This window comes from Daphnia pulicaria, chromosome 1, assembly GCF_021234035.1.
Source record: "Daphnia pulicaria isolate SC F1-1A chromosome 1, SC_F0-13Bv2, whole genome shotgun sequence".
Lineage (NCBI taxonomy): Eukaryota > Metazoa > Arthropoda > Branchiopoda > Diplostraca > Daphniidae > Daphnia > Daphnia pulicaria.
In genome coordinates this window covers 35,791,461-35,842,884 of record NC_060913.1, presented here as the reverse complement: position 1 = coordinate 35,842,884, position 51,424 = coordinate 35,791,461, and the positions used below count along the sequence as shown (strand labels likewise).

The 51,424-nt window shown below is 39.7% G+C and overlaps 6 protein-coding genes and 2 long non-coding RNA genes across 12 annotated transcripts; 3 read left to right on the top strand and 5 right to left on the bottom strand.

The window, feature by feature from the left end:
• The first annotated feature begins 6,740 nt into the window (after nt 1-6,740).
• Nucleotides 6,741-8,915, top strand: LOC124312387. The gene is made up of 3 exons (XR_006910485.1): nt 6,741-7,601; nt 7,666-7,823; nt 7,895-8,915. It is a non-coding gene; the product is annotated as an uncharacterized LOC124312387 (long non-coding RNA).
• A 12,711-nt stretch (nt 8,916-21,626) lies between these two features.
• LOC124312011 (peptidyl-prolyl cis-trans isomerase FKBP4-like) lies at nt 21,627-24,362 on the bottom strand. Its single transcript, XM_046776401.1, has 8 exons — nt 24,241-24,362; nt 23,911-24,135; nt 23,695-23,839; nt 23,524-23,633; nt 23,054-23,447; nt 22,814-22,983; nt 22,564-22,749; nt 21,627-22,042 (listed from the first exon to the last, which is right to left on the bottom strand). The coding sequence occupies exons 6-8, from the start codon at nt 22,943-22,945 to the stop codon at nt 21,887-21,889; spliced, it is 474 nt and encodes a 157-aa protein (XP_046632357.1). The 5' UTR covers nt 22,946-22,983; nt 23,054-23,447; nt 23,524-23,633; nt 23,695-23,839; nt 23,911-24,135; nt 24,241-24,362; the 3' UTR covers nt 21,627-21,886.
• A 4,957-nt stretch (nt 24,363-29,319) lies between these two features.
• On the bottom strand, nt 29,320-30,100 carry LOC124312433. The gene is made up of 3 exons (XR_006910498.1): nt 29,856-30,100; nt 29,568-29,667; nt 29,320-29,503 (listed from the first exon to the last, which is right to left on the bottom strand). It is a non-coding gene; the product is annotated as an uncharacterized LOC124312433 (long non-coding RNA).
• A 1,881-nt stretch (nt 30,101-31,981) lies between these two features.
• Nucleotides 31,982-33,234, top strand: LOC124311958 (dormancy-associated protein 2-like). 4 transcript variants are annotated; one of them, XM_046776343.1, is made up of 4 exons: nt 31,982-32,065; nt 32,212-32,332; nt 32,375-32,796; nt 32,982-33,234. In XM_046776343.1, the coding sequence occupies exons 1-4, from the start codon at nt 32,054-32,056 to the stop codon at nt 33,039-33,041; spliced, it is 615 nt and encodes a 204-aa protein (XP_046632299.1). In that variant the 5' UTR covers nt 31,982-32,053; the 3' UTR covers nt 33,042-33,234. The 4 variants fall into 4 exon arrangements, with proteins under 4 accessions (XP_046632299.1, XP_046632309.1, XP_046632284.1 ...); XM_046776353.1 differs by having other exon boundaries at nt 32,212-32,350; nt 32,399-32,796; XM_046776328.1 differs by having other exon boundaries at nt 32,212-32,796.
• Nucleotides 33,235-33,487: 253 nt separating this feature from the next.
• LOC124323234 (T-complex protein 11-like protein 1) lies at nt 33,488-35,534 on the bottom strand. Its single transcript, XM_046784322.1, is given in 10 exon segments — nt 33,488-33,874; nt 33,952-34,053; nt 34,264-34,578; nt 34,643-34,793; nt 34,862-35,013; nt 35,015-35,136; nt 35,138-35,161; nt 35,238-35,383; nt 35,425-35,477; nt 35,524-35,534. Coding segments are annotated over 8 exon segments (681 nt in total). The 3' UTR covers nt 33,488-33,874; nt 33,952-34,053; nt 34,264-34,556.
• Nucleotides 35,535-44,633: 9,099 nt separating this feature from the next.
• LOC124311609 (collagen alpha-1(I) chain-like) lies at nt 44,634-48,273 on the bottom strand. 2 transcript variants are annotated; one of them, XM_046776093.1, is made up of 13 exons: nt 48,028-48,273; nt 47,741-47,963; nt 47,556-47,676; nt 46,620-47,479; nt 46,097-46,550; nt 45,907-45,975; nt 45,731-45,829; nt 45,554-45,652; nt 45,420-45,482; nt 45,249-45,320; nt 45,096-45,176; nt 44,877-45,008; nt 44,634-44,776 (listed from the first exon to the last, which is right to left on the bottom strand). In XM_046776093.1, exons 4-13 carry the CDS (start codon nt 46,629-46,631, stop codon nt 44,706-44,708), a joined length of 1,152 nt encoding a protein of 383 aa, XP_046632049.1. In that variant the 5' UTR covers nt 46,632-47,479; nt 47,556-47,676; nt 47,741-47,963; nt 48,028-48,273; the 3' UTR covers nt 44,634-44,705. The 2 variants fall into 2 exon arrangements, with proteins under 2 accessions (XP_046632049.1, XP_046632048.1); XM_046776092.1 differs by having other exon boundaries at nt 45,907-46,017; nt 48,028-48,272.
• On the bottom strand, nt 47,337-48,179 carry LOC124323218 (solute carrier family 66 member 3-like). The gene is made up of 4 exons (XM_046784321.1): nt 48,028-48,179; nt 47,741-47,963; nt 47,556-47,676; nt 47,337-47,479 (listed from the first exon to the last, which is right to left on the bottom strand). Exons 1-4 carry the CDS (start codon nt 48,177-48,179, stop codon nt 47,337-47,339), a joined length of 639 nt encoding a protein of 212 aa, XP_046640277.1.
• Nucleotides 48,274-48,681: 408 nt separating the features above from the next.
• Nucleotides 48,682-49,983, top strand: LOC124311737 (speckle-type POZ protein-like). Its single transcript, XM_046776104.1, has 2 exons — nt 48,682-49,703; nt 49,775-49,983. Exons 1-2 carry the CDS (start codon nt 48,766-48,768, stop codon nt 49,881-49,883), a joined length of 1,047 nt encoding a protein of 348 aa, XP_046632060.1. The 5' UTR covers nt 48,682-48,765; the 3' UTR covers nt 49,884-49,983.
• Nucleotides 49,984-51,424: the final 1,441 nt, after the last annotated feature.

The window sequence follows — 51,424 nt, the reverse complement described above, 5'->3', positions numbered from 1 at the left end:
CGATTGCTCTTTTGATTCCTTTTCTGATTAAATGGTCTGCCATATGTCCTGTTGCTGCGATCGTATCTTTTGTTGCTGCGAGCTCGATAATTGTTTTGTGGCCCTCCATTCGGCCTCCAATTTTGTCCCGATTGCTCTAAATTTTGCCGTTCGTCTCCCGAAAATCTTTGATCTTCGCGACGTCTGCCTAGCTGTTGTTGTTGTTGTCCTCGACCGGACCAACATTCTCTACTAATATGCCCTTTCTTTCCGCAGTTATAACAACCCAGATAGCACACTGCAGTCCCATAGACGCCCAAAACACGTCACTTTGAGACGTCTGGGATGTACTTGGCACATAGCAGATTCCCAAGTTTACATTCCTAGGACGTCTTTTACGTATGGCCAATGTCCGCTTCGCCGAGATCTCATAGCGGTCCTTATCCCGTCCCATTGGATGGACTTTAGACGTACTTGGGACGGAAAAAGGACCTCAAGAAGTCATTAATAATAAATCTTTTTCTGGACTCTGAATTTCGTTCCTTTTTTCTTTACACTTCTTTTTCTTATGATTGTTTGCTGTGCCGACATTTTTTCACGAACGGTGATCCGGATATCCGGACAAAGTTTATTTGTCAGAGTATGCAAAGGGTTACCAGGCACACATCATAATTCGACTGCATATAACCATCATAGTTGAAGAAATATGGAACCTGACCCGGGGATCGAACCCGGATCGTCGTGGTGAGAGGCCAGTACTATACAGATGGGCCACGAAATCATATCTGAGGTTAGAAGATAAAGCTAATAATGGAATTTTAGAATCAAACTTTGCCGCGAAAAGACAAAGACAGTTTCTCCGAAATTTTCTAAGTGTCGAGAAGGAGCCAAAAAATAAAAACGGGACGCATCAGAGACTTCTACGAGAGGGAGTAAAAAATGACGTATCCGACAAGATTAAAATGAGTAACGTGTTCAAATAAGGGCTCGCAATGGGACATCTTAGAGATTCCCCTGTGCCCCCCGCACCATCCGCACGGCTTTGGTCCCGCCTTGGGACAAGAATTCCTATCTGGGAAGTAATACGTGTATCTTGACTGCTATTATTATTTTTAACTGGCGTCTGAGGTCTTTCTCCTTCTTCTGGCCTGTTGGTTTGTTGTACGTGAATGGACTTACGCTGCGGCTTCTGTTATTTTCCGGGAAACGAACTGTTTCGGGAAATTTGTTTGCGCGTTGTTGTATGTGTTGAAGGCTGCGATTACTGCTGGGTCTCCCAAATCGACTGACATTGATGCCGTCGGAGGTGAGACCGGTTTCGTCAACAGTTTGTGAATCAGACCTTCAAATTCTTTTATCTTTGCCGCGTTTTTCTCGTTTTCTTGGGAAATGACTGAAACTGCAGAAGTTATATCTTTACTCTTCGCTATCTTTTTTACTTCGGTCACTTTTTCGCATTCTATCGCTGTATCTACTGTATTAGCGTACGTCGCATCGGCTTCTACTCTATTCCAAACTAGGGTGGCGATTTCTCTGCGTAGGCCTGCCAAAAGAATTTCTTTTTTCATGTCGTCTCGGACTAATACTACGTTAGCGTCGTTGCTATTCGCTGGCCCTGCCCCATAAGCTATCCGATACATGTCGTCTATACGTATTTGAAAGTCTCTGACTCTTTCGCCTGGTTCTTGTTTTAAATCTTTTAATTCTCCCTTTTTTAACAAGCAATCCACCACTCAACCGCACCAAATCCATGGACCCCACTTTTTTTTCCCATTCCGCTATAGGACCTAAAAATCTGAAATAATTCAGCCATATAGAGTTTTCTACTCCGGATTCATCTGTTTTTGCAGACATTAAATATTCCCTGCCGTTCGGGAGATATTTAATGTTAAAGTTTAGGTTTTTTCAAATTTTAACAATTTTGGGGGGTCTTTGGTATCGCTTTTTGGGAAAATGCTAACCTTAAAAAAAAATCTAATTCTCCCAAAAGTTTGCTCGGCCATCCCTCAATACCAATCCAAAAGGAATTTACATTCCGGATTAGATTGGCCGAGTTATTCCCAATCTAGTAAAGTGTAATTTTGACCAGTTTCCCACTCAGCCTAGTCGCCATTTTTTATTACTCTCTCTCGCGTTCCTGGCGGATGACAGCCGAAACATACGAGTTCTCTGCACCTCGGGCTTCATATTGCTGGCCACTAGACTATATGAAAGGGCCTACAGTATGTCCCCCGTTCTAAAGTGAAGGCCAGGAAAGCGTAGCTTTGGCTGTCATCCGCCAGGAACGCAAGAGAGATTAATAAAAAATGGCGACTAGGCTGAGTGGGAAACTGGTCAAAATTACACTTTACTAGATTGGGAATAACTCGGCCAATCTAATCCGGAATGTAAATTCCTTTTGGATTGGTATTGAGGGATGGCCGAGCAAACTTTTGGGAGAATTAGATTTTTTTTTAAGGTTAGCATTTTCCCAAAAAGCGATACCAAAGACCCCCCAAAATTGTTAAAATTTGAAAAAACCTAAACTTTAACATTAAATATCTCCCGAACGGCAGGGAATATTTAATGTCTGCAAAAACAGATGAATCCGGAGTAGAAAACTCTATATGGCTGAATTATTTCAGATTTTTAGGTCCTATAGCGGAATGGGAAAAAAAAGTGGGGTCCATGGATTTGGTGCGGTTGAGTGGTGGATTGCTTGTTAAAATAGCTTTTGTCGTATTATCATGTAACCCCGCTATAAGTAACGTTTTCCAGTCTGCGTACACGTCTCTTTGTTGCGCTGTCAAAGAGTCATTAAAATTGGCTGCTGACTTACTTAATTTTTCTTGAAAAAATGCTATCTTTCGTTCTTCGTTTCATCCTGCTAACCGGGCTGTTCTTTCCGCTATTTTAAACCATTCTTCTATGACTAACGGACAATTACTTTCGCCTGAAAAAATTGAAATATTTTCTAGTTTTCTCTGTGCTGCTAAGGTACGCATGCCTGTTACTAATGCTGCCGTATTATTTTGTCCTGCTACCTGCAATGTGTCGATTGCTGCCTGTGTTAAAGCCATACCGTCGTCTGGGTATAGTAAATCAAGATCAAAAGTACTAAGGGTATCGTCGTCGCTATCTTCCTGATATGGGTATATTAAATCGAGATTATAATTACTAAAGGTATCGTCGTCATTCTCCCACCCTCTAAAGCCTGTTGCTTCGTTTAATTCTCCGGAATAAGTGTTCCAATCAAACTCTGGCGATAAATCTGCTCTCCACAATCGGTCTAGGAATCTAGCTCTATCTCTTCAGTCCGGCGAGCCAGTTATCTGTTCTTCTTGCAAACGTTTAATTATATCATCTACCGGTAGTCGAATAAATTCATCCACGTTATCAAAAATGCTAGTATCTGCCTCTGTATTTACTGTTGGTCTCCAAAGAAGGTAGTACTAAACCGTTGGGTGGGGTTCGGCAACCACCACGGTTTGGCAACATCTTCAACAATATCGACATTCAAACAAACGTTTCCCTTACAATTGTCGCTGTAAACTTTAAACATCAAGGACATTGCAACTCATTTTATTTTGAATTCTGATGAACATACCCAAATAACTTGCCCGCTTTTTTTTAAATATTTTTCTGAGGGATGGGGGTTTGATTTAGATGTTAACGACTCTAATAGGCTATTCTTATTTTTAATCAATGTTTGAACTTGTACATTACTTGGAGTTGGTCATTTTTTCGACTGGGATGTATCGTTTTGAACGAAGAGCAGAACGATCACGCCATCGCTGTCGTTACTTGACTCGCCAACTGGTGTGAGTTACTGAAACCAGTTCTTGCCTTGTGTTCACTTTTTGGTGTAGAATTGATAAGAATGGTCCTCCCATATCGAACTATCCCTACTAAGACGCGCCATCCAAGCGATATCCCAGGTATGTACAACGGGATGTTGGCGTCCCTCATCCCATGTGGATGTTCAGGGTACGCTACCAGTATGTACATAAATGGATAAAAAATGAAGAAATTCTTTGATCCCAACAGTATATGAAAAACATGTACAATGGACATACCATCAAGTACATTCACTGAATGTACCAGAAGTATGTTTGGTGTACGTACAGTTCTCATCCAAAAAAGATGAAAGCTTGTGTATTAATATCTATCTAATGCTGCGTCTACACTAGCCGTTTTACAGACAATTTACGGTCGTAATTCGGTGTCTTTATGTCTGTAAAAACTGCTAGTGGGTCATTCCATCCCAACTCGAATTTTTTCGTCGCGGAAAAAAATAGAAACTGATGATTTTTTTACAGTGTGTTTGTTATGCATCGATGATGCACTCTGTGAAATCTCAGATTTTTAATTCAAACAGGAAGCTGTGAAATAGGAACCAAAGTTTCCGGTTTTGAATTAAATTTGCATGCGGAAATAGCGGTTTTACTCGTTTTTCGACCGTTTCTACTTACGGCATTGAAAAACAAAATGCATGTAAAAATCGGAAATAATTCAGGCTTTCCGAATCTGTATTCAAAAATTAAATTATGTTTTATTAAGTTACCCTAATACTTATTTTAAATTTTGAATTTTAAATGCATTCAGATAAAATCTCGTTGGGTGTAGAGACTTGAAATTTTTATGGTTTATAGATATCAATAATGTTTATCGTCATAAAAATTTTCAGCGTCCGCCACACAGGCGTGAATTAGTTATGATTGATTTAATTTTATAAGATAGCCCTATCCTTTAACATAGGACAAAAGTTCTAGAAGGGGGAGAGTCCCCAAGGGATATGCGTCTAGGGAGTTGCCCAAGGCTCGATTAAGGGGAGATCCTGTGTTAAGAGATAGCGCTAACTTTTCATTTTAAATCAATGATAACTAATTCACGCCGGTCTGGCGGACGCTGAAAATTTTTATGACGATAAACATTATTGATATCTATAAACCATAAAAATTTCAAGTCTCTAAACCCAACGAGATTTTATCTAAATGCATTTAAAATTAAAAATTAAAAATAAGTATTAAGGTGATTTAATAAAACATAATTTGATTTTTAAATACATATTCGGAAAGCCTGAATTATTTCCGATTTTTCCATGTATTTTGTTTTTCGATGCCGTAAGTAGAAACGGTCGAAAAACGAGCAAAACCGCTATTTACGCAAGCAAATTTAATTCAAAACCGGAAACTTTGATTCCGATTTCGCAGCTTCCTATTTGAATTAAAAATCTGAAATTTTACAGAGTGCATAATCGATGCATAAGGAACACGCTGTAAAAAAATCATCAATTTCTATTTTTTTCCGCGACGAAAAAATTCGAGTCGGGATGGAATGACCCTAGTGTAGACGCACCTTAACGTATCTTCGATTAAATGTACATCTTTTTACTTTTCTTCTTTTACCAGCAGCATTATTTATCCGTTAAGAACTTAACTTTCTTAAATAAACATGATAAATGAAAAAAATAAACTTATTTTTATTATTATAATTTACTTATTCCTAAGTTTCTTTATTAGTAAACACGCTACGGACTTCTGTACGTAAATAAAAAAAAATGTGCTACAACTGTTAATGTGTATGACAGTTATTAGTTTAAATATATATATATTTTAAAATGGTCCCCTAATCCATATATAATAAAAGAACAAGCTTTTGGGGGAGGGGCTTATTCATGTGTCAACAATGTGTCAACACAGGCTCCTCCCCCAAAATGGAACATGCTCTAACATGCCCACCACCAGATGTCGTCGCCGTGATGACGCGCTCTTTTTTGTGACGCAACAACCAGCATCACCACCAGGTGTCTCGCCGTGATGACGAAATCTTCAAGTAAGGTACTGGGCAGATTTCTCACGATAAAATCTATTACACGGGCAGATGATTAATCTACAGAAAAGCGAATAGCAAAAAAGTACGACTTTACGCTAGACAAAAGTTCCCCGGATTTGAACGGGGCTCAGGTTACTCGTATCTTATATAAAAATCCAACTGTAAAGGCGTAAATCACCCTTTAAAAGTAGAAGAAGAACTTTTATATGTACACTCACTTCCATCAATATGGTATACAGTCATTGCGAAAAACAACGCACCTATTTTGGCTTTAACCAAAATTCTTCTTTCTTACAAAGAAAAAAATCTAACCCTTCCCTCTCGATAACAAACAACAAAGGCTGTACACCACTGTGTCCAAAATAGGTGCGTTGTTTTTCGCAATGCCTGTATACCATATTAATGGAAGTGAGTGTACGTTAAGATAAAACCTTACTAATGTGTGTTATGCTATGCCCTTTCTAAACAGTCGATTAAGTAACAAACTCGTTTAATAAAACTATGCTGAAATATATATAACTATTGTGGCGTAGCTGTATAGCACTAGCCTTCCACTCAGACGGTCCGGGTTCGATTCCCGAAATAGTCACAGCTTCTTAAATAAAATAAATTCTAAAAGGGAAAGAGGAGAGAAAAGTATAGAAAGAAATAAAGGTAGTGTAACCCTAAATTATTTATGTCAATTGGAATGATGATCCTAACTACAGAAAATTTTGGACGTACTTTGGATATACCCCACAGTACGTCGAGGGGAAGGTAATTAGGATGTTCCCCGTACATCCATTGTATGTAAAATGGGATGTACCAGATCCCAAAATTTACATCCCATGGATATACCATGGACGTCCATGTCTTAGTAGGGTACCTGAGATATTATGATGTGCTAGATATCATGCCCGTCAGTTGACTCCACGTTCCTCACCGTCAGCGACTGTTGGACTCGGCATCATCATCGTCATCATCTCTTTGTAAACAATCCTTATCATCATTTTACCATTGCACTGTTTACCTGATCTCTTACCTGTTTATTTGCCATTTTCGTCAGTTGGTCGTCGAGTTTCTACTCGAGCGCAACGGCTTAGCGTTATCTCTGAAATGTTAAAAGTTCTTGCGTTTCTTGCTATCTCATTAAGCTGCTAGTTTTGTGTGTGACTGTGTTTTTGAAGGAGCACAGAGAGAGATGGGATCAATCGGACCTCATTTCTCCTATTTTTATGATGTTGTGACGTCAGCGCTTTTTTTTTTAATTTCCACCATCAGTAAGACAGTCAGTCGAGGATTCTCACCGGGAACATATAGTTGGGTTTTACAGATATGTTTTCTGCTTTTTGATTGTTTCGGTTTAGAGATAAACCCACTACGGGATATATTGCCCTGGAGATGCGGCTGCTGGCCACGGCCACAGCTACTGGGCTGTCGGACTCGGCCAGTCAGTCGGTGGTCGGCCAGAAAGGGAGCAGTTGGCCGGACTCTTGTTGACCATGAAGACGGTGAAGCAGCGAGCTGTCCAACTTCCAGTATGTGATGCACCTCAACACGCTGGCCAGTCGCTCCTATAACGACCTGATGCATTACCCACTCAGATCCCGATGTCGGGCTTGGGGCACCGTAAGGCAATCGTTTGGGATTTGTCGCGTTCCACTTTCATCCGCCAGTCGACGGGGCATAATGCGCCGCTTGCGGCCAACGACATCAACGACCTGACGGGCGACATCGCCACCTGCACAGGCACTTGGCTCCACCTCTGGTCCATCTATAAGCGACGCACTGGCCAGCGTCATCATCCTGGTGAGCGAGATTGGCCGCAGGTAATTTAATGTAGAAAGACTTTCCCTGGAATTTCTCTTTTAATTGTTTGAAATTGCTGCCCAGGTTCCCAACGAGGAAACGCCGCACAAGTGAGGAAGGAATATAAACGGCCAAGGCTCCTAATCTCGTCGAAGAATCGGAAGAGAATTCCATGACGCCATCCGCCAACAGTTTGTCCATCAGCTGCGGCGACAGCAGCGAACACGAAGGGCCCGACAGCAGTAAACTTTTATTCCACTTTTCTTTATTAATTACTTTCGTTTTAATTGACGACTCTGTTTCTATTTTTCAGCTTCTTCGCCCGTCCCGACCCAACCGAAGGAGGGGAGGAGATTGCATCGCTGGAACAACCGGAACAACAACAAATGACGGAGCCGTTGCAGACGAGCCGGAGCGATTCGAGTCTAAACTAACGTTCGTAATGATTAACGAGTCTAAAGTGAGGAAGAGCGCCATCAGCAGACGCAAACGCTCAAGGCTAACGTGGTGGCCCCTTTCGTCAGCCAATAGCCGGGAAAGAAATCTCGCCACGTCCTGAAAGAAGGGTTGGATTATTTAAATCTCAAACTGGACTGATTAGATTTGTGGGGGGGGCAGGGCAATATAAAACACATGCTGAAGTCAGGTGTGTAGATGATTTCTAAATTAGGTTTTAAACGACAGTCATGTTTTAGCAGATGATGCTAATATAATCGACATTCCAATCGGCCCTCATTTTTCCCTCCGGTTTGCACACAATAAAATGCATTTTTCTTTTTTTTTTAATATGATTATTATTTTAGAGAGAATTTGACTTGGGGCAGAGTTGTCTGTGCACTTGTGCAGCCTGACCCCCATGATTCGTCAGACGAAAAGAAATGAAAACAAGAAATTCTATTGATGATTCCATTGTTTCTGTACATACATTTGACTCCTCCCAGCTCCCATTATTTGCTTATTGCAACCCATTCAACGACGATAAGAACCGCGCCGTTGCTTTTTTTCTTTTCCGTGTTCCTTCTGTTTAATTTCGTGTTTCCTTCCCGTCAACAACGAAAAAACATTTCCTGCCTTTTGGCGACGCCCCACAGTCCATCACAGAAACAAGAAATGAAAAGTTACAAAAAAACATATTTGACTGTGTGCGCGCAGTGAGTTTTTGTGTGCATCATGTTATCATGTAGACACACTCCCCCCCCTCCCCCAGCGGCTCAGCCCAGCAGAAAAAATGGAAAAAAAAGTTGTTGACATTACATGGTGTTTTATATAATAACATTGTCGTCAATTCGTCAGGGTCAAATTTAAAAATTGTTTGATCGGGAAATATCAATCACCTTGTGGGAGAAAAAAAAAAAAATATTAAAAAAATATAAACAGTGGACTTATGTAATACAAGGGAAATATGTACAACACGATTGGTTTTCACGTACTCTTTTTTATTGCTAAAAACAAGAAGTATGAGCTTGAGCGCATTTATTTAAATCATTTAGTAAAGAGATGTTTTCAATTGATTTTGGAAACCAACGAGACGAATCTAGTTTGAATTACGGCATTCCCCCGCTCAGAAGAGTTTCACATTTCTACCGGTAGGTGACGGATGCCGCTGTCCCTGTTTGCGATCAAAACATCGTCTGCTACTATTCCTTTCTGGTTTGCAACCGACTCGGCGTAAAAAATTGTTATTTGGAAATAAGCTTTTTTATAAATTCGTGAATAGGCCTACCTAATAGCAAAAGGTGCAATGTGATAGAAAATCAATTGTGGCTTGAATCTCTGGACCTGGTTCAACGTGGACTTTCAGTAAGTGAGGTAAACCCTCTTTACCACAAACTAAGAGGGTAAAGACTACGATCAGGCTGAGAGGAATGCTTGAAGCTATGCTCGTCCTATGCCGTATGGTGGCGCGTCGATCTCATCCTACCAAAGCCATTATTTTTCCTCGTTTGCTTACTGATTTGTGTCTTCACACACCGTAAATTTGTAAGTAAACCATTAACATTTCAATAGTGAATTTTTGTGTAAATATAGCTTAGATATCCTCCATGTTGTGAGAATTTTTTGAAATTTCTTTGTGATCTCTATATACAATCTATAAATTCCTTTATTAAACCCCCTTTTTGCCCATTTCCAGGCCCAGGAAACAGCGTTTCACGATTGGGCCTGAAAATCTTGAAACGCTGTTTCCGGTGTCAGGGTCCTGTGGGGTGTTATAAGGGCGGGTTTTTGGTCTTTTTGCGGTTTTCGTGTTTTTTTCACGTTTTTTATTACTTACTTTTATTTATTCTATTTTAATGTATTTTTAAATGTATTTTTAATATTTTAAAATTCATATTTAATATTTCGAAATAGAATAAACAAATATATGTTACAAAAAATACATTTGATTTGATTTTTTTGGCACAATTTTCAAAAAAATACGAATTTCAATCACGAATTTATGTCAAATACACCATTTCAAGTCTATTGAATCAATAAATTCATAAAGCAATTCATGAAAAAATAGTTTTAGAAAAATACACAGCTTTGCTTAAGCACTGCACAGCAAAAAACAGCACAGCACTACTTCAATGAGTTTGAAGTTGCTATATTGATTGTTTCACGAATACAAAACATTTCTTTCTTACAAGATATATTTAAAGATGTCCAATACACCATTTCAAGTACAGTACCCACCAAACTATTAGGTACACCCCCTATTTTCAGTGCATTCTTATGGCACTACGTGTCCTAGAAAAAATGCAATAACTCTTGGAGCGCTTGGGCTAGATTTTTTTTCCTTCTAGTGTTGACTGTTCACCCAGTCTAGTGTTGATTCACCCTTTCGCGAGTCAAGTGTCAGGCCGTTAATTCGACCTGCTACTGGCCTGCTCGTTCCCCGTTTTTAACTTGTCGTATTTGTGTCTTCTTGTGCTTGACGCTGGCTATACGGCTACTGCTGTGTGAATGCCTCCAACCTTTTGAGGCATGTATCGACTGTTGTTTAAATTATGTTGACGTTGTACGGGAATATACCATCGAACGAAAGACTGCAGCTTCCATGTGAGAAAAAGTTCTCACACTATATTGATTGTTTCATGAATACAAAACATGTCTTTCTTATAGGATATGTTTAAAGGTGTCCAATACACCAATTAAAGTACATTTAAACAATGAATTCATAATACAAATGACAAAGAAATAGTTTTAGAAAAAAAAGTTCATGGAAAGTCTTCTAGGAACTGTGAAACACTATTTCAAATAGTTTGAATTTGCTATATTGATTGTTTCAGGAACAGACAACATTTATTTCTTACAGGATATGTTTAAAGATGTCCAATACACGTTTTAAAGTTCATTGAAACAATGAATTCCTAATACAAATAATGAAAAAATAGTTTTAGAAAAAAACGGTTCATGGAAACTCTTCCAGGAACTGTACAACTACACTACTTCAATGAGTTTGAAGTTGCTTTATTGATTGTTTCATGAATACAAAATATTTCTTTCTTACAGGATATGTTTAAAGATGTTCAATACACCATTTAAAGTACATTGAAACAATAAATTCATAATACAAATGATGAAGAAATAGTTTTAGAAAAATGGGTTCATGGATACCCTTCCAAAAACTGTGAAACACTACTTCAATGAGTTTAAGTTGCTGTTTCGATTGTTTAAAAAATACAAAACATTTCTTTTTTACAGGATATGTTAAAAGATGTCCAATACACGATATAAAGTAAATTGAAACAATGAATTCATAATACAAATGATGAGGAAATAGTTTTAGAAAAAAAATTTCATGGAAAGTCTTCCAGGAACTGTGAAACACTACTTCAATGAGTTTGAAGTTGCTGTATTGATTGTTTCACCAATATAAAACATTTATTTCTTACATGATGTGTTTAAAGGTGTCCAATACACCATTTGAAGAACATTTAAACAATGAATTTAGAATACAAATGATGAAGAAATTGTTTTAGAAAAAAAGTTCATGGAAAGTTTTCCAGGAACTGTGAAACACTACTTCAAATAGTTTGAAGTTGCTATATTGATTGTTTCATGAACACAAAACATTTCTTACTTACAGGATATTTTTAAAGATGTCCAATACACCATTTGAAAAACATTTAAACAATGAATTCATAATACAAATGATGAAGAAATAGTTTTAGAAATCACTGTTCATGGAAACTCTTCCAGGAACTGTGAAACACTACATCAATGAGTTTGAAGTTGCTACAGTACCTACACAAAGTTTGGAAACACGGCGAGTATTTACGCGCTTCTAACACGGTGGCTTACGGGCCAAGGTGTTTCCCTTTTTTACGCGATAACTCACATTTGAGTTATCGCAAAGCAAATTTTAAAAAATCATCTTGGTGAGGAAGGAATTTCCTTTCACTCTGATATTTTTCAGATTTTAGTGAATTGAAGTTTATCCCCTACGTGCTAGATATAAAGTTTGGAAACATAGGCACGCTCGCCATATGTTTCCATGCTAAAGTGTATGTTACTTAAAAAATTCTAAAAAATTCAAATATGTCAATTATTACTTAAAACTTGCACAAACGGTAGACGACATAGTCGTCTACATTTGGACAAAGTTTCAAATTTTTTTAAGGAAACGCTGATTTTTGCCGATTTTTTAATAAATTTTGATTTTTCTTCTCACGTCGCGTGGTGCGTATCCTGCCCCGAGGGAAGAATAGAAGAGGAAAAACCGTCAAACCCCTTTGTTCTCTCCTTTTTCTCTGGCATTTTTTCTTTAAAAAATCGGCAAAAATCAGTAAGTTTTGAAAAATTCAAAAATGACGCAAGTTGTAGAGCTAACGACGCTATTTTTTCAAACTTTTCACGTCGTTCTAAGCCATTTGGTTCCCTATTTATAGACCGTTAAAGAAGCCGGATTTTGATAAGCTCCTCCCACGTGTTCCTAACCGTTTACATCCATTTATGGATGCCCTGCCCTTAAAAATTAAAAAAAAAATTCAGGAAGTAGTCAACCTCCATGGCTACTTCTAAAAAAGATATCGATGTCCCTTGTAAAAAATTTGATTTTTGGGAACGCTACGAAAATCGCCTTTTACATAAGGTTCTCTCGCGCGTTCCCAAACTTCGGGTAACTACTGTTTGCTGTAATATATTCTCGTATTCTGTAGTGCATGGAGTCCGTCGTCGATGTTTTCTATCCAGAACGGCTGCGAGTGGCGAGGTTTCCTGAGATGCGTGTTGCGAAAATGTCCCATAGAATATTGCACGGTCGTCCGTGTTGTGGAAGGCGGCTGCTTTATCGGTGTTTGTTTGTACGTTGCCGTTGTAGTGCTATCCAGCACTATGATCCAGCTGATGATGTGGTGCTTCCACCACATCATCCAACTGAACTGACAGATGATGATTGGCAATTGTCACCGGGATATTTTTATAAGATTAGATCGCCAACGAGTTTATTTTTATTTCGTTTTTCGTTTGGCAATGTTTCTTCGGAATGATAATGGGTAAGAGAGGAGATGGAAGTTGGAGAAGTTCAAGTTGGAGGACTATCAGCGTTTCTTGTTCGTTTAACTGGTGGTAAGGGTGGATAAAGGCCAGGTTAAGGAACAGTTACACAACTTACGATAAACAGGGTAAACACTGTTGCTAAATAGATCAGACAAGGAACTCAAAGGTAAACCAATTGCCTACAGAGGTAGATAAAATAAAACAATTATGAAACTTAATACAAGCTTGAATGGAAAGAATGGAAGAATTATTAGAAATAGAATTAAGAGTAGCAAGGCCGGGAGAAGAAGAATCGGATGAAGAATAAACGGAAAAAGAATATGACGAAGAAGATGGAGAAGACGACGAAGATGTGAGAAATGACGACGAAATCAGTAATCAAGATAACGAAGAAGTAACGGTTTTGAATAAAAAGAGACAGATAAATGGCAATACTCTTGTAGAAAGAGAAAGGCCAAGCCAAGACCAGGTCAAGCAAAAAGTAATAAAAACCGCGGAAATTGGAACCCAACAGTGTGTCGCACAACACGAATCAGTGAAAAAAAATAAAGCTGAATCTCAACCAGGAAGAGAAAAGGTCAAAAAGAGTGACACGCCGTCCTGATAAGTTCAAAGACTTCTTGATGGACGAGTAAACATTCTAATTTTTTATACAAACAACGCTTCAAAAAGAGGCGTCCCCTCTGGAATTACAACTATATAAGGCGACTAAAACAATCGAGTGGTCAGTCGACAATTGTCAACTATCCTGTACTATCCTTAATCTAAGTAAGAATGGCTTCCTTCATGTGGACGAAGTGTCCGGTATATATCGAAGGACAGAAAAAGGAAGACGACTTCCGTAGTCGGCAGATTGTAAAAAGAGTCTTCTATTCCTTCCAAAACCAAAAGGAAGAGGAAGAAGAAGAGTAAAAAGAAGAAGAACGTAATCTCTTCATTTGTGACCGTTGCCACTCCCGAGTAGTGCAAGGAGCGGTGGATTTAACGAAGAAAATGGACGCCGGCAAAACTGAATTTGTCGGGTCACTATTCTTCAAGGACGGAACCTTGGACATACAGAAGTACAAAGATGCCCGAGACCAGAGCAGCAAGGAAAGAGATGAGATTCGGACAGGCGGGTACCTAGTGGAGATCCCGCAAGAGCTGTCAGCAGAAGACTGCAAAAAACCATACATTCGGGAGTTCTACAAACGACACCCCCTGGCATCGAACATCATCATCCGGCCGAGAGAAAGCCACGAACAACCACTGGCTCGCCAAAACCCGAACCAGAAGGATGGACAAACCATCCAACTGGTACAAAAACTTAAAAGCGCAATATATGGGGAACGCAGACCACCGCCGCCAACCCAAGAAAAAGAAGAACCGGAGCCAAAGCGGCAACGGATCGCTCACTTTGACAATTCCGTCGTAGAAGAAAACAACCCCAGCCCAAGCACTTCCGAAACTATACCCCCAAATATAGAGGAGTGAAACACTACTCTATTATTTGTTTGTCTCCCCCTCAAACGAAATCACATTTTTTGTTACTTACTGATGTTCGCTTATTGATATTTAACCAAAATAAAATGAATTTCATAAAACCGAGTTTGAATACAACGTATTCCAATTATGACAGAAAAAAAATGAGTAAAGAAATAGCCAACAAAATAATAGAAGGAAGAAAGAATGAATATGTAATGTTAATTCACAACATATGGCAAAGCCATTGACAAGTTCTCACACTTGTTGATGCGTTTACCATATGTATATTCCTAATTGCTTGAACAGGCATGGCTACCATCAGACAAGCCATCTTCCGTAGCCCCGTATATAAACCGGACATTCGATCCATTTCGGGAGTCGCTTGAGCGGTCGCTTGTGAGACGTTTGTAATCGTGTTACAAGTGTTCTCTTGGTTGTCCGCTGACTTTTAATACACCTTTTTAGCCGCACCTCTCGTATCGACTCTTTTCTTGTGATAGACTCATCATCACAAATAGAATAAGAATTTTATGAGCTTAAAAATAAATAAATAAATAAAATAAAATAAAAAAAGCGCCTCTGACGACAAGTCGGAGGCAAAGAAAGAGTTTGATTAGCTTCCAAAATTTTCACTGTCTGAATCGACCTTCATGCCATTTAATTTTTTCCGTTTTTTACTCCTTTCCACTCGCATCGCCACTAATTACTCCTTCATTTTTTTCCGCTCTTTCCACAGCAGTAGATGTATGCGTTATTTTTACTACTTGTGTAAGGATTCCGCCAGGCTCATAGCATGTAAAAAGGGACACTTGACTTTGTAAAGTCACCCTCGCTATTGAAAAGAGTCAAGGCCAACAGTAACCGACACAAACTAGACAATAACTTCCAGAACAATTTAAACCTTATGCCTTTCTAAAAATGCCCCTTTGTTTATGAAAAAGCCAAAAGCTGACGCTACTAGAAATGCGCCCCATTCTTCAACATTTCAAAATGTAATAAACAGAACTAGCAAGTAAAAAGCAGTTCAGTTGAGTTCAGTCCGGCAGTTCAGTTACGCCAGTTCCACCAGTCCCAGTTAAACTGTTCTTTCTCTGCGCTACTCGATTCTACCCTCTCCGAAATTCTCTCACTAACCAGACTTCTCCTTTCACCTTATTTCCACTCTCCTCAACTGTATTGACCAGTTGTATCATCGATTGTCCAGCATTCTCTTATAGTGTAACAATGCGGTAAATACAAGTCTTTAGTAGAATCTTCTTTTATATTTTAATTCTTATGCTAGTAATTTACGCCATCACGCAGCGTAAGTTATTACATTGGTGGCAGCGATCTATCTGAACTCGTGTTCGTGTTGTGAAAAAAAATAAAGCTGAATCTCAACCAGGAAGAGAAAAGGTAAAAAAGAGTGACACGCCGTCCTGATAAGTTCAAAGACTTCTTGATGGACGAGTAAACTTTCTACTTTTTATACAAACAACGCTTCGAAAAAGAGGCGTCCCCCCCCAGAAAAACAACTATATAAGGCGACTAAAACAATAGAGTAGTCAGTCGACAATTGTCAACCATCCTACTATCCGTTAAATCAAGTTAAAATGGCTCCCTTCATGTGGACAAAGTGTCCTGTATGTACCGAAGGGAGAGCAAAGGAAACAAGATACCGCATCCAGGAAATCAATAGAAGAATCTTCTATTGGATTCAAAATGGAGAACAGGAACAAAGGGAAGAAGACTCTCCATACGTCTTCTTCTGTGAAGACTGCGAGGAAGATCTCGACAACTGGGGAGGACAACCTGACGGCAGACAACTGTAAGGATTCTGAGATGCGCCTTTCTATTTTGATCTGGGTCAAAGTTGATCCAAGTGCCTTTCGCTTTTGTGACCTGTTGTGGCCTACCTATTTCCCTTTCTCTTGACCTATTATTTCTCACTTTCCCTTGTCTTGTTTCGGTATAAAACCAGACGCAGAGTCTCATTCTTTAGTTCAGTCTTTCTGACTCACCCGTCGCAGAATGTTACTGTGTAGCTCAGTGTCTCACTACTGGCTCACTTGTCACACCTCTCGGGTTTATTCTTCATTTCATTATTGTTTCCATATTCATGTTTTCACCCGTCTCATGCTAGAGAAGTCTTGCGCTTCGCATGTAGTCACGTAAGCTAATGTGAACAATACAATTCTTTACGCCTTTAAATTAATCTTTAAGTTGACGATTGAGCGGAAACAGCCACACGGCCTATCCATTCAATTCGTTACACAACCAACGGAAGCCGTAACAGAACAGCAAAACGGTGAAAAGGAAGAGCCGGAGCCGAAACGTTCGCGACGGAACGAAGCCGGTGGAGGTAACGCTGAAGAGCCGGAGCCGAAACGTTCGCGACGGAACGAAGCCGGCGGAGGTAACGCTGAAGAGCCGGAGCCGAAACGTTCTCGACGGAACGATGCAGCGCCACAAGGAAGCGATCAAGAAGAGGAAATCCAGCCGGGCCCTTCAAACACTCAGACCGAGGAGTAATCCCACCCATCCTTGTTGACTTTTTTCATTATTGAGTTGTATTTTTGCCAAACCCATCATTTTTTGAGGTAAAAAAAAAAAAAAAAACAAAACAAAAAAACAAAAAAAAACAAACAATAAAAGAAAAACAAAAACAAACAAGAAAACTTTCAATTCCTATTTTTGATTTTTTAACATGCGCCATCTGACGACAAGTCAGAGGCGAAGAAAGAATTTTTTTATTTTCAATTTCTATTTTGGATTTTTTAACATGCGCCATCTGACGATAAGTCAGAGGCGAAGTATTTTTTTTACTTTCAACTTCTATTATTGATTTTTTAACAAACGCCATCTGACGACAAGTCAGAGGCGAAGAAAGATTTTCATCAACTGTAAATTTTTATTTCTTATCCCAACAAATGCAATCTGAAGACAAATCAGAGGCGAAGAAAGTTTTGTTATAAACTTTCAATTTTTATTTTTTCAAAAAAGCAGCAAATGCCATCTGACAAGTCAGAGGCAAAGAATAAGCTTTATAAAAAATTTTAAAATTTTATTTTTTTCAAAAAAAGCGAGTCTACATTCAATACCCAATTAAAAGGCTAGAACTACATAATGATTGCCAAAAAGAATGCCTGCTATATGGTTCAACTTGGGAGCACGAAACTGACGAAGTCTACAATCATGGGAAATTGTATCCATGGCATCGTGTCCCTAGTCGTAAGCAAGGAATCACATTCAATTGATGTTCAAAAAATTCGGAAGCCAAGATTAATTGTTGCGGGACGCAACAAAAGAGAAGGGGGAGTGATGTAAGGATTCCGCCAGGCTCATAGCATGTAAAAAGGGACACTTTACTCTCTAAAGTCACCCTCGCTATTGAAAAGAGTCAAGGCCAACAGTAACCGACACAAACTAGACCATAACTTCCAGAACAATTTAAACCTTATGCCTTTCTAAAAATGCCCCTTTATTCATGAAAAAGTAAAGGCCAAAAGCTGACGCTACTAAAAATGCGTCCCATTCTTCAACATTTCAAAATGTAATAAACAGAACTAGCAAGTAAAAAGCAGTTCAGTTGAGTTCAGTCCGGCAGTTCAGTTACGCCAGTTCCACCAGTCCCGTCTAAACTGTTCTTCCTCTGCACTGCTCGATTCTACCCTCTCCGAAATTCTCTCACTGACCAGACTTCTCCTATCACCTTATTTCCACTCTCCTCAACTGTATTGACCAGACGTATCATCGATTGTCCAGCATTCTCTTATAGTGTAACAATACGGTAAATACAAGTCTTTAGTAGAATCTTCTTTTATATTTTAATTCTTATGCTAGTAATTTACGCCATCACGCAGCGTAAGTTATTACATTGGTGGCAGCGATCTATCCGAACTCGTGTGTCTTTATTTTTCATATATGGTCGCAACTGTGTACCATCACGTCAGGTGCGGTCTTCAATAATTTACTATTGGATGTAAAAATCACAGCCATCGACGTTCATGTATTTTTGGTCCCAGAACCCTCGTGTGGTGGGTACCAAATGAGTAAGATACGAGTCTTACGTCATTCGAAGCGGCTGTCGAAGGTTTAGCGATCGTACCAGGAACACGGCGTCGATAAGGGATTGATCACGAGTATTTTTCTGGCTTTCAGAAAAAATTCAAACGAGTCAATCAAAAATCCTTCTTATTGATTACGTCAAAAAGAAAGCAAAAAATATAAAACAAACCCTCCAATAATTAAGAAACGGGAATAATGAGCAAAACACACATTTCGTATAGCAGTTCTGTTGGTCTTCGGCCGACTCTGCCTGTTTATTTTTTTATTAAAACATAGCAGTCTTGTTGGTATTCAGCCGACTCTGCCTTTTTTCTTTTTCACATAAAAACATAGCAGTTTTGTTGGTATTCAGCCGACTCTGCCGCTTACATTTTTTACAATCATTCATGTCAGTTTTGTTGGTCTTCAGCCGAATCTGTCTGCAATTTCATTAATAATAACGACGGCCGAGCGTTTCACAGTAAATTTTTATGAGTACACTTTTTAAATCTGGTTAATGATTTTAACCAAACAATCAGAAAAGGTTGATGACCGAATGGAAGGAGTAACTATCGACACTCCTAAGGAGAAATTAGGAACACCAGGCTTTTTGAGAAGTATAGGGTCAATTTTTAGTAAATTATCGTTAAACAATTTCAAAGACGACAAATATTGCCCCAACAAACTGACGCCATTCAAGTAGACGGTTCGCAACCCTCTTCTGAAGAGGGAGAGGACGACGAGGACGAAGGACGAAAAATATCTTCATCTGCGACCGTTGCCACTTCTGGGAAGCGCGTGCCAGCGACTTCTCGGGAGTTGCACCGATCGCTTGGACCATCCAGTACGCGAAAGAATGGACGGCTCATAAGGAGGCCGGCCTTTCAGAGTTCGACGGGAGCCTTTTCATTCCCGACGGCCGCGTAAATATCCCCAAGTTTCAAGAGGTTAAGGCCCAGTCGTCACGGCTTCGAACTTTGAGGAACCGGGAGATAACGATACAGATCCCGATTGAGTTGTCGGATGAAGCCTGCCGGCAACCATACATCCGGGAATTCTACGAAAACTACCTAATGGCGGCGGGGATTGTAATCCGACCTGGAGAGAGCCATAAAGTGGCCCTGAGCCGCCAAGACCCCCGAGTACAGGAGAACCACACCACACGACTTCGGGACCGACTGGACCATGCTATCGAGTGGGGAAATTGGGCAACGGCGAAAGAAATATTTGACCAGATCCTAGATGTTGACCCGCTACGTCGTCGATCTCCATCACCACTTCCACAACTACAGGAAGGTGACGCTGCATAACCGGAGCCGAAACGCCCGCGACGGAACGATTCAGCGCCACAATTCGGTAGTGAAAGGCGACTTTGTTATTCTTGTCGTCATGAAATCAAAGACTGTCCTGAAGCCGACGGGAGCGATCTGGAAGCGGAAATCCAGCCGGGCCCTTCGAACACCCAGACCAAGGAGTAATCTCATCATCCCATCAATCTTGTTGACTTTTTTGAATTGTAATATTGCCCCAAACGCATATTTTTTTTTTTAGGTAAAAAAAAACAATAAAAGGAAAAACAAACTAACGAATGTTAGAATTTGATACGTAAAATTCTGCCAGGAGCTGTTGTCGACAAAAAAAATGAGTAAAGAAAGAGCCAAATAATAATAATAATAATAAATAAGGAATTTATGAGCTTATAAAAAAAGCGCCTCTGACGACAAGTAAGAGGCGAAGAAAATTTTTTTTAAACTTTGAATTTCTATTTTTGATTTTTCAACATGCGCCATCTGACGACAAGTCAGAGGCGAAGAAAATTTTTCGTTTCACTCTCCTCTTGCTGTTACTACTGTAATCTATCTGTAACAATACAACATTCAACTAGCCCCTCTTGTTGCTTCATCTCCTGTAAAGGTATTCCACCTTAAATTCTCTTGGGTTTTTCTTGTTTTTATTTGATTAATCTGCAATGTATTTGCCAGTTTCATGCTAGAGAAGTCTTGCGTTTGTGTTGAGTGTAGAAGCCACTCGGTCTATCTGCTTAGTAATTTACATCGTTATCAATGTTGTGTCCCAATAGCGTCGGACCTAACATTGCACAAGAATCTTTCGACATTCATCATGTTGTGGGAAGGAGGGTTGTGCTCGGTGTGGAACTGCCATACCAACGTCGACAAGCCAATTCCATCACGGGAGTTATCCAACGTTAGATTATCCTTTATTTCATCGACCACACGATATCCCATCGCTGCAACCGTATAAAGGACTCACCCTTCTTCCACTCTCCCAGTTGAAAGGTTCGACTAATGTCTACTGTTTTCAACCGGTAGGGGTTAGAGTCGGATGAGTTCTTACGCACGATTACAGCTAGAGGCAATAAGGGTGACGAGATATGGCTGAGGTTGAGTGCAATGACATCTAGTTGTGTGTCGGCTTGTTGTTCGTTGTTATAACGTTGGCTTAAGCTAGGCACAACGAGAAGACTGTTTTCGTCTCTGTTTAGAGCCTAGGAAAGTTTAAATGATTCAGCAGAGGCAAAAGTCGTGCGACTTATCGACTAATGCACACCGTAGCGAGGAATGGCGTTACTTTGCTGTAAGTTTTGTTTGACAGAGTTTTGGCGTTTTTAATAGGTCTACCAGAACACGTGACTAGCAAACCAATCAAAAACGTCAAACGAGTATCTCTGTCGACGCGTATCTCTCAGACAAAACTGGCAGTAAAGTACCGCCAACCCCCGCTACGGTGCGCATTGGTCGATAAGTCGCATGACTTTTGCCTCTGCAAAATTTGTGTAACTTTCCAAAGCTCTGTAAATGCGACTGATCCCCTCGCGTCCTTAAATGCAACTGCCTGCGATCGGAAACTGACCATCTATTTAAAGGAAATCAACCAGGTCAACTAAGTTTATTTCCGCCAAGGGAATTGAAATTCTACGTGTACCAAAAATATTGAAAGTTCTAGGAAGGTCATAAATGCAGCATACAAAAAGGGAGGTCAAGCAATACTTAGGAAATAACGGAAAATAAAGTTCAAACGAGGGTAAAGCCGGGTAAAGCCACAACAGCAGTTGATAAATTTCTCGTGGCATTTTTATTTATTAAATTTAACCGTCAAATCCACCATTTCTATGTGATAAAGATGAGATGTTTTACGATTGATGGCAGTCGATAATTACACAATCAATTGAATATGTCCTTAGTACTGTTTTGGTTTAGAAGTTATTATGTTATAACAACAGAGAGAACAGGCATGAAAGAAAAACACAATCAATTCTCGGTAATTAAATTTAAAAAAAAAATGGGTCGAGAATCACAATGACGATAATCAAGATTTAATAGTTTTCATCCGACCCTTCGAAGTCTTCCGACTCTGTACATAGCACTGAGTCCAAAGGATCTTTCAATTCAACGGCGGTCGTGTTCTCCGAGTCTTCATTGTCCCACTGCGTTGGTTCCGGCCTTTCCATCGCCTTGTTCCGCAAGGCTTTCTGCATATAGAATAAATTAAAAAAAACAAAAACCCAGTTAGTGGCGGCCATCAACATAAAAATAACAAACGAAATTCATTCGGTTAGTATAAATCTTTCGTGTAAAGTTAGAAAGAATTCGCATTTGACGGGAGGGTAGGTGTTTTCATTCCGCAATCGAAATCGTGCAGAAAAGAGTCGCCAAAACATTTACGAAGATCGTTGGATGGCTCATTTGATGGCTCTGATGGTGTTTCTGTCGACTCCGCATTTTGGTGGTCCGAAGAGCTTTTGTCATGATCTTCTTCACCCTCATCTTCATTCAAATTTAGCGGCTTCCCGTTGACTGACACAATGTTGGGTTTTCTGCCACCGTAACGCTTGAAGAAATCTGCTTGGTTCTTCCTACGTTCAGCCTTCAACTGTTCCACAGCTTCTTGTTTATCTCGTTCAATTTGAGCCAGATCAACGTCCAGCTGGACACCCTTCGTCGATTCGTCCCACCAACCGTAAAGCCATTTGCCTCCATTCTTTTCGCTTACCTGTCGATCGTTTTCGGCCATCTTGTTGAAAATGCTAGAGTACAATTTCTTGTCCTTTTCGCGTTGCTCGCGAATCTTGGCGTTGCAGATTACCACTTGATTGGCGGCCGCCTTGTTGTTCGAATCAAATTGGAGAATCGCCAAATGTTTCTTGGCTTCTTCCGGCTCGTGGATGCCCAAAAGTGCCTATGGCGAGACAAAATCTGTGAGTAAATAATCAAATCAAATTGCTGGTCAACTTGTACGTTACCTGGCCCATGCGGAATAAACCCTTTTCATTTTTCGGGTCCATCTCGAGCGCCTTGTGGCAATGATCACGAGTTGCACAGAAATCATTTAACTTTAAACAGCACATGGCCTGATTGAGGTATGCTGCCAGCATGAGCTGTTCCCGCTCAGTAGCTTTCTCGTCTTTAAGAGCTGAAATAGAAAAGAAAAGTTTAATTTTTTTGCAAAATGAAATCAAATTATTGCGAAAAGCAAAACTTACATTTTTCCAACTCGAGGAGGGTGACAATCTTGGAGTAGGCCTACTGTTTGTTAGCCAGAGCGTATTTGGCAGTTTTAAAATGATTGGCTCCTTTTTCTTTGCAGAGTTTAGCCTGTTCCAGCTTTTTCTTCGGCGTCCATGCTCCAGCTCTCTTTGGCCTTTTCAAAGCTCTTGATTTCAACCTCGTATTCGAAGTTGACGTTGGGTAAAACACCTTGTTTCTCGTTACCGGCAGAGCCGAAACCGTATGTAGGTGTCAACTTCTCTTGCTTCTTGAATTTCAACAGAGCCTATTCAACACCGTCGGGAATGTTGTGTTCTAAATCTTCTCCAAGGTTGAAGCTTAACTCAAGTTGATCAAATACCGTGTCACCGTGTCGACCGACCAGTGAAACTAGAACAATTAAAAGGAAGAAAAAGGAAACTATAATTTAATTTTCACTTTAAATACTTCAGTCAAGGAAGCATACCTTCAGCAACAAGCACCTTTTCATTATAGGATTTGAATAACTTTAAGGTTTGATTTATAATTCCTCCATCATGCTCCTCCATGCTTTGGTGAGATTTTCTATCTTCCAACCTAAAGACAAATATGAATTACAGAATTTATATTAAAATGAACAGTGTGGATCCAACCATACCTCAAACATCAGCAATGTGGCATTTAAGAGGAATTTTTAGGTGGACTTCCATTTTCACCGAAAGCATAACTGGATTAACAAGACAAGACTGCACACTTCAATGGTATTTACTCCAGTAAGGTCTTGAATGTCTTTTTTACACTACCTGTAGAGAATTACATTTTAAAATGTCAATAAAAAAACAACCACACATTCATCACATTCCATTAAAAGTACCTTCAGAAAATCAAGCTTCATGCCATTCGTCAAAAAGCCTGTGTGGACTGACTGGACTGAGCTGCTCCTTGCCAGTTCCCACCTGTTTGATTTCTTTCAAAACACCACCTTCTTTTGTTGGGAGTGAGATCAACAGCTGCTGGGGCAAATGTGTAGGCTTAAGGCTCTGTCTTCGTAGAACTTGAACAATGGGTTGACCAACTTTCATGCTGCTTTGTTGATTGGCTGTTATGGATTGTTGTCATTTAGTTGGTTTCATCACAGAATTTCATTTGAAAATGCTTATTGCTTTAAAAGTATTTAAGTAGTACCATAATTCATAATACTTACTTGGATTAGGACCCCAGTTGATCGATGACGTTCGATGAGCAGGCCCGGGCGTGAGTGTCAAAACGTCAAAAATTGGGCCCAAACTGTCAAATCGTGACGGCAACACATTGACCAGCATTGACAATGACTATCAGATCCTAGCAGACAGTCAGTCACAGAACAGTGAGCTAGATATACGTAATAAATCTGCGTAAAACCAATCTGACCATTATTCTGACGCAAAAAACTAGTTGTGGTTTTCATCCGCTTGGTTCGCTGGTAATGTCGTGCCGCGTTTGAGCTCCATTTTGAGGACGAATTTGAACCTTGATTATTGCACACGTCATTAGTTCATTACGAGTTTACGACATCCGTGTTGAATAGTCCGGCCATCTTCAGGCCATCTTCATCGGTAATTTATTACTATAGTAATCCAACATTACTATCCGAATAATGATAGTACCGCACTTAATGGGTTTTCATATTCTTCCTCGATTTTGTTTTGAGTCGAATATTTTTCTGTCCACCCTATTACAAAATCAAAGGGAATCTTGCTTAGGAGGCCCTTTTTTAAGAACTAAGTGGATCTGTTTTTTTCAAGTTTGTCGAACTTTCGTTCGTTTTTCGAAATTGTCGGGGGCCAATATCCAGGCCATATCCTTAAGGTTGTGATGGCATCAAGTTACTTTTTTTATATAATTGAACGCCATCAGCATAGCGGTGAAGATGAATCTGTATAAGACAAGGGTAAACCTTCCATCGGCAGCACCAATCACTTGAGCTACTCAGCAAGTTCTATAAGAATCAGCAGTCATGAAAATTATGGTAAACCCAAATAATTTTTCTCGATTACTGTTATAAATGCATTCTTTGTGATGATAACTATTTCAGAAATTTAATTTTGTTTCTGCTTTTTGTCTCTCTGCCCAGCAAAATCCGATCAGATCGCGCGCACTAGCGTGTTTATGGTGGCCTTTGCCGCAGCCGTTGAAGAAACTGGACAAATCGACGTCGATTTGGACGGCCCACAGGTATATGTAGGCCTCCTTATCTCTCCCCCAAACAGCCAAAAGAGAATATCTACATAGGGGAAGTGTTCGAGATATCTATCCTGTTCCTCTTTTCCTCTAGATACATTCTTATACACGGCCGGAGTTTTATTCTCTGGCTCTCGTGCAGTGCTTTTGTAGCGATTTTTCCCTACTTCTTATTTTCTATTACAGATGACAGCCAGATGAGATATTATATAATGAAAACTGGAGAAATTGATGTAATGGGACAACGCCAGCCTTAAGCGTCGTTATCATCATTAATAAACCTCTCAGCGCATCTCCTCTGCCGAGTTAGTTAAAGGTTTCATTAATGTCGTCGTTCAAAAAAAAAAAAAGGTTTTGTCGTTCAGGGTTCGTCATCTCTCATACCGGTCTATTACAGCAGTAACAACATTCGAGTACTGCGGCGTACAAGATTGTCCCACGTCTTACAATGATAATCGATCTGACTTGCCCCAACGAATTTATCTCATGTTTTTTATGATATGCCGCGCATATCAATTGTTAGTAGCCTTTAGTTAGTGATTCAGTTATTGTTAGTATTAGTCGTTGAGAGTTAGTGTAGTGTTAATCGTTTAGAATTTGGGTTAAGTAGTAAGTGTTAGTTATTGGAAGTAAGTATTAGTCGTTGAGAGTTAGGGTTAAGTAGTTAGGGTTATTACATGCATAGTTATATTATACAGGGCGATATGAGGGACAACAATGGAGGGCAATGTGGTGGAAGTGGGAATCGAACACGGGACAATTTCATACAACGCTAGATGCTATATCCATTATACCATCATGGCCGCATATCCGGTCCTTATTATTTCCGGAAGTAGATCATATCCTAAAACAGTATTGGCTTAGAGTATATAGGAATATTTTTTTCCTTGGAATTAACTAGTTGCTCATTGGTAAAGGCTCGGGTAAAGGCTTGAATTGACACGCTGACGTTTAAGGTTCAATTCCCGTATTCGGCATTCGATGAAAAATGTGTATCTTGATTTTGCTATTTTGATAAGGATGAGGGCATGGAAGGTCTAATAAAAAAAAGAAGAAGCGAAAGCAAATACAGATATGAATTTATTCTCATCAAAACCTCAACGTCATTCTGGCAGGTCACATTCTTTGTTACCATATATATATTTTTTTAAATTATTAAACAGCCCTTCCTTGTTACCGCGGTTACCGCAGCGAAGGTAGCTGATTTCCTACTGCCAATTTTATTTTTAATTTTTCCTATCGATTTTTAAAGATGGCTTATGGCTAATAGATTCGCTAATAATATTCGCTAATAGATTCGCGGCGTCTGCCGCGAATTGCCATGGCGGGGGACACAGAGGAGGACCGACCCAGAATAGAAAAAGAGGAAATACAAATTGAGTGTGGCATCCAAATGCTCGTTTGGGTTCAATTAAACGATTTCGACACTATATATGGTGTTGGTGATACGAATCTGGTTGTTTGAGTATTTTTATTTCACCAACAGGTTTAAAGAAATTTGATTTGCATTAAAAAAATGTCGCTTATATAGTCGTAGAAAAACATGCAGAAACAGAAAAATGTCGAGAAAAACTCGTCTAAAATTAAAAAGAAATATATAGGCATAATAATTCTGAAATTTCTGAAGGCTTATATAATATTGCAGTTCAAGTGGCCGAATGCGCAGTTTTCGTATAGGCCTATATATCACATGCATATCATCATACGCAATAAAACAAGTTCCTATAATTAAAATGAGAACATTGCTTTAAATTGAAATTCTGGTTTTTTCTTAGGGTCAGGGAATTTCCAGAAATTCTAGAAATCGCTGAATTAGAAAGGTTGTGCAATGAAATCACCAGCACTGGATTTTCCCATAAAATTACAAAAAGCGTGGGCATTATAGATGCAAAATCCTTGATGTCTTGTTTGATAGTGAATTGTTGAATGTAAGTTAAATTGCAAAATTAAAAGAAGAAAAAATAACTCTGTTATCCCGTACGGTATGGTGAGCTAGGTAGAAGCTTAGCGCAAGCTTCGGAGAGCAGGCTCCCATAATAGTGTAAGCTTCCAGGAGGCAAGTTAGATTTGCTCCGATGCAATGTAAGGGATTTTAACCGAGATGCAAGCTTGGCTATTGCAAAATAGCTTTTAGCTTTATTTGCGTAACTATAATTTTTGCTTACGTCCAGTAAGCTAGCCTATAGTGTAAAATCAATTCGTAAAGCTTATATTTGCACGATCGTATTCCACAACCAAGCCGTTGCTTGTATTAATCTAGCCTATATAATTAACTTAATTAAAAATACTTTGATTTTAATTTAACTCAAGATTTGTAGACACAATGAATTGTATTGATGTCACTCTAGATTGTTCCGTGGCTTTAAAAACAGAATCAAGGGGAAAAATTAAGGCGTTAAGGGAAAATTCACAACACGTCTGGGAAATACGTAAATTAAGAAACTTGGCTTTAAAAACAGAATCAAGGGCAGGAAATTAAGGCAGTAAGGTTAAATTCACACAAGTATGAACAACTAGTGGAAAATAGACTTACGTACGTTTAAGAAACCATAAAAACATTTCCCACGGCATGAGAGGAATTGAAACAAGTGACAATCAATCAAGAGCACAAAATGGCAGGACACGTAAAATGTACGCTTACAATAAACTTAGGCTGTTTCATTTTGTTCTGTTTGCTGGTTGTTATCAAACATTCCGTTGTTTTTAATAGCTCCACCGCCAAATATGTCATCTTCAAGGTTTTGATGCTGCCTTTTAAATTCTTCTTGTTGGTTTTTGAGTGGCTATTCACAAGCTTTGCGGTAATGGCGGCCTTAACTTAAGTTCTTTGGGTAGATCATTGTTGTGCCATGCCTTCCGCCTCGGAAGAATGAAATCTAAGAAAAGTGAAAATTAAGTAAGTTGAATTCAAAAAGCTATTCAATAGAATAACAACAATAACTAATAAAAAAAGATGTTTCTGGTCATAGCATCGATGATAGAGGCCGGGAACGGCTTCTTTGGCTTACTGTTCGGGATTGAACGGCATGCACGACCACTAAGAGAGTATTCATCTTGCTCTTGGGGCAGGATAAATTAGTCAATTAAAGTTCCCACCATTGCATTGAGCGAATCCTTCGATTGAGCTTCTCTCCCGTAACAAATTGCATCTCGGAGAGTATTGTACTCGATCATAATGTCACCATCGAATGGAACCTATACAAATATTGGTCAAAATAAGTTAAAAGATAATATTAAGCCGTCAATTACCATCAGCTTAGCAGAAGATTGAGAAGAACTCGCAGATTGAGATTCAGTAGGCCCCCTACACTCTCAGTTTTCAGGGGATATTCTAACCCTCTACGACGGATATTCCAGCTTCGAATACCCTTGCTTAGAATAGGTCTAGAATAGGTTCAACCCCTATTCGAAAGCATCGAATACCCATAGTAGAACCCTTATGCGATTCGATTACCCTTCGAATACCCCAGTATTCGAAGACTCGAATACCCCAGTATTCGAAGACTCGAATACCTTACCCCATATTCGAATAGAATACCTGGGTGGGCGAATGTTTCATTTGCACACCGGCGTCGGTGTATCGAGTTGCCTCCCAGCACACATTTTTTAATTTTCAGATTAAAACTTTTTCCGTCCCATCAAAGTCCCAACTCCAAAAGTATCAAAACGTATAAATAGCTTTATCGATAATATAGAAGATTGATACACTTAGAATAGCCGTATGGAAGAAGCTCGGATTGGAATGCGGGATACCCGAGTTCAATACCCGGACGCTCCACACATTTTTTCTGATCTTACCCCACTCAGCAAAACTCTTAGAATAGGCATGGAATAGGGGGTATTCGGGGGATATTCGAACCCCTATTCTAGAACAGGTATGCTACTAATAGAATACCCCCCTATACTATTAGTAGGTAAACCAAAACGCTACTAGTTCGAATACCCTCGAATACCCCCAAAAAACTGAGAGTGTAGGAGGTAATGCTTCCGGTCTTCTATTCATGTTGTCATTAAGATCTGAGAAGAATTAAAGACAAATGTTTACTTCAACAAGTTGTTTTCTGCAGGGTTGGGTTTGCTTTTCTTAGCTATTACTGGAAATGATGCTTCTTGAGTGTTGTCGCCTTCAGGATACACAAGACTCCTTCTTGTCTTCTGTTTTGTGCCACGTAGCTCATTTGCATTCTTCTTTTCTGAAGATTTATCAAGAATGAGCTGCTGTCTGAGGTGAGGAATTTCTTGGTTACCTGTAAGGATCAAAAAAGAATAAATATTTGTCAGACTAATTCCAATAAGCTGTGCTATACTCACTCGATATTGCCACAGCAACTCCAGGTCTGTGATAACAATCAATAAGATTGTTTTATCGTAAACTCTTCCACAGATTACTGAATTTAAATCTTTGGGCCACCTACACAATTAATACAGAATCAAAATTAGAACATGAAATCAAACGAGCATTTAAGATTTCACTCGTCAACATTTGCCAACATAGGTTTAAGATATTACATGAATAGAATAGCAGTAGGCTCAATGCCAGAATAAAGTTAAATAACAAGTTGAACTAACTCATATACCAAAAAATCCAAAACATTTTACCTGACCACTAGTTTGGTTCTTTCTCTAACCCATATTTCTTGTATAATGTTGCAATCACATCTTCCTTTTCATCGTCTGTCAGAATTGGACTCTTATTAACTGAACTAATTGTCCCTTTACCAGGTTCACCAACGGTAAAATAAAAAAGAACAAACATATTTTGGGCAAACTAAATAAATATGTTTTCGTTATGGGAACAATTTCGTGTCGATGCCTAGCTAGATTGAAAATGTGACGGATGAACGAGACAGCCTAACAGTTTTGGAGGGAAAAAGCCGATCAGGAACAGGGTTGCCAGAATTAATTTTACAAATAACCTCAAATGGTTAAAAAAAACTTTTAATATATAAAAAAGAGACTAATAACTTCAAAACAAAAATAAAACATAAAATTCAGATTATTATTTTTATAATTTTGCAGCGTAATTTAAAAAAAATTGTTTTAACAGATTTAATGCGGTTTTTTTAGTTCAATCGTCTGCTGTCGTACTGCTGTGAAAAAATTCAAACTGCGATCATTTTTATTTATTTTAAAGTGTAACATTAAAATGGCAGGGAATGTTAGTTTTGGGTCATCGAAGTGGACTAAGAAAAGGAAAAACAAGCGATTAGCTACTGAGGATTACAACTAACCGATTGATCAGTCTGTAACTGGATATTTCACTTAACCGCAAATAAATAAAAAGAAACAAAACAGTAGACTATTGTAAACTGTATCTTTTAATAAGCGATGAATGAGTATAATCAAATTATTATTTTTTTAAGTAATTTTGAGCCATATATATAGGAATGACCCATTTAAACTATTACCAGACAAGTAAAAAGTATGCTAGTCACGGTCGAACTAGCTTGAAGTATATTTTTAAATATATTTTACCTAAAATACACCATACTTTTTAATTATCAAGCATCCATCTACCTTACAAAAAGACAAGCAAATATGCCAACTTATACTTAGTTATGGATTGCTTGCCGCTCGCTTTGCTTTAAGTTTTAAAAATCAAGTTTTGTACTTCGAAGCATTGCAAGTATGGGCGTTGCTAGAGTTCCGTCTCCCTGTTTTATCAGAATCGAGTTAAACTTTCCGCAAGGTTTTTTCATACTTGTGGAGCTTTAACCTAGTACCGCGCAACCTTGTTACAAGTTTATTTTTTTGGACAAGCTAACCGTCGCGTACGGGATTGACGACAACAATTTTCCAACTTGGAAGCCCCATATGTTCAGCTGAGGCCAGCATGCAAATATTGCGATGTTGTATGAATTAGACTGAATTAGCGTTAAACATTTCATTAATGATTTCTGCATGCTGTTCCGTTTGTCCGTGATTCATTTAAGTTAAATTATAGCGTGGTTGTCGACACTAGAGAGAGAGCCTCCGACGTTGAGCTCCGCCCTCGGATATACTTTGTGGAAGCCGTTTCGTGCTGCGAAATAACGAATAAGCTGCAACTTAAGGCGGATCGAATTCGACTGAATTGATATCATTTTCACCATTATTTTTGTTGTCCTATTTTAGCCTGACCAGTCAGTATTTCTAGTTCGTGGGTTTTTCCGTGTTGCCAACCGTATGGAAACGATCTCATGGGCTTCCCAGATCGCAATAAACTGAAAAAGAGTTTTTGAAAGACTATAATTAGACATGTTCAAATAAAAAAAATGAACTTGTAAGTTTTTTAAAGCGTTAAAATCAATGAGTTCATATGCGTGTCCCCGCCCGAGTATGACATACAGCGATGCGAAAATATGACTGCTGGAAAAAGTGGGGAAAACCCTGGAAAACCTGGTGAAAGCGCTGTTGTTTAAAAGCCTTGTATACTAGCTCAGCTAGAGGCCTCATAGTCAACGATTTCATTTTCCAGAACGAGTCGGGCTCCACACGCACAAAAAAATTTGCATATATCCGCCGATCAATCCGGATTGAGGGGGAGATACACCTCTTCTTCTTTTGCCTTTCTTATTTTCTCCCCATCAAACCATCACCTTGTTTCCTTCGACTTTCTAAATGACTTTTTTGCAGCTCTTGCTGACTTCTTGCACTTGCTGCAGGGATGGAGCATAATACTCGGCATGCACGGAGGGCGTAGCTAATTTGGTATAAAAGAAGCGGAACAAGAGACACAACACCATCAGTCTCATGCATCATCCCAATATTCACAGCAACATAAGAAGATCAGCATAACAGCTGAAAACCGAGTCATCATGAAAGTCGTGGTAAGCTTTTGATTATGACTTTTGAAAGAGAGCATATCAGCAGCCAACATTTGAACGGTTCTAATTATTATGTGATGGCTTCAGAACTCATATAGTTTGAAATTTTGGTTATTGAATATTGTTGTTTTCTCTCTTTGAATCAACAGATTATATTAGCGTGCTGGACAGCGCTGGCCGCCGCCCAAATCTTAAGGCCAATTGTCGCCGATTTAGATGCGGCCGCAGATCATCATGAGAGCCACGGCGGAGGCCATGGAGGTCACCATGGCGGAAGCAGTCACCACGGCGGAGGCGGTCACCACGGCGGAGGCGGAGGCGGTCACCACGGCGGAGGCGGAGGCGGTCACCACGGCGGAGGCAGCAGTCACCACGGCGGAGGTAGTAACCACGGCGGAGGCGGACATTACGGAGGCGGGGAATATGGACGCAAACGCCGCTCTATTGAAGAAATCCAAGCAGCAATCGCCGTTGCGGAATCCGTCGTCGATGCCTCTGCTGATTTAGACGTGGCCGCAGATCATCATGGGACAAACGATGGAGGCCATGGAGGTCATCATGGCGGAAGCAGTCACCACAGCGGAAGTGGTCACTACGGCGGAGGTGGTCACTACAACGGAGGCGGTAACCACGGCGGAAGCAGTCACCACGGCGGAGGTGGTCATAACGGAGGCGGACCATTGGGGACGGTGGCGGTGATTGGGGACGCAAGCGCCGCTCTATTGAAGAAATCCAAGCAGCAGCAATCGCCGTTCCGGAATCAGTCGTCGTCGATGACTCTTCCGATTTAGATGTGGCCGCACAACATGACGAGGGCTACGGTTTTTCGGGCTTCGGAACGTTATGGTGATCCAAGTTTCAATAAGGCGGAGGAGGTGGTCAGCAGGGAACTGTTGCCAGCCAGTTATTCGAAAATCCTAACGTATACGATCCTAATTTTGGGGGATTTTTTGCCTTGATCATTTTTGGATTCTTATAATGTTCGATAACGTTTGTTGTTCATCTCAAAACCCATAACATCTACCCAAATTCTGTTGTTGGTATACAGGGATATACCTATAAGACCTCTATGAACGGTCGATGACGTGTTGCATTCCTATGATATGCGCTTCTTATTGACTCAATACAATTTGGCGAAACTCTCAAAAACTTTTGCCTTTTTTAATATCGAACTTGTGGTGGTTGGTTAATATTTCATAGCTACTGATAGCTATATGAGTTTAACTGCTACAAGACCCTGGCCAGGTTCGCCCTCGGGTTTTTTTGGTACATCCTAATTATCCGTAATATATGTATGGCGTTGCAAACAACCAATAAATTCCTTAAAAACCAAGTTTTAAACAAAACAAAAATTTTGAAGAAAATCGATGCAGTAGTTTAGTTGTCTATAAATTTATTCTGATTCTGAACAAGAACTAACAGGAAAAGTCTTGATTGAGAATCTTCAACGAAATTGTAAAATGAAAAATAAACACACAAACAAACAAAAAAAGGTACCATTCCTTTGCTAAGCTCCGCAAGGCGCTTCAATAATTTCATGTAGGACGAGAAAGAAAAAACGTATACAAAATTTCGATTATAATCCATGACAGGATGAAGTGTGTGTGTGTTAGTCCCAACAACAATTTTCAAGTCAGATTGCGGCTCTTGTTACCTCAAGCGAGTTTCGTGTTGAGGCATTTGACAAGTACCACACCACCGCCGAGCCACCGATTATTCATGGTGACACACAGTCGCCATTGATTCTGCTCCGGATCGTAGACTTCAATCGATCTACTGCGTATAGCTTTCCATTGCCACGGCAAGTCCGACCTACAGAAAGTCCGACAATATTATATTAGTAAAGCTTCAATTCACTTCATTGAAGGGAAAAATCAAATGCAACTTACGCCACTCCTTCTTGAGCTCATTGCCAATATGGGACTGGCATGTGTTGGTGTTAGGATTGTAGCTCTCAGCTGACCAGAGTTCAGTGGCGTCGTCTCGTCCACCTACGGAATAGATTCAGTTATTATACACGGCGCAACCCAACTGCTCTTTTCTTTTCGACATTGGAGCAATCAAAGTTCATTTGTTCTGACGTGGATCGTATTTTTCCACTTGAAATGAATAAATTTTAATAATAGCATTGTCGACAGGAAAATCAAGAGAAGAGATTAGCTACTAGTGTTAAGAGGAATCTGGTCATCTGACCCACTCACAGCATACAAGTATCCACCCAGGACGGCAACAGCTACAACTAATCGGCAAGTGTTCATAGAGGCGACTTCACTCCATTTGTTTTCTTTTGGGTCGTAGCGTTCAACATAGTTAAGACAACTGACGCCATCCTGGCCACCAACGTCATACAGATAACCATAGAGCTACACCGACACACGTGCGGCATGTGGGCGCTACCTCAGACGACCAAGTTGGTTTAAGGATCATAGTGTTCTTTGCTATTTAGATATACGGCTGACCGTCATGGCCATCAACGGCATAAAGCAATACGTCGCTAAGAACAGCAACACCAACGTCTAAAGAAAAAAACAGACATAAAAGGTCTCAGGAAACATGTATGGAATTTGTTTTGAATCTTACCGCATCACCGCTTGGACATTGGCACAACCAACTTCCATTCGCCCGTTTGCGGATCGATCGACCGAGGTGATAGCGTTGGAGGAACTGGTTGAGTGCTGCGAAGTTTCTTTTCGATTGCAATGCAACCACTCTTGGGTATGTCGGAATCCATCTAGAATAATACAGAATAAAAAATAATGCGCTTTTAAGTCTCTTTAACGAAAACAATTAATTTTCTACCAGGAGGTATCTTGAGATAATCTTCAAATTTACTTCGTTCATATTCTACACTACAGGCAGTGATACTGTATCCCATCACCACATAGTCTTGCCATACTGTGAATAACTCTGCAAAATGAATTAAAATAACATCACATTCAAAATGGCCACATTAAAAGACAAATTAACAAAGACCTACATACATGCAAATCTTGTGTTTCCGCTTCAATTTGTGGCCTTATCAGATCTGTGCCTAACTTATCCTTGATTTTTTGTAGAGTTTTGGTCTGATGTCTGGGGTATTAATAAGGACAGCAGCCACTTAATTATAATAAGTATTCAGCATTAGAACTTTTATGGCAAGAAGTAAAATGTATGTTAAAACAGAGTAACCTACTTCTTTGATTTCTTCAAGCAGTGTAAGGGCTCTCTCATATTTTGGAGGATCCTCTTCTTTCAGCAAATACCGAAAGGCTTTGTGTGCACTATAATTTGTTGTTTTCTTAATACTGAAAGTGTCAAATATTATTTCACCTTCAACATCTTAAATGTTTTAACCGGTTTAGAACGTTTAAACGACGCACACCTCTGGTAAACAGACAGACACAGCAGAGAGCCACAGACTGTCAACAGGCAACTAATAATGATGTTGTGGTGGTCCTAAGTTAGAAAAAGCTATCGACTAAATCCGCATAAAAATAAATAAAATTTAGTATTACCAAATGAATCGAAACTTACCTAAACGCTGAGATAAATTACTGTAAGTTTACACAAAAAGTTTGAAGAAAATCGATCCAGTAGTTTAGATTTCTATAAATTTATTCTGATTCTGAATTAAAGGTTCTGGAAGCCTGGCTCAGAACAGCGTACACTCCCCCACATCCCCCACCCCCCTCCTACACACACACACACACACACCCGCATTTACTTTAATGCCTTCTGGTAGTACAAGTACTACCCTCAGGGATAAATCTATTAAAGTTGAGTTTGTGCTAGGCCTACGTAATATAGGCCCACTGACAAGGGACACGGGAAAGGCTTATATAGTGGCGTTTATCAGTGAGTCGCCATTCGTCTTTCATGTATTTTTCTTAAACTCAATAAAAAATAACCGAAACTAAGTTAATAGTTGTACCAGTGCATACGCAACGATTACACCCAGCTTGAATGAAAGCTGTCGTACAGAACTGAATGATTTCCACAGACAGCCACAGGCTGCACGCCGTTGCCAACAATTTCGATATTAGAACGGAGCTGATGGGACTGCTATAACTTTTACTGTCTCATATCAGATTTGATCCCAGTAATTTCGAGGATAAGAGAATGCTTTTTCACTTTTTCAAATAATTTTTTCACGCCCACAACGCCCACAATTATTCCTATATAGCGCTATCAATTAATAAAGTCGTCCGTTGTTTATTTATGCCAAATAAGGAGTGCTGAAGAATAAAAATACATTTCCCGCGATGGACAAACCCGGTGTTCCATTTGCCATGGAGGACCTATATAGGAAGGACCTACATAAATGCATAACCAGTTAAAGGAAAATTCTCTTGCGGAATTTTTAAAAATAAAACCTGCGAAACAATTTAATATATACATCCATTAAATAACCCTTTGGGGTTCGGGCGGACCAATAGGGTCGTTGCATGAAATTTCGATTTGTTTTAAACATACTTCATGAGAATCAGTTTTTCACGCTGATTCTCATGGTATTTTTTATTTTTTTTTTTAAATCAATCGAAGTGTGTGTTTTTCTAGTTCAAAGTTCGAATAAGCGCCTCCCATTTCAAAACGGGGTCTCAGCCATTTTTGATGGGCGGTGCTTAATTTCTGATCAATTTGTAGACGACGCTCACCAAAATCACCCTTTTCGTACTGCCTACGGCTGAATACAACCCTCTTTCGCCCTTAGGGCCTTAAGGGGAAATACGAAAAGGGTGATTTTGGTGAGCGTCGTCTACAAATTGATCAGAAATTAAGCACCGCCCATCAAAAATGGCTGAGAGAAAAACTCAAAAAGATCCAATTTTAAGACGAAAAATTTATTTTAGTTGTCATTCCTAAACCGTTTGACATAATACCATGAAATTTTGATGTAAGATGCGCATTACTAACATCTACATCTCTCTCTCTCATACATCTCTATACATCTCTCTCTAAATCTCCTGATTTTTTTGATATTTTTATGAAATTCTAACCCATCAAGAAATCAATTGAGCCAACCGACCCGAACGCCAGATCGCCCCCCTTTCCCCTACGTCATTCGCGGCTCATCATTACCTAATTTTCATTTCAAGCCCAAATTCAAGTAAAATATATTCAAACGGAGAAGTGTATATATGCCTAGTCAAGTGCCTATATAGCTGTATACTATATCAAACCGTATACTCGACCGTATATTAAACCAAAGCAACCCAAAATTAGATTTTGAACGGAAAAAGAAAAATAAGAACAATTATAGGGGCTACATCATAAAACACTTTTGATGGAAATTAACGGAAACTAAAAAGTATGGGCAGAAACCAAAAAGCGGTGAACTTCCTCTCGATCTTCTTCGTTCAAATGGGCGACAATTTTCTCGATCAGCTTCTCTCCTTTTTCCGCAGCACGCAATATGACAACACCGTCACCCTCATCATGATACACCAACTTTTTTACGGCTTTTTCATCTATCAGCTCCAATTTCTTGGACACACATTCCATGAATCTATTTATTAGTTCTAATCTTCGTGGAAGATAATAGTTTCTGTTGTGGTTGAAGAAGTTACGGAAAATGCTGCATTGTTTCCCGAGTAAATTATATACGGATGTAGCGACGTCTATAAACTTCAACAGTTGACTACTGTCCGTGTATTCCACGAGATGCAAGATATTCAACCAACGCAACTTGTGAAGCGGTCCAAGATCGACCAGAGTTTCGTGAAATATTTCAGGTAGATGTTTTGCTAAATGTTTCCCAACTTCTGTTTTGTTCTCTTCTGAAAAACAGTCTAATAAACCTTCCAAGACGTAATGTTTATGCTTCCATAATAATGCTAATCGTACAACGACTAGACCGTTGTCACTGAGCACCAAGTCTTTTAAAATGTTTTCGCCCAGTTTTTCTGAAATGCATTGGAATAATCTGTGTATTTCATCTTGCTTTGTTAAACAGAGATCAGGAAGATGGTTCCAAATGCTACGTTTTTTCTCATTAATTTCAAAGATGACAGACGTGAGGACTTTCACGAAGGCAGCAAGTTGAACGCTGTTACCATAGGAAACAAAGAAAATTAAGATATTTATCCCGCTGTAATTGTCAAGCATTTCCCAATAAGAAGGAGTCGGAGAGAAAAAAATATCTTGAATTAGATCTGGTCCGTGTTTAGCTAAGTACTGGTCAACTTCATCTCTCCCTTCTTTTGATAAATGGCACAACAAAAAGTCAACCAATCGAATTTTTCCCTTCAACTCAGCGCGAAATAGAACAGCGCCATGATCGTCGTTGTGAATGACAAGGTCTTTTACGAAAGTGTCTCCCAGCTTCTCTGACACGCATTTCATGAACTTATCGACATTTTCTTCGTTATTATTCTCTTCGATGAAATGACCCCAAATACTAGATCTGAGTTTTTCTCCTTCAGTCTGATGCAAGGACACTATGTCTTGAAAAAATTTCGATAGCTGATTGCTATTCGCGTGATTGATAACAAAGATTAAAATCAAACTGAAATCACGGAATGAAGTCAGTTTATGCTCGAAAGAATTTAAAGCTTCCTTCATTACGTGAGATGCGGACTCTACCACACGTTGGCCAATTTCATCTTGGTCAGCTTTCGGCAAATGAAGTAGCAGGGAATCAACGGTTGATTTTTTATTTTTGAGCACAGCTCGAGTGATGGTTTTGCCATCGTCATGGAGTGCAAGCTCTTTTATGGTATTTGTGTCCAGTTTACTTGAAAGGATTTCCATTAGTTTATCAATTATTATGAGGCGGTCATTGGCATTTATAATATATTTAGCCCAGTAACTGTTGCCGTCGTTTGCACTTGTATTATTTGTCAAATTCGTCGTAGTAATTGTCTTAATGAATTCTAAGATTTGATCTTTATTTATTTTTTCAAGAAGACAAGCTTCCATCGCTTCAAATCCTTTGGTAATGTTGACGTCATCGAAAAGGCGTTTGATCCAAGCATCCAAACCCTTTGCCTTAAACATCTTTTGAAGAGTGTCGGCATCGAATATGTCAATCAATTCTATGGCTTTCTCGTCTTGGAAAACTAAATCATTCAAATCGTCGTATCCTGTACTACTTTCTTGGACAACCACTTGAATTATTTGTTCCAGGAAAGACCTAGAATGGCATGTAGTAAATATGGAACTGGAGGGGGTAGGCCTATTGTTAAATTCGATATCATGATTTCCTGTTGTTAACTTCGATTTAAGAAGTTCAATCAAATTATACTGCCCCATGCTTCGTTGTATAGCTTTCAAAATGTGTTGAAAAGTTTCAAGATTTTTGTAACTGATAGTATCCAGCAAAGCACTTTGTAGGGATACTTTTACCGCAATCGAGTCTTGGTTGAATATTTCATCTCGTAGAACATCTTTTATGAAGGAAAGAATCTGAAGACACACTTCCTCGTGACCACAAGCTGCTGCTAAATAAAATGGCGAAAAAAACTTTCCATCGTGTCGAATTATGTGATTAACCACCTTGATGGCCGTTTCTCTATGTCTATCTCTTGGATTTTCACTGACGGGAGAAAAGTTCTTGCGCACAATTTCCAATAGACGTCCGAGAGTCTCGGCGTTACCCTGAAATACTGCTTGGTGCAAAGGGCTTATCATATTAGAATACACGTCGACATTCGGGTTCTGCTGCGGCAACCACCACCACATTTCTTCGTTCAATAAATGTTCTTCCACTTTTGCTGGCAGACAGAGTGGATAAATATTTTGGATGGCTTGGGGGTCCAACATGAGGACTGGACGCGAAAGTTTAATTAGTACATCATCTCTCCCAAGGTCTCGCAATATGGCCAATGTTTTTCCGATTTGACCCTTCAAATGGTCATTTTCAGGTGCTCTTAACACGCTCTCTAATACGTCCAAAAGAGAGCAATCATTGTATAGATATGATAGAAGTTCTAAGAACAGTTTTAATTGGCCATCGTAGTAATTGTTAACAATAAAGAACCGAACTATAAAAACCCAACGGAATTGCAATATTTTCGTTTGATACATTTTATTTTTGTCCAGAAGAATAACTCGGTGTTTCAAAAATTCTCGATGCTTCATCATTAATTCCAGCCAAATGATGACGATTTTTCTCTGCTCATCTCGATTCCAATAGAAATAATTCATTTCGTGAGGAGGCAGGCATTCACACAGGCTGAACAAGATATTTTTGAGATCGTTTTCGTCCGTATCATCAAAATAGTTAATGTATCGCTGAAATTCGTCACTGCTTTGCATGTAAAGGTATTTGAATAATTCAGTACGAGTAGCTAATAGAGATTTCATCATCTGTTGAACTTCCGCTTTATCCACTAGTAAATCGAAGCAATCGTTCAAAAATTGATAGATGGTTGCATTCTCTTGCTTCACGGCGACGCACATAGCGTTTTTGGATGGGAACAAGAAATTAGTTTGACAGCAAAAACCTCCGGAAAAGTATTTCAGTCGGGTGGGTACATCTTTGGAGAGTCCTCGGTGCACTATGTTGCACCATTTCTCACTCTGAACTATCCCTTTCAACATAGAATCAAAAAACACTCGAACGCCATTGAACTGGGGATTCACCAAAATTTCTCCTGCCATCAAGAGTCGAACGGATTCTTCATCTAGGAGCTTGTTGTGGCGTTCCTCGTCGAGATGGAAACCTCGGTATAAATACTTGGCCATTAGATACTCAGCGTATGTTCGATGCAAGAACTGCATCTTGCCTTGTTCATTCGTATTATTCAGTAAGCCAAAGCGAACTCCATAATCGCTTCTTCTTTGCCTTTTTTTAGTAAGCCTCTGCTCAGACTGATAGGATCGCTTCTTTCCTAACAAAATGTCCAAATCTTCCTGTTTCGAGACAATGGTCTTCAAAGCCAATTTTGTCAGGTAGGATTTCAGGTTTTTCATGTCGTCATCAATGTGCGTTTCTACAAGATGATTGTGAGATTTTGATCGTATCTTCTCCTGCCTATAAATGTCTCGTTTCTTCTTCATAAGTCGTCGGTAAAGGCTTTCAAGATTCATATTAGCGTCGATATCTTGAAGAAGAGTATCAACATTTAATCCTTTTTCGATGGTATCCTTGCTGAGTTGCGACTCGAAACACTCGGCCAGTATTTGACATTGCAATGGAATCCCTATGAAAGCTCTCTCTTTGTCTTTCAGTGAATTTGACAGCCGGTCGACTAGCGAGGTGACAAAACGCCAGAGCGGGCCATTTCGAGTGGCGGGCACTTCAAATTTGTCCTCCCAATACTTGGAAAGAAAATTGATTTGGTCTTCCTCACTGAAATTTTCTAAAGTGAATGAAAAATAGCGCAGTTGTTTTTCCAACTTTTCATTGAAGTGTGACCGGGTGGTAATGTAGAGTGCATTACATTCCGTCAATCTAATACATTTGATTAAATCAATCACTTTATCTTGACGTTCGCTGTCAATTTCGTCGAAGCCGTCCAACATAATCACAATCCTATCTCCCGATTTCAACCGGTAACCAAGGAGTGACTGCGCAAAATGACTATTTTTGACGTCGGGCAAATTACTTGTTAAAAAACGTATGGCATTTAATTGTTCAATCTGGTTAGAATTGAATTGTGGAAGAGATTTAAAATAATCAGCCAAATTCATTCTAATAACCCAGTGATCTGGTTTCTCTTCTTTTATTTTCTTGTAGTAGTAGGATAGAGCTGTTGATTTTCCGGTTCCAGCTAGACCTGATATTATAAACATCTGCTTTTTCCAGTTCTCTTCTTCGATCAAGTCATTTTCTGAGATGATAATAGTTTTAGAGGCTTGTGTGCTAATCAAAGACTTATTTCCTATTTCAAATAATTTCTTCAATTTCCAGCTATTTCCATGGCTTATTCCAACTTCTTCCCAAATCCTCCATTTCCGTTCAAATTCTACTTTGGCTTCCTCGAGATTTATCGTCCGGTAATCTGCTTTCATTTGTATTTTAAATCCTGATTTCTTTGCTTGTGTTTCATCAAAACTCATTCGCCTTTCAATACACAAAGGTGGATGGAAACCTAGGCCGCTGTACGAAGGGAATTTTACTTTCTCCATTTCTCCCATCATCAGTTCCTTCATGGAATTTAAATCGACGATTTCTTCTGGGTAGCCATATTTTATTAGTTCATGAACACTTTCATCGCTCCTTTTGATAAGAGCTCCCACACTCAGCAACACTCCTTGAAATAACACTTCCCTAGAAAGTAATCTCTTTTTCGACTGGTAGCTCAAATCAGAGAATTTCACGTCATCTTCTATCCCCTCAGTTCCTTCGCAACAGTTGCCAGCATTGATGAGAATCACTTTCTTGCTGGTATCTTTAACCACCTTTTCGTAATATTTGTCGCTTTCCGTCGAAGAACTGTCTTCGCAAACGACAACAAGAAGATTATGGGAAATCAGTGTCGACTTGATTGCCTTTTTAAATTTTTCGCGCTTCAATTTGAATTGACTCAAGGGCGTTATTAGGTAGCTATCATTTCGTTGAAAATATTTCATTTCTTCCGGCGCTGTTGCATTAATATCAGCGGCCCTGCACGCCGGAATGCGCTGTCGAAGTTCTTTTAGCGCCGCAATCACTTTAACGGCAGTATGTTTTGCTAGCGCAGAAAAAATGTGATTGATTGGATTGGAGGACTTCAACAGCCGAATTAATTGATCCGCCATCTCGCGAACGGCGTCAAGATTGAGTTCCAAATCAGCCTTCAACTGCTTCTGATAGTCCATGGAAACGGCCGTCATGCGCAGAGACTTCATTTTTTCCTTGCCTTTTTCTAATATTTCGATTCCGTCTAGCGATGACATGAATGTTGATTCTTTTGCCTTGAACCAGTCCAACATGTTTCGCAAAATGAAATCCGATTGAAAGTCGCTTTCGTGCAGTTTGTAGAACTTGCTGACATCGCCACAAATGATCTTCCCTAAATCGACTTCGTTTGGCGTGTTTACTATAAAGACTAGTTTGTCGAAGAAATCTTCTAGTATTTGCTTTTTTTTCCTGGAGTCGTATGCGGCCTTCCGTTGTGCTGAGTTGCTGGTGGAATTGTCATCAGTTTGCAGCATTTTGCTGTAAAATTTGTTATCTGATTTCATTTTAATCTTATAACGAGTTATTGGAATTAAATTGTTGTCGTCACTATTAAAGTTGAAAATGCCATCCAGTTTTTCCACGGGTAGCAGCTGAATATTATTTTTAGATAAATCGTTCTCGCTGAAGCTTATATTGGTACAAATGATGCAATCTTCAATGTCGTCTCCTCTCGAAATCATGTTACAATAGGAACGGAAATATTTCGGTAGACTGAAATCGCTTTCGCTGTCATTGAATAATTGTTTCGCCGTGATTTTCAATGCCGAGTTCTGCTTGTGCTTAGCTTGTAGGTAGCGATAACGATACCGTTTCATCCCTGTTTTCGAGTCGTCATCGATTTCATACTTGAAGATTAAATCATCAAATTTACCTCCAATGTCTTCCATTTCCGTTCCCAATTTGAACATGTAGCCGGCGTTGATTCCTCGGATCAGGAAGAGTATCAGTAACTTTAACTGAAAAATGACTCCGTGGTTGGTCTTCCTCAGTCCTTGTGTAGGTTTGTCGTCTGTTTCTTCAATTCGCACAGTAGTGGACGATGGCGAAGCGATTGCTATTGCATCAGCAGACGGGCGGTTGTTGGCGATTTTCTTTACGGGTGTTGGGCAGTTGTCGCCGGCCAGGTTGAGATTAGAGGGCCTAATTCTTTTCGGCATTCTCAATTGTCAAGAATTCCTTATCTACAATTCATAAGGTTTTCCAGTTCAAAAGGAATTCAAAAATAACGACGTTTCCTAAAATCGATTTTAATCAAGCAGTGTGTTGATCAACGAATGATACAATAATACATTTTATATTATTAGTATAGCCCATTACCTTGAATTGAATAACTCGGAAGTCACTGTGAAATAAATCAAGCTGATGCGCACTATATATCTCAAACCTTATATATAATATGTTATTGCACTATACTTTAACTAGGCCTACTTTATTTATTCTGGAAAAGTTAGGCTGATGCATCTGACGACACACGAGCACTAAAACTGACTGAAATTTAAGAGGAAACTGGACAAGTGGCAGCAGCGTCAAGCCAACAGTTTTTTCAAGGACATTGCTGATTGTAAACAACAGATAACGCGTTCCGTCACCTCCGTTCCCTACTTTCAAAACTTATCAGAAAAAAACTTGTTTTTAGATTTTATATGTGTGCGCCAGTCTGCATCCCCAGTCGGGTTGCATCACTATATTGAATTATTATAAGCAGCTGTTTTGACCCTTTTGAGCAATTTTGTTTAAGTGAATTCTGTATACAGAATTGAATATATAACTTGGACATTAGACAGAAAATAATAGCAGTAATATCCTGAAATGTATCTGCCCAACAAGCCTGTTAAATGAAAAGAGACAGGTAAGAGAAGAGATAGGTAGGCTAAAAATATATACGGGCGCTAGCGCTTTATTATTTTACAGGCTTAAGATGAGATATGATAAAACTGTTCAAGATAACAAGATATTACATACACAAGAACTGTATTGATGTCAACAGAGTATAGTATTTAGTCAAAATGAAATTCAATGTTGTTTACCTAAATAAGTAAAATAATTATAAATCCGTTATCCGATTGAACTTGATGACCACTGGACTCCGGGCGTCCCTGGCGTTCCGGGAATTCCTGGTACTCCGGCTATAACATTGTGAATAGAAATGCGCCATCGATTAAATTTTTATAAACGTCAGCATATAGGCTAATAGCTGATGAAAATATCAATTTCGTTTGATTTTACCTGGTCCACTTATGCCAGTGGTACCTGATAATCCAGATACTCCGCTCGGCCCAGCTACTCCTACGGATCCATCTTGACCATCTTGGCCGTAAGTTCCTGGCCTTCCGTCTTGTCCGTCTTTTCCGGGAGGACCTATAAAAGTTTAAAGGATAACCATAGAGTATATCGATAAAACAATTTATCGTAAATTTATCAAATTAAAACCCGAGCTGCTTATACCAGGTGGACCCGGCGCTCCGTCCTGGCCATCTTTCCCGTCAACACCATCCTTCCCATTTTGTCCGGCAGTTCCTGGTTGACCTTATAAATAAGAAAACGAAATATCGCGTACGTGTCATTTACAATAATAAATAGATTCGAAGTATTATATACCTGGTGCGCCGGGTGGTCCAGCTGATCCATCTCTTCCGTCTTTTGCATTCTGTCCTGGTGTACCGGAAGGCCCTTTGAAATGCAGTTAATTAATACAATTTTTCCTTATCAGGCATTTTTCATTTCAATTTTGACAAATGAATTTCAAATTTGTTGACAAACTCGCCGTACCAGCAGCGCCAGGAGTCCCATCCTTCCCGTTCGTTCCATCGGAACCATCCTTTCCGTCGCTCCCTATTTGGAAATTACATTTAACGCATTTTTGTTAAGTGGAATAAAAATGTAACAGTTTAAACTTGACGGACCTTGTGGGCCTTGCGACCTTTGAACTCCTTGAGCACCAGGTATTCCGGGAGGGCCTTGAGGGCCCGGTGAGCCGTTCATACCATTTTGTCCCGGAGGACCTAAGTGCATATAACCAGTTAACGAAAATTCTCGCGCGAAATTTTAAAAAAGATGACCTGCGAAACAATTTAACATACCCATAAGGCCTTGGGGTCCGGGCAGACCGGGGATTCCGTCCCTGCCATCCTTCCCATCGACACCATTAATTCCATGAATACCATTGACACCGTCTTTTCCTATATACCAGCAAAGAATCGCAGGAATAAAAGAATAAAAAGAATTATGATTACATATCAGTAGCGACATATATTACCAGCTGGTCCAGGAGGTCCGACGAGTTCATACAACCACGGAGGTGGCAGTTTGTCTTTACCCTTTTTCCCTGAAAAGAAATCGTAAGGATTGGCTGTTCGGGAACGCACGGCTAGACGAAAAATCACGCAAGTCTTTGCACATGAGTACACACACGCTAGTTAATGTAATATTTAAAAAAATAATCTTACTTTGTTCTGCCATCTGTTGTTCCTGATTTCGGTTATTTCCACTTCTTTGGCGATTAATTTTCTTCACCTTCGGAATGGCAACGAGTCCCATCCTGGCCAGAGATGTTAATCTACGCTCGACATCACCAGCTAACTCGTATCTTCTGTACACATCCCTTAATCTGTCACTCGATTGGTAATTAATCCAGCGGCGGAAATAAGCCGAATAATCTTGGACAAACGGCCAAGGTGGAAGTAGAGATGGCGGATAAGACGCTAACAGGAATTTATCGAAATTAATCTGAAGCAACCGCTGTTGCAAATCTCGTTTCGACGCTGGTTTCAGGATAACTGCAACCGGCTTGTACCAATTGAATTCGTCATCGATAATTTTGAACTGTGGCCGACGCATTGTCGGTTGCGTTTGATACGTTTGAGACTGCATCATCCACACCATGATGAAAAAGGCCAACACCTGTAAGAAAAAGCAAAAGATTAACTTTTGTGTTAACCATTATTATTGAGCTTTCATTAAAAATATTACCGATGTTTTCATGACGATTTACGTTTTATTCCACTAAAAAGGCACTAAATACACCACTGAAAAATGCATACGTCCTGTTGACTGTGTGTGACTGACCATTAGAAAGGAATCAGGTATACTACTGTGTTATTCGGGAAAAGGATGCAAGCAGGGATAGGATGGCGGATGTATAAGGAATGCGTGTGACAGAATCTTTAGAGGCGCACAGACGCTTGCCTTCCAGTTAAACATTCCAAATAAGAATAGAAAAAATAGGAACACGTTCGTTTAGAAAAAAAAAACTCAATCACCCTGGACAGTTAACACATCACTCGTTTGACTTGACAAGTTGTCTGTTTGACCTTGATGCCCTTTTGAACGTCATCCCATATCAGATGCCGAGGAGCTTCTACTGCAATTTAACCAGTGGCAGATAAATGTTAAATTAGAAAAGAGAAGCTTCTGTATACGATCGGAGATGGAAGAATATAAAAAAAAAAATTCTGAGAAACGTGACAAAGCTCCCAAATGGACATTAAGCCATATTCAGAGCAAGAATTTAAGAATTTAAACGTAACAGTCTCTTTCTATAGTTAGTTAAACAATTTATTGTTATAGCTTTGTCCTTTTTGTCTCTACCGGCTGTACTCGATCTGCACTGGACTGATCGTAATATTAACGACGGATAAAATTATACGTCAGGCGTAAAATAGAATTTGGAGGCCATCAAATTTAGTGTCACTCGATTTTCTCGTCTTTCTTCGACGGCCGTCTCAGTTTCAACGCCAAAGTTATCACGGCCAAATTAAGAATCAAACTAACTGAATAGTTGGCCAACAGCGGAGCGTCGAAACCGCGATCCAAAGTAATAAAAATCCGCACTGAGAAAAAAAAGCAAAACAAAAAAACCTAAATTCTATTCAGACTGAGAGAAAATGAGTTTGTAACGACGCTTACTGACGCACGTGTAGACGGCGATTGACCAAGTCAAAACACTGACAGACTCCGAGTTTTGAGAGACGTGCATAGTTCGAATTTGGACCAGTCTACTCGCCGCAGATAACGGCGTGCAAAGGCTCTGTATAGTATTCAATCTTTTAATGAATTATCTTATCTCTCGACAAACAAAACAAATATTTCACCATCAACGTGACTAGCAGAGCGCAAGGAAACATGCCTGTGGACAAGGCGTAGACGACGGCTGAATAAACCCCAAATGCGGCCAACCATTTCGGACCGATTCGTCGACTGTAATGGAGTAAAAGGGCCAACAGAAGGAGAACTTGCCCAACAAGAATCGGATACTCCAAATAGGACGAAAGTGCGTAATCGCTGAATACATTGTAGCAGAGCCCAATAGTAAATCTATGATAATACAAATGGCCGAGTCAAACGTGCACGTGTACGAATAGAATATTAAAATACTTACGAAGTCAATTCAAGTAGAGTGCCGGATAGACTCAGGCCAGTCGTGCTTTTGCTGTTCACCAGACTAATGATCTGTGGCAATTTTAAAACAACACACAAAACAGTTTTTGAAATGTTGGCAAAGCTGAGTGATAATGAATACAAATCAGCCATGTCTGTCAACAACGTGAAAGGCTGAAAGCTGTTGGCCGACTGGCTTCTAAAATATACTTTGAGACTTCGTTTGGTTGCTTAATCAAGGTCGATCAAGGTCATGTCAAGTTAAGCATTTTAGTTCGTCCGATATTCTAAGGATATCAAACCACTTATCGCGGGATTTCTAGTGACACACCTACTCCATTTAACTACATCAAAGAGTGCAGACAAAATAGTTTTGACGCGTTACATTGTTGGACTTACACTGACTTTGACTACCAAAGATAAGTTGTCAAATTTTTAGATTGTTTAATGACATCATCTTAATTCTAAATTGTTTATTCCACTTTGAATGCCTTTACAGAATTGCCCGAAGCCATAACGTCTGAAAAACGTTTGTATGCCAAGTTCCAGCAAGTTCCTTCAGCTATTTCGCGCAATATTCCCTTGTGAGTTCAACCCCCCATTTTCTACCCCATCCTTCTCCTATCATGCTCACAGTGCAAGAGGGCCAGAGGAGCGAGGGCACAGTCAGTATTTGTCTTTCTCTGTGAAAGGAAGGCTTATTCGAATCAATTTAAGTTTTCTATCAGTTTTAAAAGAAATGAGTGCCAGTCAAGAATCAAATAACGAAGCTGCTGGTGCCGCTACGTCACAGACTGATCAGCAGGCCGAAGACACGTTACCTGTTGGTTTTTCCCGGCCGATTGCAAGCAACTGGTGCCATTCCATGTCTCAGTTGGTCAAAGTGGATTTCGAGTGGACCATTCACCACGTTCTGCGCTACGAGTTGAATCGACAAGGAGTTGTAATATCGGAGCCATTCTCAGCTCAAGAAATTCCAAATTGCAAATGGATGTTGCAAGCTCTTTTCGCCTCCAATCAACAATCGGGTGTGGTCGTCAAGCTCTCTTCGGCCACTCCCGCCGGTGCCAGTTTATCCCGAATTCTAATCCCAGTTCGAGTCAAATTTGCAATCGTCAACAAAATGCGCGAGAAAGTCTCGCAGAAGGAACTCAATTGGCCGAGAGGCACTGAATTGCCTTGCACTCTAAACACTTTTCATCTGGTTGATATGTCCAACAACAGACAGGAGGATTTGCTGATTGACAACGCCCATCTGGCCATCTACTGCGAAATCGAAACTTGGGTGGCCAAGGCGGCGCTAACGGGCCGGACGGAGAACTTTCGCGATCAGCCCCTATTCAACGACGACGAGTTGATCCAACATCTAGGCGGATTGCATCAAACCATGAAATTCAGTGACGTCACTTTCACCATTCGCGGCTGCAAGTTTGAGGCCCACAAGGCCATTCTATCTGCCAGAAGTCCCGTCTTCGCCGCCATGTTCGATCACGAAACCGCCGAGAACTTATCTCACCAAGTGAAAATCAACGACGTGGACCCGGAAGTGTTTCAAGAACTGCTCCGTTTCGTCTACACGGGCCGGATACCTGTCATCAAAATGAAGACGCTGACGACTGGACTTTTGGCGGCTGCCGGGAAATATCTTCTCGGGAGTCTGATGACGGCCTGCGAAAAGTATTTGGTCAACGAAATCTCGGCAGACAATTGCATCGAGTTGCTCATTCTTGCCGATGGCCATTGCGCAGATTACTTGAAGCGGAACGCACTGAACTTTCTTCGCAGTTTCCCGAACGAGGTGATGACCACAGATGGATGGAGCACGGCGAAACGGGATCACTCCACTTGGCTGTGTGACATCCAGCAAGCTGCTTTCACTTCGACCCGTCCTTGACAAATTGTTGATTCTCTCTTGATGGGTTGTTCGGAAAGTTGAATTTTCTTTTGAGATTATGCAATCGGGAATTAAAATTTATGTTGTTCTGGTAATGTACCTTGGTATATTGGAATGAGGATTCATCAAGAAATACAAATGTTTCTTTTTCTAAACTACACTCCAATATTCTAGCTGTGCCAAGTTATTACTTGGACTCTTATGTCCATTATTTTAATTGAGAATTAAGTATAAGTAACGCGGTGATTAAAAAGCGACACAAATTAAATAGAATATGGTGTTTATAATTAATCGAAAAGCTTGTCTGCATTGGTTAAATAAGATTGGAACCGTTTCACGAAATTGGAATTTTGCTGTTTATTGCGACAAATATATAACATTTTCTTTTTAGAGTCGTGAGGAAAATAAATTTCCGGCCATATTAGAAGCATCAGCTCGATCTGGCATTCCAAATGTTATATTTTCTGAGATTACCAAATCGCAATGCGCACTTGATGGTTGACATGCACGAGTCATTCAACCGAATAATACTGGCCTTGTGAAATCTTTCATTATTCATTGGTGATGAGAATTAAATGGCGCTCTTTGTGAGCTAGTTAAATTATGAATACAAATTACGATACATACTTCGACAATAAATTTTCTGATCGTTTAATGAATACATTTTTATTATGTGCATTAAAAGTTTTGCTTGCTAGAAGAGATTTGAACTCATGTTCGGATACCATAATGTTAGGCTGTTGGTCACCATAACCACTCGCTTGTTTTATATAATTAGGGAAACACTAATTTGAAAAAAAAAACTACCGTAAGGATCCATCGACCGCAAGCGTCGCGAAGATTGAACATTAATATTTAATGCATTTAAATTTAAGTTGTAGTGTGTCCAAATGAATAAATTGTATCGATTTACCCTTCTTAACATATGGCAATGCCAGATGACTGAGTCTTGACCGGTTCCCCTGGGACCGGAGTATTCACACCTTGTTTCGCTTAAAGCCTCAAACCCTAATTGTTCACACCCTCTTTTTATGACTTGCCCTCCGTTGCGCTTTCTTGTCGCTATCCTTGTCCATTGTACACCAACATTTTGACCTTCCATGAACTTTGATAAAAATGTATGAAGCACACAGAATATCAATTCCCTCGGCGGTGATTACAAACATCCGACCTTGCGACTTTAAATAAATAGCTGGTCGTTTTTGCCAAAGATCCAGTCCCTTTTCGATACGCGTACTGTACGGACGGTTGTAGCGCTCGTCGTTCAAATAGTTTTGTGTTTTTGATTGTACCATTAGTGACAGTGGCGCCCCCGGGGTGTTTTCGCAAACAGCAACTTTGAATGATTTGGATAGTTAAAAAAATGGCGGGTTGGTTTCAATAGAGGGTGGGGGATTCATGTTTACTAAAAACAATAATAGTACAGTCATTTTGAGCCAAATTTGGGGGTCTACCCAAAACAAATCGTTTTTAACGATTTTTTTAATGAGCTTTATTTATACTA

Coding starts and splice junctions, on each gene's coding strand:
- LOC124312011 (XM_046776401.1), bottom strand. CDS start 22,945: ATGCTGGCAGCATACCTCAATCAGGCCATGTGCTGTTTAAAGTTAAAT. Junction 22,750..22,813: donor GTTTATTCCGCATGGGCCAG/GTAACGTACAAG, acceptor GTCTCGCCATAG/GCACTTTTGGGCATCCACGA. Junction 22,043..22,563: donor TGGCCGAAAACGATCGACAG/GTAAGCGAAAAG, acceptor TTCTATATGCAG/AAAGCCTTGCGGAACAAGGC.
- LOC124311609 (XM_046776092.1), bottom strand. Junction 45,321..45,419: donor TGGGACTCCTGGCGCTGCTG/GTACGGCGAGTT, acceptor TGCATTTCAAAG/GGCCTTCCGGTACACCAGGA. Junction 44,777..44,876: donor CACTGGCATAAGTGGACCAG/GTAAAATCAAAC, acceptor ACAATGTTATAG/CCGGAGTACCAGGAATTCCC.
- LOC124311737 (XM_046776104.1), top strand. CDS start 48,766: ATGAGTGCCAGTCAAGAATCAAATAACGAAGCTGCTGGTGCCGCTACG. Junction 49,704..49,774: donor CTGATGACGGCCTGCGAAAA/GTATTTGGTCAA, acceptor GCCATTGCGCAG/ATTACTTGAAGCGGAACGCA.
- LOC124311958 (XM_046776328.1), top strand. Junction 32,797..32,981: donor CCGCTCTATTGAAGAAATCC/AAGCAGCAGCAA, acceptor TTCGAAAATCCT/AACGTATACGATCCTAATTT.
- LOC124323218 (XM_046784321.1), bottom strand. CDS start 48,179: ATGGCTGATTTGTATTCATTATCACTCAGCTTTGCCAACATTTCAAAA. Junction 47,964..48,027: donor ACTCTACTTGAATTGACTTC/GTAAGTATTTTA, acceptor GTATTATCATAG/ATTTACTATTGGGCTCTGCT. Junction 47,480..47,555: donor CGCCGTCTACACGTGCGTCA/GTAAGCGTCGTT, acceptor TTTTTTTCTCAG/TGCGGATTTTTATTACTTTG.